General features: G+C 48.2%; 7 protein-coding genes across 37 annotated transcripts; 2 read left to right on the top strand and 5 right to left on the bottom strand.

The window, feature by feature from the left end:
* The first annotated feature begins 6,013 nt into the window (after nt 1-6,013).
* Nucleotides 6,014-7,885, top strand: LOC120691565 (translation initiation factor IF-2-like). Its single transcript, XM_039974663.1, has 2 exons — nt 6,014-6,970; nt 7,165-7,885. Exons 1-2 carry the CDS (start codon nt 6,334-6,336, stop codon nt 7,569-7,571), a joined length of 1,044 nt encoding a protein of 347 aa, XP_039830597.1. The 5' UTR covers nt 6,014-6,333; the 3' UTR covers nt 7,572-7,885.
* A 551-nt stretch (nt 7,886-8,436) lies between these two features.
* Nucleotides 8,437-17,852, bottom strand: LOC120691551 (B3 domain-containing protein Os07g0563300-like). Of its 2 annotated transcripts, none has more exons than XM_039974647.1 (12): nt 17,351-17,777; nt 16,945-17,026; nt 16,742-16,843; nt 15,417-16,237; nt 15,191-15,287; nt 14,615-14,789; nt 14,109-14,185; nt 13,266-13,661; nt 13,025-13,074; nt 12,642-12,755; nt 11,463-11,530; nt 8,437-9,351 (listed from the first exon to the last, which is right to left on the bottom strand). In XM_039974647.1, exons 1-12 carry the CDS (start codon nt 17,701-17,703, stop codon nt 8,786-8,788), a joined length of 2,901 nt encoding a protein of 966 aa, XP_039830581.1. In that variant the 5' UTR covers nt 17,704-17,777; the 3' UTR covers nt 8,437-8,785. The 2 variants fall into 2 exon arrangements, with proteins under 2 accessions (XP_039830581.1, XP_039830587.1); XM_039974653.1 differs by having other exon boundaries at nt 8,454-9,351; nt 15,426-16,237; nt 17,351-17,852.
* An 8,511-nt stretch (nt 17,853-26,363) lies between these two features.
* LOC120691541 (sphingosine kinase 1-like) lies at nt 26,364-30,516 on the bottom strand. 2 transcript variants are annotated; one of them, XM_039974631.1, is made up of 9 exons: nt 30,010-30,516; nt 28,875-29,012; nt 28,679-28,779; nt 28,445-28,517; nt 28,133-28,219; nt 27,946-28,023; nt 27,757-27,827; nt 27,128-27,430; nt 26,364-26,924 (listed from the first exon to the last, which is right to left on the bottom strand). In XM_039974631.1, exons 1-9 carry the CDS (start codon nt 30,383-30,385, stop codon nt 26,598-26,600), a joined length of 1,554 nt encoding a protein of 517 aa, XP_039830565.1. In that variant the 5' UTR covers nt 30,386-30,516; the 3' UTR covers nt 26,364-26,597. The 2 variants fall into 2 exon arrangements, with proteins under 2 accessions (XP_039830565.1, XP_039830573.1); XM_039974639.1 differs by having other exon boundaries at nt 28,875-28,997; nt 30,010-30,513.
* A 3,077-nt stretch (nt 30,517-33,593) lies between these two features.
* Nucleotides 33,594-39,082, bottom strand: LOC120691521. 5 transcript variants are annotated; one of them, XR_005682271.1, is made up of 5 exons: nt 37,591-39,082; nt 37,390-37,459; nt 35,286-35,807; nt 35,083-35,152; nt 33,594-34,086 (listed from the first exon to the last, which is right to left on the bottom strand). XR_005682271.1 is itself a non-coding variant. In XM_039974619.1 (3 exons), the coding sequence occupies exons 1-3, from the start codon at nt 38,904-38,906 to the stop codon at nt 35,147-35,149; spliced, it is 1,392 nt and encodes a 463-aa protein (XP_039830553.1). In that variant the 5' UTR covers nt 38,907-39,041; the 3' UTR covers nt 33,594-35,146. The 5 variants fall into 5 exon arrangements, 3 of the variants coding, with proteins under 3 accessions (XP_039830553.1, XP_039830535.1, XP_039830543.1); XR_005682276.1 differs by lacking the exon at nt 35,286-35,807 and having other exon boundaries at nt 37,591-39,041; XM_039974619.1 differs by lacking the exon at nt 35,286-35,807 and having other exon boundaries at nt 33,594-35,152; nt 37,591-39,041.
* A 7,510-nt stretch (nt 39,083-46,592) lies between these two features.
* LOC120695542 lies at nt 46,593-49,259 on the top strand. The gene is made up of 6 exons (XM_039978761.1): nt 46,593-46,958; nt 47,431-47,632; nt 48,394-48,516; nt 48,606-48,659; nt 48,860-48,906; nt 49,097-49,259. The coding sequence occupies exons 1-6, from the start codon at nt 46,593-46,595 to the stop codon at nt 49,136-49,138; spliced, it is 834 nt and encodes a 277-aa protein (XP_039834695.1). The 3' UTR covers nt 49,139-49,259.
* A 9,596-nt stretch (nt 49,260-58,855) lies between these two features.
* LOC120691503 lies at nt 58,856-61,156 on the bottom strand. 2 transcript variants are annotated; one of them, XM_039974581.1, is made up of 3 exons: nt 60,931-61,156; nt 60,759-60,822; nt 58,856-59,281 (listed from the first exon to the last, which is right to left on the bottom strand). In XM_039974581.1, the coding sequence occupies exons 1-3, from the start codon at nt 61,043-61,045 to the stop codon at nt 59,098-59,100; spliced, it is 363 nt and encodes a 120-aa protein (XP_039830515.1). In that variant the 5' UTR covers nt 61,046-61,156; the 3' UTR covers nt 58,856-59,097. The 2 variants fall into 2 exon arrangements, with proteins under 2 accessions (XP_039830515.1, XP_039830522.1); XM_039974588.1 differs by having other exon boundaries at nt 58,856-59,257; nt 60,931-61,151.
* A 1,423-nt stretch (nt 61,157-62,579) lies between these two features.
* On the bottom strand, nt 62,580-66,464 carry LOC120691422 (zinc finger CCCH domain-containing protein 63-like). Of its 24 annotated transcripts, none has more exons than XR_005682239.1 (6): nt 65,898-66,464; nt 65,201-65,302; nt 63,721-65,121; nt 63,382-63,483; nt 63,078-63,158; nt 62,580-62,925 (listed from the first exon to the last, which is right to left on the bottom strand). XR_005682239.1 is itself a non-coding variant. In XM_039974501.1 (5 exons), exons 2-5 carry the CDS (start codon nt 63,790-63,792, stop codon nt 62,702-62,704), a joined length of 417 nt encoding a protein of 138 aa, XP_039830435.1. In that variant the 5' UTR covers nt 63,793-63,810; nt 63,910-64,992; the 3' UTR covers nt 62,580-62,701. The 24 variants fall into 24 exon arrangements, 3 of the variants coding, with proteins under 3 accessions (XP_039830435.1, XP_039830442.1, XP_039830427.1); XR_005682256.1 differs by having other exon boundaries at nt 62,580-63,021; nt 63,078-63,211; nt 63,382-63,946; nt 64,999-65,121; XR_005682251.1 differs by having other exon boundaries at nt 63,078-63,211; nt 63,382-63,946; nt 64,999-65,121.
* Nucleotides 66,465-68,394: the final 1,930 nt, after the last annotated feature.

Here is a 68,394-nt window from a genome sequence, read left to right as displayed (position 1 = left end):
AGAGGTGACCGGCTGGTGACTGAAGAAGTGAAGAGGAAGCCGTTTAATTTGCAACGCGCAAATCAAACCCTGTCCGGTTGGTTGGTCGTTGGATGTGTCTAGGTCCCTCCGGTCGCCGTCGACCGGTGCATGGCCGGCGGCGTGCGCAAGTGTCGACCGGGGTTTGGCGCCCCGCCAGCGACGTGGCAGTTAGCCGGGAAGTTGGGAGACAGCAGAGCTAGCAGGGTGATGTCCATCTCGATAATATTAAGAATAGCAATCCATGCGAGATTCGGATAAACTTGAAGTATAGTGTTCGCAGTGATTTGCTGATGCAAGTTAATAAGCGCCCAGGTGAAATTTCATTAATTAATCAAGCCTGTGAGTGCCGTGGTCAACGCGCCATGATGCACGGCGCGGCGGTGTGCAGTGTGGGCGCGGATAGGTATCGGCCTAGCTAAGCCATGTGGAGCTAAACATATGGCGTCAGTATCATGTACCTGGCTCCAAGTCGTTGTTGTTATCTTCCTAGCTAGTCTCTTTTGCATTGCAGTGGGGGTCGTGGCTACTCTAATTCTAGATAGAATTATCCGCCGTACACTGTTTTTTTTTTTGGAAAATAACAACTGCTACACTCTAGTCTCTATAGTCTGCGGCATTCACATGCATGTAGCTAGGCGGCACAAACCTACACTGTGTGCATGTCTCATCGTGACATGCATGCGACTGTAGGAAGTGTTTCCTCGTTCAAACTGAGAGAAATTAAGTGCTCACTGCAGGTGCACTCCGGCGACTGTTGACTACTTCTGACGACCAGTCCAGTGGACAGGTCGCGTGGAAAGCTTCCTCCCAAACGCGCGCAGAACTCGATCGGGTTGGCCGGTCGTTTTATCTGGATCGGCCCGTCGTCGACCAGCAGGTGGCCGGACACCGGAGTCCCGGGCGCGGCGGTGGCCGATCTCGCTTGTGAAAAGTGTCGAGCGGCCTTTGGCTCGCCGGTGGCACCAGAGCGGCCACCGGCCAGGAAGTCAGAGACAGGAGACGTTGATAGTAGCGTGCGTCGACAAGATTAAGTATATCCATAAACATGCCCTGCAGCACTAATTAAAACTCGATAATGAAGATATGTTAACTCTGTTACAATGATGGTAAAGTACTATCAGGTACATTTAGGTACTTTTTCCTTAAATATTTTTGTATCTATTGATCTATGAAAGGTATTTTAAAAAATCTAATTAATAACATTAAAGGTATTCGGTCTCACACTTTTTTATATTTGGTCGTCCCATATTTTTGTACCACTAGGTACTTTAGCCTAGATATTTTCTACCTTACTACCGTACAATTCTATCAAATGAACAACTTTTAATTATTTCAATCATTGTAAAATTCTCATATGTAACTAATGGATTAATTGGCTGATACAACGCGCTAGAGCTAGTGACTTTCATTATCGGTAGCGACTTTCCCAAGTTCCATGATGTGCCCACACAGCCCACAACCCGCGCGCGGTCGTAGATGGATATAGATGGACTGGTATGCATGGAGGAATGGATATAGATGGACTGGTATGTGATAGATTCTAATCTTCTCTGTTTCTGGACTAGGATCACATCTAGTGTACGAATCGAGTACTGTGGTACAAGTTCTAGGTATAATATCAAGTGATTCATTCTAGACCTAGTACAAGGGAGAGACAGAGAGAGAGGTGGATGAGAGACACAGACCATCCGCGGGAGAGGATGCAGAGGAGCCGTTGCCGGTGGGTGCCATCGCGTCGATGGAGCCGAGGATGGAGGCGAGGAAGTCCGGCTCTTCGAGGCGCTGATCCGGCGGCGGCAGTGGACGGCGCAAGTCCCGGCGTCCTTCAGGCCTCCACCGGCACTGGCCGATGACGGGGTTGACGGAGGAGGACGTCGTGGTTGCAGTGGCGGAGCTTCCCGTCGGCCTCGCGCTAACCCTAGATCGGTAGGGACTGTGGGAGAGGGTTGTGGCGGCGGTGAACTTGGGATTACGTGCCCCGGGCCCTCTCCCTGTTCTTTATAGCGCGGGCGACGGGGGCCCACCAGCCATGTTTGGCTGAACGCCCCCGATCAGGGCGCAAATCAAGGGATTGGCCAGATCTTTGGATCTGGCCGTTGGAGATCAATTCCAACAGTATGCACCAAGCCACCAACACAGGCAGTCCGCTCACCCAACATGTTGGAATAACTCTGCTTATCAAGACAGCGAAGCGGAGCTGTATAGTATGCACCTGGGCGGTGAAAAGGATTCGACTAGGTCTAGCACCTTCCGACTATCGATCGACCGACGATGGACCTGTCCGCCGCCGACCAAAATGATGTGAACGGAGAAACGCTGCAGGCAAAAAGGGTCGCCGCGCCACCCAGCGCATGGACGCAATCACGCAACGTCGATCACAGCCACCACTCGCTGGCTGAAGATCGGTAGACGCCACAGGACTGCCCTGCTATAGCTTCCGCGCGCGCCCACACACACACACACACACACACACACACACACACACACACAAAAGAGCGCTCGCGGACGATGCTTCATAAACGGCAAACGGAATCGCAATTCGATGAGGAAAAGCACTTTTGGCGTTGTACCACGGCCGCTGATTGTTAATCCGGGAAAGATGATGCCCTGCTTACGGCCATCACTAATTTGGGCCCTGCACATGGGTCCCCTGGTCGGTCGGCTCACATGCATGCCGGAAATGACAAACGACTCGAGATTTGGTAGGTAGGTAGGTCTGGCGGTCAGGCCACGACGGATGCCCTTTTCAGCGGCGTCTTCCTCTTCGATCGCTCGGCCGAGCCGGTCTCCGTTTGTGCACGTCACACCTGGTGCACCATGCCAGCCGTCCCCGATGCCGCACAGCTTTCCACGGGTGGCGGCGGACGAGGACGCCAACTCGCGGCCGGGGAGCATGCAGCGCATCCACACGACCACACACGTCCCGTCCAAAAAAAAAGGTGCTCGCTCCGATTCGATCCCGGGCGCGGCACCGTACCGCTACACATTGGGTGCATGAGCATCCAAGTGCTGTGATTGTGAATCGATGGGCTAGTTTTGTTGCGGATTTTTATTTTGTGTGGTGTGATACGCTAGCTTGCGATGTGCAGAGATACATGCACGAGAAAATTACTACTCCCTCCATTTCAAAATGTAGGTTGTTTTGATTTTTTTTAGATTTATAGTATTTGCTATGCACCTAGATATAACATATGTCTATATGTCTAGATATATGATAAAATATATGAATTTTAAAAAGTCAAAATAACTTACATTTTGGAACGGAGGGAATAGTAAATTAGGTTTCATATGCATGGTAGAGCGTCCGATAGATCTAAAAGTCAACGGGCATGCGTTGTGCTAGCTTCTCCATTGATTAGGGGACACGAACGAGTTCGCAAGACGGAAGCAAACGCCGGGCAGTGGCGCCAGGTCGCCACTCTTGTGCGCTGGCCAGCTCCCGAGGCCGCCGACGTCGCCGGGGTTCGGGAACCGTCGCTGTCCCGGAGATCGCCGCGAGTTTAACTTGTACGCCCGGCTGTGCCCAACCAATCATTACACTACTACTAACCCTAGTTTATAAAAATATTAAGCGAGCACTGTTATCTGGCGACTAACCCTAACCCCATTTTTGAAATCAACTGCTATCTAGTAGTAGGATACTCCATATCTACGCTAGCTACTGCAGGATATTTCGCTGGCCCATTAATAAATACATTACCGTCGTTGTTGCCTGCCCTGTTCCTTTTCAGTCACCCGCGTAACCCGGCGAGCACGTCGTATGTGTGCACCTCTGTGACACGGGATTCAGGTAACCACACCGATCGACGAAGAAAAACTCGGCAGGTAGCTAGCACACCCAGTCTAATGACTTGCTCCAAATATTCGTGGAGCAGTTCGTGCATTGACAGGTGTAGGTACACGCCCACGCCCACGAACACAATATAACCCACGGAAGCAAAACTCTCGACGCCGGTCGCCGCACGCCAGGCTCTCGCCGCCTGCTGCTAGCCTGCAATTAGTAATTAATTGCGGCGGCGGCACAGCATCGATCACGTAATCACGTTCTACAGTAGTAGTTGACGTACTATCTAGTAGTATAGCTGCACGTAATTACCGACAGCTAGCCTAATCGCTGTCAACCAACCCGCTTCGAGCGAAAGGAAAAAAGAGGCTCGATCGTGGTGGACTGGTGGGTCTGAGGCCGTGCCTGCCTGCCCCTAGCGCAAAGGCGTGTGGCGCGCACGAGAGACGTGTTGGGAGCCACCACGTGAGCAGCGCGCCGCCGGCCGGCACGCGCGGCCGGTGATGGGCGGCGGCGGCGCGGCCACAGTCGTCGCAGCATGAGACAACACGCGCCGCGCCGCCGCCGGCCGGCGTCCCATCGATCCTAGCTTTCTGCCCCAACCCTTTGCCGTGCGCACCCCAAGCGAGAAAAGGCTATCACGTTCCCGTACCACGCGACGAAGAGTTTTCTTGTGGCTGCGGGCGGAGAGGCGGGCGAGGTAGGCAGGACGGAGAAAGCTGCAGGGCGCAGGCTACGCGCGTGCACACGGCATCCGTGCGTGCGCGAGGATGGCGAGCCAGATTAGGCCACCGCTCCACGCCACGCCACCATCATGTACCCGTGTCTCTGCCGCGCCGCGGCGGGCATGCAGAAATACGTATACGGCTAGGCACGCCTGCATGGGCAGGTAGGCGCGCGGCCCAACCGAGCCGCACCCGCACCGCGCACCTGTACGTGTCTGCCGTGCGCCACCACCGCGCGTGAGGTCATCGTGCGCCGCGTATCAGTGTGTGTAGCCGAGCTCGTTTCGTGCCATCCCGCCACGGTGCACACGTTGCGCGCCACGTTTCGGCGCGGCCTCTCACGGCTCTTTTTTCTGTGCTGTAGCATGGCGAGGAGCGGGCATACGCGGATGCCTGGTATCGCCGGTATGGCTTCCAGTTTGTTTTTCCTTTTTTGATTCCAGTCTCGTTAATTAGTCCCGAGACACTGCTCTTAGATTCATCGACCCCCAAACTCTTTTTAGAACTGATCGACCCCAAAATGTCTGGACATTCACGTACGGGTAGCGGCACATGTAGTACAGTAGCTTGCGCGGGGCCTTTTTAAATGGGCATGGGCATGGCGTTGGCATGGCACGAGCACCGGATCCCTGGAGAGGAAGAGGAGAACCGGAGAAGTCAAGATAAGGGGTGGCGTTGGTGCGGTCAGCCGAGCTGGAGCCTAAGGAAACGGCGGTACGGACGCCAGGTTGGCCGTGGCCCCCGGGGTCAGAGAAAGCGGGAGCTCGCTTTTTGTTTAAGCGGGGAGCCTGGCCCACGTGGCTGCGCGGGAAGGCCCACGATGGGAAGGTTGTTGGTCCTACCGGCTGGGCCCCGCTCTCTTCCTCTCAGTCCCTTCCCTGGCTGGCTGGCTTGGCTCCCCACCGCACCCAACGGTTATTTTTCTGACCGTTTGAGTTGAGCTCGGCCGGCCTCCCTCGCGGCCCTCGGCTCCCACATCGTTTTCCTTCCAAGCTCAAGCTGTGTCGTGCACCAGCGTTTATCATCAGCAGGGTCCCGGACACGGATTGATCGCTCGCGGTAGTGAATGAACCCCACATGCCACGGGATTCATCCGTTTATATCTTGAGCAGTGGCCCAGCACTGTGCGAATGCAATGCCCACGACACGGTCCAGTACGTGCGTGGTGTCGACGACCCGGCCTTTAAACCTTACATCCGAACCGTCTGATCAATGCGCGGCCGGTGACCGAACGCCATCGTGTGGACGGACGACCCCGAGGCGGAAAACTCCGGCGGAATTCGGTGGCGCTCTGAGCCGGCCGGGGAGGGAGGTCGACGACTCGGCGTCCACCTTCCGCCACCGGCCATGGAGATCCTGACGTCCCGTCCCCGCGGTCACACGAGCCAGCCATCACCCTTCGTTACTGCTGCGCTGCCGCTGCTGATCCAGACCTTTCTAACGAAGCAACCCCCCGTGCCCAGAGCCCCAGACAGGACGGCACTCCGCGCCCCCTCCGCATCGCATCATCCACCGCTCGAAACGCCCCATCCAACGGCCCGCGCGTCGCCGTCGGGCCGGACCCCCCTGGTTATAAATCCCTCGCCCCACCGCGCCCCACCTCTTCTCGCTGCGACGCTTGCTTTGCTTGCCACGCTCCTCCCTTCCGTTTCGCTAGCTGCCGCCCGCTGCGAGCACAGCACACCAAACGGTCGACGACACGGGACGGGAGGCCGGCGTCACCTGAGGCTCGTGCGTTGGCTTGGGGGAGCTGGAACCGCGAGGGAGGAGAGGAGGGTCGGGGCGGGGACCGCGAGGGGGTCGATGGGGTACGAGCGGACGGTGAAGGCGGCGGCGGCGGCCGCCGCGGCGCTGCTGGCGGCGGCGGGGGTGCGGTTCCTGGGCCCCGCGGCGGCGGCGTTCGTGGCGGAGGAGCTGCCGCGCGCGCGGGCCGCCGCGGCTACGTGGCTCACGCCGCCGTATCTCTACCTCGTCATCAACGCCATCATCATCTCCATCGCCGCGTCCTCGCGCTTCCAGCCGAGCACCAACGGCGGCGACCGCCCGTCGGCCTCTCCTTACGCTTCCGCCGCCGCCACCGCCGCCTCCGCCAGAGGAGCAGGAGTGGCGGAGGAGGAGATGGAGCAGGATGGGATCCAGCCGGCGGTCGCGGTGCAGGTGGCTGCGCCGGTCGTGCCGATGCCCGTGCCGGCCGCGGAGGTGGATGCTGCGGAGGAGCCTGCGCCGGATATGAACACTGCGGCGCCGGCGCCGGTGGAGGAGGATGAAGAATTCTCGATTTCAAGGTCGACGTGGACGCCGCATCGGCGTGGCGCGGCGGCGGAGGTGGAGGCGGATGCAGAGAGCGAGGTGGCGCCGTTCGCGGACCTGACCAACTCCAGGGAGAAGCCGCTGGTGTCAGCGAGGTTCAGCCGGAAGGCGCCCAAGCCGAGCCCCGAAGGTAACACAACGTTAATTACACATTCGCCCATCGTTGACACACATCAGAAATCTCCATTTCTAATCATCCCCTGGTTGCTCTGCCTTTAGTCCATCAGTTTTAATTTGAGCCATGAAAACCGAGCCACTAAAAGATGAATTCTCCCAAGAATAGGGGTTTTGTTTTGGTACCAATGCGGATTTTTGGCATTTCAGGGAGCAGGGCTCTGCGGGTGTCACGGCCGCGGAAGGAGGAGACGCTGGAGAGCACATGGAAGGCGATCACGGAGGGGCGAGGGCCGCCACTGGCGCGGCACCTCAAGAAGTCGGACACCTGGGACACCCGCCCAGGGCGTCGCCCGTCCGGCGGCGTGGGCAGCGGGGAGATCGATCCCGCGGCCGCCGCGCCGGCGGGGGCGATGCGGAAGGCCGAGACTTTCAACGACGGCGCCGCCGGGAGGAGCAAGGCGGCGCCGGTGAGGCGGGAGCCGTCGCTGGGGCAGGACGAGCTGAACCGCCGGGTGGAGGCGTTCATCCACAAGTTCAACATGGAGATGCGGCTGCAGCGGCAGGAGTCCCTCAAGCACTACAACGACATGCTCGGCGGGGGCAGCCAGTACTGAATAGTCTGAATGAAAACTAGCTGAAAATAGTTGCAGCTTGCAAAAGAACTGCTCGTTTTTGGTTTCGCGTCCGTTCTCGATTTTGGTTTTGGGGTGTTGATCTCTGTAAGATATGGTTTTGTCAAAGTAAGAAGGTGATAGTGATAGTTTCTTTTTTGCACAAGACAAAGCACAAGTTTTGTAGCACTTGTTAGCAGTGACAGGTGCGGATTACTGTTGGTCTGACCATCCCCAATTTCTTTTGCCCGAGAGCATCTCCAAGAGTCCCTTAATTCCCAATTGGGAGTAGATAAGAAAATAGTTCTTCAGCAGTCTCTCCAAGCCTTTCCTTTTCCTTTTCCTAATAGCATCTCTAGCAGTTCCCTAATAATCATTTTTCAATAATTGATACAGGGAGATGTCCTAATAAAAATTTTAGGATTATTGGAGAATTTGATTTTGCAGTCTCCCAATAACTTCTCCCAATTTTACTCGAAAAAAAAGAAAATAACTTCTCCCAATTCAGCACTTTATTGGGAGAGTCATAGTTCCCTCTTTATTTAAGTTTAAGGAGAGTTGAGGTGAATTATTGGGTTGTTCTAATAAATAATGAAAAAAGGAAAGATTTGGGATACTGCTGAAACACTATTTTCTTATCCACTCTCCTGGTTGGACCGCTGGAGATGCTCTGAGAATGAATCAAACTTGTCGTCAGTGCCAGGGCGCCCGTTTACCGTCTATAGGTTCTGGGCTGGCAGGAAGGCCTCCGTTTTCGTATGTCTGTGTTGAGGATAAATGCGTTGTTTGTCTCACATGTTTGCGTATGTTCCTTGTTGATGTATAAAAGGTCGTCGTCTTGTTTATCAAATATTAGCATCTTAAAGAAGGCGGCGAAGCTTCAGCTAAGCAATGGGCTTGATACCCAAACAACTCCCATTTTACACTGCCGAAACGACGCGCTGGTCTTGCAATACATACATGCATACAGGGTCTGCAAGGCCCCACGCAACACCTACTGACATCCTGGCCTATGTATACACGATAACATTACCACCTGGCGTCTGTCTGGGAAAAACGAAAACCGGCTCTATGGTATGGGAACATATAATACCTACACTACAACACCTCATGCCACATCTTTTCTTAATGGGTATAGACATTTCGGAATGATATGTTCGATCAGCTATCTATGTCCACTCTCACCGATATGACCCAGCCTCTCCGCGTGAGCCACCCTAAGTCGGATTGTCTCGGCTCAATGCACCAGCCGCACCAGACTTCGGTGACTGCTCATCGTCCCGTTCAGGCTGGATGTTCAGGTCAATGTGGTTCTTGACTGGAGAGGATGACACCTTGTGATCTACGGCCATGTCTTCAGGTGCCCTGGTCTTCGCATCTGCTGCTTTCTGGGAAGAGCCAGTTGCACTGGCATTGGTCGCCAGCCGGCTAGATCCACTTTGTCTGCCTGTCTCGCTGGATTGGCCTGTATCTTTTCTACGAGGCGAATCTGTGGCCGCCCTCTTCTCACGTCGAAGCATTAGTGTCCTGAAACGACGCCGAACCGTCATACAGACGTTGCAGGTGCATGTTTGCTTGTGCTTTGGGCCCTTCCCGCTTGGTGGTTGGATGCAGACAATGCATGAGCAGCCAGGACGATGGCGGGGATGTTTTGTGGTTGGCTGGGACGGGAGGGCTTCACCTTCACCAAGGATTGCAAGGTTTGCAAGAGTGTCGAGCCCATCTGAAGCATCAATAGTTTCACCTTCTACCCTAGCTTTGGGCTTTTTTGCTCCACCTGGACCTGCAATTCAGAAAAAAAAAAAGCTTTCTTTGTAATGTAACTGAAACTGAGAAGCCCGCTACCATAGAACCACGAATCACATTTGATCTACAGCACACACCATTAGATGCAGTTAAAGCCCAATTGCACATAAACGACCATCTATATACTCCCTCCATATAGGAAACAAAAGACGTTTAGGACAGCAACACGGTCTCCAAGGCATAACTTTGACAAATATTTGTTGAAAAGTGATATATGTATATTTTTTATCAAAGTGTTTTTTAAGAAAAATATATTCGTATGGCTTTCACTTTTTATAACTCAATAACTTAAAAGTTCTTTATGATTTATATTTCCCACTGTTTGACCCAAACCTTGTCCAAAGCGACATTCTTTTCCTATACGGAGGGAGTACTAGACATTATGTAAAGGTAACAAAGAATAATGAGACGGACATTATGCATAGCATACATAAGGATGCATCACCTAAATTGAACAATGCAAGAGCCAGGAAAAGGGCTAACAGAACCAATGCTATGAAAAGGGGTTAGGCAAGCTTCAAGATGGCATTTCATAAAAACGTTGGATAAATGTGAAATCCCTTTTAACGCTGCTAAGTACCTCGCTATAGCATGCACTAGGATTTATGCATGGTTCTGCACCATGAATTACACTTGAGTGGTTTACCACTGCCATGTTCGTGTGGTAGCGAGTTCAGTAACCAATACAAATGACATAATTTTGCAAAAGCAAGAACAATGGACAATGAGTCATCAGTTAACCTTGATTCGATTCTCAATAAAGAAGATACAAAAAGCCATTGGTTCACTATACTACTAATAAAGCAACCAAATCAAAAATCAGCTTGCTGATCTGCAGGAGTCTGTGCTATCACACAATAGATTAACACAAAAAACGAGATGGGGATGAGCCAAAGAGATGATCAATCGTTTGTCTACTCGCTTGCTCTCTCTCCACTGCAAACTTGCAGTACATAGCATGAATCCGTGAAGGCTTCAAGTGCTGCTGGCCAGGTGCGTAGTGGAGGCCCAGTGTTGTGCTAGTGCTGGTGCCGGCGCTGCTCAACGGCTTTGGTGTGGGAGGCCAGGTGCAGATCTGCCGCGGCAGGGGTGGCTGCTCAATCGGGTGGGGAGTGGGGACGGGAAGGAAATGAGCCAGGTTAGGGGTTGAGCTGTTGAATCATCTTTTATACTGCACCAATGGGCCAGGCCAGGCTGGTTGGGCTATCTGAGATTGTATATGGGCCAAAGAATGGGCTGATTTGATTGATAGGCCAGGTATAATAAACCAATGGGTTTGCAGGTTTGGGTACTATACACCAAGACCCATACCCGTAGACCCGATGGGTCTGTTTTGTTGCCCATCAGCCCATGTACAGACCCGCGGGTAGATAAATTAACCCATACCCATACCCTAATAGAGTAGAAACCCATCAGGTTTCGGGTACCCATTGCCATCCCTGGTAGTAGGCAGGATGACAGGAAGGAGTCCTGTGATGATCTGCATGCTGCCATTCTCTCTCCATCCATCAGCGATGCCCAAGGAGACACCGTAGAGTGCTGCCTCAACCTCCACATCCGGGGCAAGGGAGCCACGACACAGAAGACCAAGGACGCGAAGCATCACTACAACTGGACCTAACAGACATGGCATCATGCCCAGCAGTACCAGTGAAACGAGAATGCCGGCAAGGTAGAGGGGGAGAGAGAGGTGGGTCCATGAATAAAAGTGGGAGAGTGGCCTGTCAAGAGCATGCCGACGACTTCACTGGTTTTGACACCAAACAAAACCGGGCCTGCACATAAGCTTGTAGTTGGTTTCGTCCCGGTAGGCCTGGCGGTTTCAGCAGTCTCAGAAGGTACCATGAATAGGCCTAGGACTACGAATTGCTTTAGCATGCCCAGTTACTGAGGTCAGAGCCCTTCTCCATTGTCCACATCTCAGATTATACTTTCGTAAGCTAGCGCCATGTCCTCACAACTCTAGGCTCTAGGCAATCTAGATGTTCAGAAATTCATCTTCCACATTTCTATTTGGAAGAAAAAAACTACTGATGAAAAATCAACTGCTGCAGAAGCATAAATACTTTAGAGAACATTGGACCATACCAGATTTTATAGGAATCAATTCTGCAAGTTCCTCCATACTTATTTCTTGTGCAGCTTCGCAAGAAGACCTAAAGACAAAAATAGTGGTGATTAACTGAATAGCTAAGATATAGTGATGAGCAAACCATATGTAACAAGCCACAAAATAACTAATATTTAGCTATGTCTTGACTCCTGACAAAACATACACCTAACTGCTCATTTAGCATGCCACTGTATCTTCTAGAACAACACTCGAGAAACAGACTCAATAGTTTCCACCCGTTGCTAAAAACAGTTCACCAGTTGGTAATGATACAGCACCATCCTATGAAGTTTTAGTGCAATTTTGATGGTAATAGTTTAAGCCTAGATATACTCATACATGGTAGTGGAAAATGTTTTTAGAAACCAAGGTACGACAAAAAGGATCTAGAATTTTAATCGATTGATGTGAAGTGCTATTATGTGTAGAGCACTAAACTTGGTGGTATCATACAGTTAAAGTAATCAAGAAAAAACCACACACCTTACCATTAAAATACATAGGTGATAAGTTAAAACTTACAAAAAGTCTTTCAACTGAATATATCAGGTATTCAGGTCAAATCACATACCAATGAATCATATCCAATGGACTACTAGAAACATTTGAACATGTAGGTTGGTCAATTTTTAGCAACTTATTAATTACAAAAGAAATGTGTGCATACACTTGTAGCCTTTTAATAATAGTGCAATGTGATGTTCAGTAAAGGCATTCTATCTAGTACATATTCAATTGAATCCTGTAGTAAACAGAGGCTGCAGGAATCATACACTTCCTTGAACATGTTCAAGGATGATCACTTCTATGTAATTCCTCTTTGATAAGTTACTATAAAATTAAACAATGTCAACTTGGATTGATTTTGATTAATCATTCTTTGTCCAATGTTTTGCTATATATTTTGATTACACGTACTTGGATTGATTACATATACATGTAATAAGTTATTATTACAACCAATATAAACTACATAAAGATCAGGCTGGCATTTGGGCTAAGATTTGTTTCCAGGTATGCCCACTTTGAAGAAAAAGCTTTGACCGAGTGACCCATGGATGTAAAGATGTTTTGTAATTTTTCAGAATGCCACAAAAAAAATTGGAAGAAATCATATATTAAAGAAACAATGAATCACATTAACAGAAGGTCACCTTTCTGAATCCCATTTATTGTCAGAGCAGGTCCATTTAGAGGGCATGAGGGCATCTACTGGCAGTTTCCTCCATTTGGAACAATTCTCACATTGGGCCCATTGATGATTTGAACTGTTAAAACAAAACGATAAATTTATATGCGAGTGGGAGAGAAACTAAACAAAGTTTAAACTTCTGGGAACATTACAGGTTGAACTCAAAAGAATTTAAATTGAATTTTTGCAATGTCACTGACTCACTTCATAACTAATATGTAGGAAGTACTGACAGCTAATATAAATTTAAAGTTTTTTTAAAGAATATAAATTTAAAGTTTAAACTACTTTAATAAGATAAACAAAAAAGTATATGTAAAGATTTTCAAGTTTGAAAAAGATTACCCTGATTGATCTGCCACAAAATATGTCTTCCTTCCAAGTATTGGTGGCTCCTGAAATGCACAGGATTTCAATACAGATATCAGAAACAAGTCTTTTTCTTCTTCTTTATTAAACAGTACAAATAAACAACAGAACAAGTGTTGCGTGCAAATATAGTCATTGAAAATAGATGTTCTCAGAACAAATTTCAGTTTCAGAAGGCAATTTTTAAAGAAGATAAATGTTGAAAGGAATTCCAGACCTCATATTCCTCGAACTCATGGCCATCAACAATAACAACGTTAGGAGCCTTAGGAGGGGGACGAAGCAATTCTTGAGCTTCCTCCCATGTTATCTTCAACTCCATTGATTCCTCATTTTCCATCCGTAGTCGTTTATTCTTTGGAGTAAGATTAGCTGCTTTTCTCTTGACAGGACCTGGAGAAGAACTAGCAGTTCCTGGCCCTTCCTTCTGTGTTAATCCATCTTTTTCAATTTTGGAGGTAGTGCCTTGTTCCACAGGGCTAGAGCTTTTGGTCTCTGTGCTGACCTTGTTTTGTCGGGAAACTGCAGCATTTGGACTGGGATCTGAAGCAGAAACTTTACCATTTGCCTCTGAAGTTGCTGGGGCCCCATTGGCAGGCTTTGTTGTTTGCTCCTGAGAAAAGGAAAATGAGTAAGAATGGTTTACTTTTAAAAATAAAAAATATAACCACCATTTTGTAGATTAGTTTGAATGTTTGATTAGGGAAAACTACACAGCTAACTGTTTATATTGCTGACATAAGTACAATAACTATCTCATTTCAGTTGATAAAAAAAGGTCCCAGAAACGAAACGGGAGCTTGAATCTTGAGTACTGAAATACTACAAAGATGCATCATATCATTGAAATTGCAGACACTGGAGAGGTATGGAAATTAAAATAGCTTTTCATCAGCCATCAGTCGTAACAAATACTGACAGAATTGGAAGCATGTGACTTATCTTTTCAAGTTACATTATAACTGCAATCAATGTGCATATACTTTCTAGTGGTTTAATCTTTAAATGCCTTTTTTATGTTGCAGCAACAATCACCTATAATTAATACTTCAATGTGTACCTGTTCAGATGAAATATTAGTTGCCTTCCTGAACCCCATGATCAATTTCCCTTCTGGATCTATTCGGCTGAAGGTTACTACAGAAAGATAGCATTATAAATTAAAAATAAAAAAAATGATAACTACGATAATGAGACATATATGAATTGATAATGCACGACATAGTTGAAAGAGATAAAGTAAAGGCATTAGCATTGCAGCACAAGGTCAAGTCAGGGAGTCAGGCAGTATGTTTAAGAAGTACAGTGTGAATTTAAATACTGTCTCCATCGCATGAACATGAACAATTAAGACTAATGTATCTGAATGGGTGAGATTAATCACAAGTAATATCAAGATTTAAGATTCTTCATGTTTATGTACTGTTTGCTAAACAGAGACACTACATAGAAATAGGTCTGTTCTCTTGTACGAGTAATTCATGGTAGTACTAGTATATATGACTAATGTCACGAATCTTCTGTAGGCCTACTCCAACATCCATTTGTTTAAGAAAAGCTGCATACCTGTATCACCTGCTTGTAACTGCATTGACTGAATACAAGGTGTGACACCCTCCAATACATACATCCTGCTATTATTATTAGGCCAGTAACGGAATTGGAATATCCATTCTTTACCACTGGCATCCTGAACCTTTAAAGGGAGCCCTTCAGGTTGAGAGATTGGAGGGAAATATGCCTGTTCAAAATGTTTTTTCAATTAGGGAACTTTTCTGAAATAAGGGATGCCCAAAAGAAAAATAGAACAGTCTAAGATTCTAAGTACATAATATGATTGTACCCAATGAAAATAAACTCTCAGCAGGGTTCTCTTAAATAAGCTCTGCTTTCTATAGATATTTTGCAATTTATTCATGCATCTATTAACAATTTATCACATGGGCCAGGATAACTAACAAAGCTGAATTTTCAACTTATAAGTCAATAAAACATTCTGATATGGCACGCTTACTAAAGACATACAAACAAAACTAGTAACAGCAACGAAGGTAATGTTCCATTCTCAATAACATTAGGCCCTGAGATAGCGTAACCATAGAGAATCTACAGAAAAAAATGGCAATCGAATTAGCAACTCACCTCAGCACACTTCTTTGGCAAAACTAGACGACCAATCCGCCCAGCATCACTAGCACTTAGCATCTTTTCAAACAAAGGAGTAATAACAGAATTTAAACTGTGTGAAAGTTAAGGGAAAACTTAGTAAAGATTTCAAACAAATAACATTTCTACACAAGTTGGAATTTCGACTATGAAAGGAATATCTTTTTAAAGGAAAATTGCTCAATAACATAAAGTAGAATACATCGGATACTCGCTAGATAAGTGTTGTATCTCTTGATCTGTTATTCTTGGCCAATAGCGGGGAAGTAACTGTGATCTCGCCTTTGCATCCATTCTGGGTCTTCCATTGCGCATTTGCGCTTGGAGTTCATTATAACCAGACACTGTGTGAGGATAGAACTGCTTCTGCAACGAGGACGAAACCATTTGCGCTTGCTGCTGAGAAGGTGCAATTCTGATATGATCTTTCGGTCCATTCTGTGATGAAAAATTAGAAGCCAAACCAACTGAAAGGGATGGTGGATCATCCTTTAAAATAGATGGATGATGTGAATCAAGCTTGAATCCAGTATCCACATTTGTAGAAGCATCTGGCATCGCCACTTTCCGGGAAGACAAAGAATCATTTTCTCCACCATGGTGACTAGGATCATGTATATTATTTGGATGTGATCCATCTCTGTGATAGAGGGTATAAGAGTAAGCTGGATCCATATTGGTGGGCTGGCCATGCCCATTAGCATCTCTCTCCCTCACAATGTGGTTGATGCCAGCAGGAGTTGCTGGTCTGTCATGCATGTCATCAAATTTCCTACTATCCTGGGCATGGATAAAAGTGCGCCCAGGAAGTAATTTCTCGCTACCACTAGGCCTATCAAACTCAAAAGCTAGACGCTGCTGCAAGTCCGACTGTATACTGGACACACTCCACATATTAGTCTGTCGCCACTGGCTTGAAATTTGCCCAGCAGGAGGTCTCCAGCTCTTTACAGGAATGTCTTTTTTGTCAGCTACATTTTGAGAATTATGCATCGGGGACGCCCATACAGGACTTGGTGGTGCCTACGAAGCAAAGCACAGATTGTGTTCAAGTATGGATCAAAACATGAACTAAACTCATAGAGAACATCAGAACTTCAAACTCCCACTATTCAGTTAACATAATAAATGGAGGCTTCTTCAATATGAAAAATAGACATCCTCTGCGTACATAATTGCCAGCTTTAGTAAATGACATTAGCATTGTTTCAGTAAATAAATGGATCCTTGACATAAGGACAAAAGTTAATTAATGGCATTAGAAGGTAGAAGCATGATATTAGCAATATAACATCCACCTAATTAATGCTGCCAATCAAATAGCATACTAACTAGAAACCCAAGTGACAAACAAACCACTGAAATGCTTTACTTCAAGAGATTTATGCCCACTAATGGATGCAACATGTTGAAACAATAGACTAATAAAACAACCTGACAGTCAAGGATAAAAGTGACTCATGTTGCATGCACTTGGCCCCCAATAATAGTAAATCCTCAGTGACAATGAAAATTTACACGACATACCATGGCAGTACGGGTGTTCCGAGCACACTTGGCGCAGTCAACCCCGCCAGTATCACGGAGCTGATACTTGTGGATGGACACGATGCAGCCGCAATGCACCCTCTGTTCGATCAGAACACAAACGCACACGAACCGATCACTCAGCAGGTAAAAGAAACACTGACGGCCACCGAGAGGCAAGATCAGCATGCAAGAGCACGTACCGTCCCACAGGATTCGCAGTTCCTCCAGCCACCCTCCTCGGAATGGAACGTCTCGCAGTATATCCCCTGTTCAAACTGTGAACTGGCCACACAAAACAGAGAGCCAAGGGCAGCAGTAAGCCACACATGCATGCATGCATCAGGAATAAGGAGTCGCACGCAAGTCAAAGCACCAAAAAAAACCCACACCAACTTTACACAAAACCCCCGCGTTTCCCGCGAAATCGCAACGACGTGGCGATCACTCCACGTAGATCCGGTGGGCACCATAGGCGAATCCGCCCCCGACGGAGCAAGCTTCCCCCCGCACGATTCGAGCACGCGGGGCGCCTCGCCGACGGCGCGATTGGGCGGGGGGCGAGCGTGAGAGGCAGAGGAAGGTGGTTAGGGGGGAAACGGCACGTACTAGCATCTCCCGCAGAGGTCGGCGTACACGGAGAAGGGCGGGCCCGAGCGGACCTTCCACCCGCGGCGGCCGAAGGAGTTGGGGTCGGGGTCCTTGCAGTAGGAGTTCCAGCAGATCGGGCCCCGGTACATCGGCGGGTGCGGGCCCAGATTCAGGAGCTGCGCCGGCGACGGCGGCTGCGGGGTGGGAACGGGTCCCGCCGGCTGCGGCTGCTGCTGTGGCGGCGGCGCCGGCGGCTTGGGCTGGTTAGGCGGCTGCTGCACCGAGATGGGGGTCGCGGAGACAGGCGCGGGCGCGGGCGGCGGCGGCGGAGGCGGCGGCGGCGGCGCCTGCTGTGGCGCCGGCGACGACATGGGCGCGCCGAACCCTAAGCCGGCGGCCGCGCGGCGCGTCGAGGTGGGGGGTTTTGGGAGGGGGCGTGGGAATCGTGGGGGCGAAAGGAATAAGACGAGGAGGGGTGGGGGGCGGAGACGAGGCAGGGGAGGAGGGGAGGAGAGGAGACGAGGCCAGGCAGGGGAGGTGAGGGGAAGGCTTTTAAAGCGAGGAGCCCCAGAAAAGCAGCAGCTGTAGTAGTACCGGCGCTCGGACTAGTCCTGCTACGCGTACACCGCCGGCTTGCCTCGGTCTCACCCCCCAAAAGCCACTGCCAGCGCTGCAGCAACAGGGTTTTCTTCTCGTTTTGCTCCGGTTTATCCCTAACCCGTACGTAATCGTCTACGTGACCGCCGATCCGTTCTCCACCGAGTTGCAAGCTCTGTACAATTCGTTGTTGTTCCCCCACAACAACTTGAGAGTGGATTTGTTTGGGTCGCCGTAGCGACTTGCATGCTCATATACATGTTTGTTGTACGTCCGGCGGAAAATCATGCATGCATGGAAAATTTATTATCCCCCTCCTCAAGTATAAATCATAAATAAAGGAGAAAAAGAGCCGATAATACGAGGAGCAAAAAAAAGAGGGAATTTATTTGTTGACGGTGCCCTCGGAGACTCGTCAATTAGCTACTAGCACCTCTTCAATAGTTGTAACCGATCCCCCCCCCCCCCCTCCCCTTGTCAATTTGCAAAGTCAAACGGAGGAAAACGTGCTCGATCCACCCATGCACGTTCAATCCCAAGCCCGCCCTGCATCTGCATGATGCCGTAAAAATAAAATAAACTGGCGAAAAGGACAGCCGGCGTTGTATACCCTCGATGCCGCCCCGCCCCGCATCTACAGGCAACGTAGAGTACTGGCGCGGAGGGGAAATTAATTTGTTTTTAATCGCCGATGGGCGTAGTAGTACTGGCGAGCGAATAAATCAATACTCGCGCACGGCAATCATGTATGCATGTGTGGTTACGTACGCGCGCTAGCGTACAGCGCAATAATGGAGTTCTTTGGTGGGCGACGCGAGCAGCAGGCTCGGACCAATCGATGCCGAGGGAGAGGGATGGCCGTGGTGCGCGTAGCCAGCCGTGTGGTCCTCGGAAGGCCGCGGACGCGCAGCCGCGGCGTCTAATCGGGCAACAGGGAGGGAGGCCGGACGGTGACGTCCGGCAAGGAAGCGCGGCGGCGGCGCGCTCACCGGCGGGCACGCAACCAACCCACCCTCTCGTGCCCCGCGCGGGGACGGGGGCTCGTGTTCTCCTACCGTGCCGAGGGGGCAGAAACTAGAAAGAACGAAAATTGCTTTCGTGCGGCGGTCGTCAATCAAGGCCACCTGGCCACGGGGAGCTCGGCTCGGTGTTACGGTGTGGGCGGCCGCGTCCACGTAGTAGCCGTAGCCCCCCAGTAGGCGCGCCGCGCCGCGCCCGGCCTCCGTTCGTGTTCATCTACATCTATCCTTCTTTGCCCCATCCCCAATTCCCCACGTCCCAACGAAACCAAGCATGGTAGTGGTTCGCGACGAAACCCTCGCGCGGGGCTAGCTAGCAGCCTGGTAGACCAGACCACGTGTCGTGCTTTGAGATCGACCGATGCGCGGGCGAGACCCCGAAAAGGCTGATACGCACGTTGCGATCGCCAGCGAGGAGCACAAAGCGCGAGCCGGGTGTATACGTACGTCCGCAGGGGTGGTTGGGTGGGAACCACCTGTCCGAGGGCGCATGACGCTATCCACGCCATGCGGTCGACCGATCCATGGATGGATACCGCGCGTCGAGATCTGATCCGACGGCGCGGCGTGCCCGCGTACGTGTACCGTCGCGTCCTGTCGTGCCATTTTCCGGCTGTGGGGACGAGGAATGCGATTGGGGGGGCGGAATGGTCCATATGGACGTACGTGCGACGATAGCTAGTACTCCGGATGACAATACAACGCCATGCGACTATGTCCAGGTCCTTCTCCGTGGAGGTTTGATTTCCTTGTATCGGGTGTGAGTGTGATCACCGATTTTTTTTAGGATCAGATGGTTGTGGCAAAAAAAACGTAGCTGGTGTTTAAGAATGCGATAAAAATTGTGTGCCGAAATAGATATACTAATAATACTTTCTGTATACACAGTCAGTGTTATTTATACGACACCTAAAATTGTAGTGTTTTATGTGTAGTCAGTCTATGGTATTCATAAGAAATATGCGGCAAAAGGTATAGCTGCTATTTAATAACGAGGAGATGTTTATGTGTGATCAAACCACGATATTCATGTGATATCTACAATATGTGACGAGAGAGACAGGGTGGTATTTGATCGAGAACACGCAAACAGTGCTTATATGTACCTACATCTATATAATAAGCACCAGGCTAGGTTTGATGTTTATTAACACTTGTGCCAAGTATTTTGGCTACGAAATCAGTGAGATGTAGAATATATATGTGTGAATCGGGAAATATATGTATCGCTTAGTAACCGAACCAGAAAATGTGCGCACCATTGAGCAACTGAACCGAAATATACCTACCCTTTTAGCAATGAAACCGGGAAACGCATGTATTGGTTAGTAACCGAAGTAATTAAATGGACGAGTAATTCAGATCTAAAAATTGCCAAAGTGATCTTTTTTGCATTGAAATATGCCCATTCTACTAAAGTGATCTTTCGCATTGAAATATGTCCATTTTAGAATATACGCGTCAAAATGTTTTTCGTTGAATGGAGAATTCAAGAAACTATGGTGGGCCTATACTCTTTTATATTAGAAGATGAAATTACTTATTTTGATGGTTTGGTACTCTAGGTAGATGAGCACGGGTGTGCGGTCTAGGTCCTTTCACAGAGTTCATTTGTTATCCAGTGTGCTTCTACTCTACATATCACATAGTTTGCAAGGTTAAATAACACAAACCGAGCTTTGTTACATATGCCATATGAAATTGTACGATGCATAAGTCAACTATATATTGCTTCAATGTTATGCTTTGTAATTCTCCACAAATTCTAAAAGATCTCCATAGTCCATGAGCAATTTAATTGTGCCCTTTATTATAAATATGATGTAAGAGCCCAGACCGCCACTCATTTTCCTGTTTTTTTAATGAACATAGGCTCTGCTTAGTGAAGTTTTAAAAACTCGTATACTAGCAGGCCGTCGCTTGCTTTATGCTAAGTCCGCTCTGCCTCCTTTTCAAGCCTACACAAAACGACGAAGCCCATGTTACCACTTACTCCTACTAAAAAATGGATTTGAGTTAATTTGGGGAAAGTTGACGTAAACCCAAATCTATTTTTTATTACTTGCGTCTACACTGAGCTTCGAAATAGTAAAATCAACGTATTGTTCTACTACCAGCAGCTTCGAAAAAGTATATAGTAGTTGCGACAAATAAATGACCGCGGAGTCGATTAATTACTGCCCGCATGCGTGATGCATGCATATAGTGCTTTCACACGGTCTATCTAGAATAATCGCCGCATGGAAAGCTAACCGGTTAAATTAATTAACTTAGATTATGTCACTAGGTGAGTTCGTGCGTGCAACCCAACCACCCCGCTCGCGTCAGCTGATGGCCGCGTCAATTTTTTTTGTTTTATCAAAGAAAAAAAGAAATGCTAGCTTGTTTACTTGTCACCATCCGATATGCCAAAAGGAATCATGAGAGTTGAACAGGCGTAGTAGCTGATAGATGAGGGTGAGAGAAAAAAAAAACGAAAAGATAGACAAGAGGGCAGTGCGGCCGTGCCTGTGCGCGGATCGGTGCATGCATGGCCCGCAAAAGACGCATGCATGCGTGTGCGCTAGAGCCGGCGGATGCTCGGTGGCCGGAGTCTCTGTTGCCACACCTGTGCCGTGCCAGTGGCTTGGCTTTGGCACCGCACCGTACCTGACAGAGAAATTGGTTTTTCTTTTTTCTTTTTTTTGGTACCTTTTGTTGTTTTGGAGTCAGAGGCAGGCAGGGAGGAGGCTCAACCGCCCGAGCACCAGCTGTTACCAGTGCCACCGACTTTGTGTGGCTATTGGATCGCCACATAACATTGAAGAACAGACGAATGCGAAAACAATTATGGACACTTCTATGTGAAGAGGGGTCTCCGGATAAACTTCCGTCGAGACCCCTCCCCTCTGCATCATCGCTAGTAGAAAAATAAGGATTGTGTCTTCCTCCCTCTCTCGTCTTCTCTGCTTGGCTTCTCGCGCCTCGCCGCCCCTCCGCCCCCGCCCCCGCCCCCGCCACCGACCTCCCCCTCGCCGGCGTCGGGCCCCTTCTCCTTCCCCCTTCCCCATCCCGGCCACCTCTGCTCTGCCTCCCTTCGGCCCGCCGCCGACCACTCCCTCGCCGACGTCGCCACCGACGCCGGCGAGGCCCGCCCGGGTCAAACCCCTTCCCCCATCCCGGCCACCCTCTACCGCTTGCCCCCGCCGCCAACCCCGCCCACCGGTTGTCCACCACCACCCGCCCGGCGGCACCATCGCCGCCGGCCTCGCCGCCCACAACCCGCCTCCTCCGCCGGGTCGAGCGCCGCCCACGGCCATTCCTCTAAAGCCGCCGGCCATGGAGCAACCCCAACTCCGGAAATTGTAACACAACGGCCCGTGGGCCAAATTGCGAGTAACTGTAGCAGGCTACTGTAGTAAAAAACTGTAGCACGCCGGGATTTAGTCCCAACCTGAAAGTTGAAGGAGAGGAGGGCCAACTTAAATACTAGGTCCAGGGAGCCTGAATAACTCCGGTTGCAACTTTTTGCGCGAAGCGAGGATAAAAGCGCAATAGAGTTATTTAGCATGTGTGTTTTACTCAACGTGCAGAGTATATCTTAGCTGTTCTCCCGAGCCGGGTCGTTACAGTGGTATCAGAGCCGATTCTCGCGGTTTCACGCCACATACGGGCAGAAGTGCACGGGCATGAGCACGGACGCATGGGGGCGCAGTTGCCACCGGCATGTGGACGGGCGCGTGCGAGGCACGAACGTCGCACAGGGACCGTTGGTATTGGACGCACGGACGTGGCACATGGGACCGTTAGCATTAGACGTATGAGACGTCTCTAAAAGAGGAGATCCTGGTATTTAGGTTGGTCTGGTACTCGACGGGGACGTCGAGTCCTATGAGGGGGTGATTGTAACAGAACGGCCCGTGGGTCAAATTCCGAGTAACTGTGGCAGGCTACTGTAGCAAAATACTGTAGCACACGGGGATTTAGTCCCAAACTGAAAGTTGAAGGAGAGGAGGACCAACTTAAATACCAGGCCCAGGGAGGCTGAATAACTCCGATTGCAACTTTTTGCGCGAAGCGAGAACGAAAACGCAAAAGAGTTATTTAGCAGGTGTGTTTTACTCAACGTACAGAGTAGATCTTAGCTGTTCTTCCGGGCCGGGTCGTTACAGAAACCCAAAACCCTAACCCCGCCGGCCTCCGCCGACCGCCCCGCCCACCTCCCGCCCGACCATCACCGGAGAAGATGGCGAGTGCTGCTGAGCAGCTATGTTGTCAATTTGTTACTTCCTTCTGTGTGCTCAAGTTAGTAAGAAGGAGGCTCTCGAGATAAGCCTACATCAAGAGGGTTCTCGATGTAGTTTTTCCAAACAATTATATTGCTTTTAGCAGATAAAATGAGTTTCTTATCGCACCCATGCCGCGGACGGGGACAAAGCTTTACTAGAGCCAAGTATCTGTACAGCCACCTATAAAAATTCTGGGGGCATCCGACCTAATTTGTTAATTGGTTTGCAGAATGGTCGGAGAAGTTGCATGATTCATGTCCGCCGGCCCCCTCTGATCTTGGATAAGCTTCGCGCACAGTGTGACAGCGTCCGCCCGGGCCGAGGATCCAACATGATATAATTTAATTCTAGTTTATCTTCTGATGATTTATACCACGAGTATTCAATCCGTAGCACGCGTTCAACCCGCCGTGCCGATCCTCCTTTCCGTGTGCGAAGAAATATAATGAAATTTTTGTTCCAAACATAATATATATAGCCTACGACGGCAACATACAAATAAAAAGATGCCACGTTTGCGTGCACGATGGAATCGAAACTGATGGATCGAACCAGCTGGGCAAGCAGCAATCGATGGGGCCGGCCGGGCTCGGTCGCCTCGTCGGCATCCATCCAGAGAAGAAGAGGAGCCACAGCCCACCGCCTCCTATCATCATCATCGATCGCGGTCCCGGCCGGTCCCAGCTGCTGGGCAGAGGATCAGTGAGAGGCTGGACATGTATATATATACAGAGGACGACCCTGCCACGGCAGCTAGCTAGCTATACTCCTCGCTCAGCTGCTCCCATGCGTGGTGCATGCATGGCCCCTTTTTAAAACGAGGCATGCATGCATGCATGTGCCACCTGCCATGTGCTAGCAAGCCACTATCTCTCGCGTACGCGGCGTACCATACCATGCATGTGCATAGCCTACTGTGCGTCCCAACTACTATGAGCACTCCATGCATACCCGGCCTATGGGCACACGCGAAAGCAACCCCGTTATCCCGTTCCTTACGTGCGGAAGACGAGCAAGTTCGAAAATGCTTCTGGGACGCGGTATGTAAAAACTCTTGTCCGCTTTCGGCTTCTTTCGGTTCGCCGGCTTATTCTTCCTCACAAAACAAACAATATTGAATCAGTCAAAATCAGCTAGCTTTTTACCAGCCGAACAGAATCCCTAGGCATGCGATCAGCATATGCGGCAATCCAGATGAGCTTTGCCAAACAATTTATTGATATGAAAATATTCTTAGACTGATTCACGGAATGGTTCTTTGAAATGAACTAAATAATTGAGAGTACCTTCTCACAATTCACTTCCCTTTTCAAAATCACTTTGAATTTCAAATTTAACTTACTTGGAGAATTGGTCTTACATGCGTAGTGACCTCTAACAGATAATCACGCCCGCGGGCATTGGTATTTTTTGTTTCATTACAATGTTTTATTTAGTTAGCCTTGTTCCTAAAGAGGTTGTAAGCTAACGGAGGTGGCTTAGTAGCACTCATATGGATCCTAAGTTTGAATCTGGTGGGAGTGAATTCCAGATCGGGTTAAAAAAAAACATCGCTAGCAATATGGTGGGCCATCATACCCTGGTCAAGTTTTCTAAGGCCACCCGCAACGGTTCTCGCCGGTTGCCAGCGACGTTGCCGGCTCATTTATTCTCTCGGGCCCGCGCGCTCTCTCCTAGCGCTCCAAATTGATCGGCGAGGAGTTCGGCGCTAGCGACTACTGTGTAGCTCCTGTTTACTGATTAAAAAAATCAAATCGCTAGTTGGATCACCGGCCGTTGCGGGTGCTCTAAGGAGATTAAATGAGTAGGGTTTTTAATCTATTGTTAATCCACTCCAATTTCCTTCGGTAATCGGTACACGTACGTAGCAAACCTTGATGGAGAAATCGTAAATCTTATCTCCTTTTCTTCAGTACCACAGCCACCCAAGATATAGATGTTGTTACTGGACTGACCCGAGATTACTATTCTCTGCTCCACGAATCTAGTAAGCCATCGTAAACGCAAGAAAATAAGATGCTGGCATCAGGCCAATCCCAGTGGAATGTTTCATATTGATGTTTTCAAGATAGCCACAAACAAAAAGACTATGAAACAATGGTTGAAACTACCTCTCTCAATGTATAATTTCATGTTGTGGTTTCCTAGGTTCTATGTTGCATTTAATTTCAAGACTCATAGAGTGTTGGTATTTGTGTAGAGAGAAACTGATTTTTTTTTCTTTCTTCTTAAATTCTATGCCATGCCATCATATAATCCTACATAGCATGCTAATTAATGTGCATGAAACCCCTGTGAAACTAGCATTGGGAGTGGCCTTAGCATCATACGTAGCACGAGAAGCCGGCCAGTTTAGTCCCGAAGTCTGCCGACGGAATTAAGCGAATTAACCCTCCTCCGCTCCACGAATCTGCTGGATTGCAGCTTGCGGCCAGAACCGAATTCTACGGGGAACCCATGCTTCCACTCTCATCTCATCCCTTGCTTGCGGCCGGGGCGACTCTGATCTCGCCCAGGGAAAAAAGATTCTTGTCATGTCTCATCGATCTCAGCAGGGGTACGCAAACGCAAACGCAAACGCACGCAGGGGAGGAAGCGACAATAATGCCCCGCCCCGCCGGCACGTTGCCGCGACGCAACAAGGCCACCAAGGGCGGCTGGTGGCTTTTCTTTCTTTACGACCAAGATCAGATCAGGCCCTCGCATCCGCCGCTGACCCGCGCGATGCCAAATCCTCCTCCCTCCCATCTGCTGTATCTGTTCGACGACTATTCCCGCATGCGAGAAGCCACGTTCATTCGCCAGGCCAGGACGGGGCAAAACCCACCCTCACCCATGGCGCTGCGTCCTGGTCCTGCCACGGCAAAAATCCACCGCTTTGCCTTTCACCGACTGACCCCTCACGTCACGTGCCCGCTGCTGCACTGCAGAGAACCTCGAGCAAGCAGCCACGCTTCCCACAGCAGCAGTGTGCGATCGTGTGAAGGTCAAGTGTCTTCTTTTTTGAGGGGCTCAAGTCTCTTCTTTGACAAGGCTCTCGCGAGCGCATTTGCATCGAGGTCCGTTTCGGACCTTGTAATTTCCATGGCGGATTTTAAAACACCAGCTTTGCAGGAAACTGAAAAGAAATTGTACCGGCCCTTGATGTGGTAGCAAACAGAAGTACAACGGGTCTTGCACACTTTCCATTTCTCCAAGTGCCAGTGAAGCAGTAGCTACGGTGGAAACAAAGAATCTTGACGGACAGACATCCTTGGCTCTTGCTTACATTGTGGTTTGGTGTGAGTATTTACACAGTACTACTATAACAAACGAGATAAATAAATGGCGGGGGTAATGAAGTGGAGATCACTAATAAATGGTGAAGATCCAAGAGCCGTGTCATCTCGATCTCGGGGAGAAGATGGTGGCCAGCCCCTGGTCCACCGTCAGCTGGATGGGCGGGCCGTACGCCATCAGGTGCTCCGCCTCGCCGCGGGACCCGTCGCCCCGCGCGATCACCTCCCCGTCCGAGTCGATGATGCCGCCCCTGGCGCCGCGGCCGCCACCCACGCGCAGGCCCGGCTCGATCCGTATAGCCTTCACCTTGAAGTACTCCACGTACGGCGAGTTCACGTACGCGCCGTCCTTCGTCTGGAACATGAGCCCAAGCACGTCCCACCGCGTGCAGTCCCTGATTATAGCTGCATCCAGGTACCCATCGGAGAACTGCAACGTGATAAATATAAAGATGAATCAGGCCATGGAGAGAAGGAGGCACACCCCAAAGGCAGTCTCTTAACTTGCTGATCATGAACATAAGCAGGAGAACTTGCTGATCATGAACATAAGCAGTCTGCTTTGGGTGCTGCCATGGCATCTTCACTAGCGAAAGGGACGTTTCCGAGCCAAACCGAAACGGAGAGATTGACCTCTGCTTTGGGTGCTGCCATGGCATCTTCACTAGCGAAAGGGACGTTTCCGAGCCAAACCGAAACGAATGGACCGCTCAGCGATCTCCATTTGAGATCAGCTTCTTCGATTGAGGGGCCTGGGTAACCAATCGTTTCGCCATTTCTGTCATTTGCTTTGTCTTCTTGGGTACCAGTGCTAACCCCATTCTGTTCAAAACTGGTAATTTGCTCCACGGGCTCACCAACTTCTTCGTATCCGGGGGCTGGAACAAAAAGGACACGCCCGTTGTACCGTCGCAGGTTGATCACGCGGAGAAGGATCTGAAATGAATTTGTATTGCACATGGCAGAGCACAGTTTCAATTTTTACAAACCCAAAAAATCCTCCAAAAGGGAATTACTTTCTTAAGTTGGAATGGCAAACTAAGTAAAATAGGAACGTTGAACTAAGTAGTTTAAGTAAGAAATGCATCTGTCAGGATGCCATCACGCTGATGTAGCTGGTAATAAGGCATCTTATTTCTGAAGGTTCTCTGTGTCATGCACTGATGCGGCGATAACAGTAAATAAAATCAAAAGAGGAGTTACATATGGATGCAAATAAAATCAAGTACTCGATACAATAGCTTTTAGGGTAGAAGGCATACATAAAATTCAAGGCGAGAGCTTCCCATCCATCTGTACTTCTCTGATTCAATATCAACATCAGCTACCAGACCTGCAGTTTGTAGATCATTTTCAGACTTTTGAAGTAAATTTTATTGCTAAAGAAAAGAAAGTGACAGAGTTATATCTGAGGAGGTTGCCAATAGAGTTAAAATCAAGCTAATACATACCCCATGTAAGCATCAGAACGCTAAAGAACCTTGTCTTTCCCTGCACAACAGAAGTAACATCAAGTGCGCGTCTGTGACCTGTGTAAAAGAAAGGAGCTGCATCAGCAATTGTTCACACGCATAAAGAGGAAGGGTTCTGAAGATAGATGACGTGGCTTCCCAGATGAAAACTGACAAAAATACTAACCCCTGATTATTGCAAATACGGCATTTGATATGGAGAACGGTTCACCAGCGGCATGCAATAAAGATTGTGCCATTCCATTTCCAGTACCTGTTGCACATGTAGTGTGTTAAAAGTGTACTCAGAACACTAATGGTAATAAAGTGCCAAATGCTACGATCTGAACAAAAAAGTAGAAAAGTTACAAGGTAAAAGAATTTAGCAACTGTTTTTGTAATAATTGCTGATGGGAATGAAACTAAGACAGCATAGTACTACTCACTAATGTGCATCATTGCATCAATGTGATAAGGAGCTGCTATGATAATAATGTACCTGCCGGGATAATCCCAAGTGGCATTTTTATTGCTGTTTCCCAGTCCTCCCTTTGCAGGAAACCATTAACAACCTGAATACAAAACAAAATAACAATAAGCAGAAGTGCCAAAATATAGCAAGGAGCCAAATAGAATCAACAATGCTCAAAACATCTGAAAACAGATTATTTTCAGACTGTAACAACTTGCATATAATTGCATTTGCAAAAGGAAATTATCATATTTTGGTAACCTCCACCAGGACACCATCTCCACTGACAGAAACAATCCCGTCATATTTTCTAAGATCCAGTGAATGCGCAATCTCTTGAGCATGAAGGCGATGCTTGGTTTCTAAACATGGTGCACAATTTGAAGTTAGATACAGAGTAACAGGAAATCACAATTATCAATCCAGAAATATGATACATATTACATACACCACAAACCTTGCATTGTATAAGAAATGCCAGCAGCTTCAATGAGTGGTAGGACATCGTTCTGGAAAATACTCCGACCGCTTCTCTTTCCACCATAAGGGTTCACTATAATGAACAGTCTCTTTGGCCGGCCTGAAGGAGTAATAGCTAAGAGTTCATTAATAGGTCGAACTAGTCTTTGAATTGCTTTGTTAATCTACTACAGTTTCCTGTCGGAGTGTAGAGAAGCACTAACAGATACCAAATAGAAATATGGAACACTTAGATCAGCATTATGAAATGGTAAAAAAAAAGTGAGCAGAAAAGGAGTCAGCTCAGATATTTTTCGTTGATATCTAATGCAATACTCAAGGGTGACATCAAACGGCAACAGTGACACTGAGAGTAACATTTGACCAAATCTGAAAAGAAAAATGGACCAACAAGGGAGGTACACATAACATTACAAAAATATCACTGCTGCATTGCATGGCATGAAAATGCATCAGATTCATTACAAAACTGTACGGTTCCTTGACTTAAACATCGAATTGAAAGCTCGGGATGATATTAAATGAAGCGCGAGCTTTGTGCACCATCAAGGACATGCACATTTGATCCCAACCATGGAAATTGAGCGGACTAGGCACAGAAGAAGCATCCATGGACAATTCAAACTCTGGGATTCATTGGCACGTTGCATACTACTGCTACATTTGTGCGTTGACAGTCACCAACTGTACAGTTGCACGCATACCAAGAAAGATTTGGAGTCAGGACAGTGCAAGCCTATGACAGTTACAATCTAGAACAATTTACTTCAACATATCATTGATGAATCAAATCAAAACGACTGGATGTGCGCTGCTGGTTTTGTTTTGTCTTCCCCCCTCACTATCAGGAATCAGGAACACTTTTTTTTCCTCCCAACTATCCAATGGAGTCAACGAATTCCAGAAGCCCGGCACGCAACCATCACCACGACCACCGAGCCGCCCCCCAATACTCAAAGTCTCAAACCACGCGATTGAATTAAAAAAAAGCAATAGTCGCGTGCGACTAAATCGATCGCGCCACGAGTCAAACGCTACTCGCCAGGTGCAGGGGAATCGAAATTATCAAATTACTAGTACTAGCAGAGTAGCAGCAGTGGGTTCTGAATTACCGAGCGAGGCGAGGCGATCCCTGATGGCGTCCCCCCACCTCTCCGCGGCGTCGTCGCTTTCCATCTCCATCACCACCTCCCCTCTCCTCCGGCTCCCGTCCCCTCCTCCCCCTTTGCCCCCGCCGCCGCAGGCCAGCGCCGAGGGCCGCTCCCCGCCTCCGCCGCCGCCCGCGGAAAAGGTCGCGACCCTGAGCTTCCTCCCCTCGACCCGGCACCCGAGCACCTCCGAATCCAGCTCCAGCCGCCGCTCCTGCCCCTCCCCGCCGCCGGCGGGGCGCCAGGTCAGCTCGCCGCCTGAGAGCGTGGCCTCCGCCGCGGCGCCGTTGATCCGCGCGGGCCCCGCCAGGGCCTCGGCCTGGGTCTGGGGATCGGCCATGGAATGATGAGGCGGAGCGGAGGAGCTTGTAGCTTGCTGGGAAGTATCGATGGGTGTTGGAAGCGAAGCGAAGGCCGCGGAGGTTTGAGAGTTTGGGAGGGGGGAGGAAGAGGGGTGACGTGGTGGGGCCGGGGGCGGTTAATATATTGTCGTTGGCGCCTTTCGTGTGGGAGTGTGGCGTATGGTGTATTGTAGTATTTGTAGGCAGTACGTTTTGTGTTTAAGAATTTTAATTATTTTTTAAAAAATAAGTCCAGGTAATTTAGGGTATTGGTGAGAGGTGCCTCCATTTATCTTCTAGAAGCACAGGCAGGATACCACGTGGAATTCTTCTGATTGGTCTTGGGCTCGTGGTAGGTAGGTAAAGTGGTGGGTGTCTTTTGCAATTCTTTTCAAATTGACAAAGGAGGATTAGTTGCCTAATTTGGCTTGAAGCAGGACAAATGAAGTTGAGTTTCCTGCTAGTTAGGACAATGAAGTCTTTTGCAATGCTATTGCTTAGCATCGTCTCATCTTCATTCATGCTAGTCAATTATTACAAAAAAAAGCCTCATGCTAGTCAACGATAGATGATCACTAGGTAGACATTTTTTAGTAGTACTTGTCACTCGGTACTTGAGACCCTGTATGGCTATGTGCATGCTAAGCGTACCTAGCCGAACGTTTAAACTAGTAGACAACGCATAAACCTACAAGCAAGCAACAAAACGTATACAATCAGCCCGTGCGAAGTTAGTTTTCCGGTGATTTAGGCATATTCTTGTGCGATCCATTCGTCTATGCATTATCATTGGCGTTGTGGCCCGTGTGTTAAACAAATGGATATATCTCTCAGCTAGTAAGCTAGAGCCACAGTCCGTTTTTTTAAAAGAAAAAGTAAGCTAGAGCCACAGTGCAGAGATCAGCCACAGCCAGTCAACCAGCCCCCCACAGTGCAGAGATCAGTGGTTGATGCCGATTCTTGGAGAGGTTTGGACCTCTTTGCGCAAACGTTTTGAAAAGGCGTAGAGCCGTGGGGCCCACTGGCCGCTGCCATGCTGCCAAAAAAAAACTCGCCGTACGAAGATTTATATGAAATAATTTTCAAAAAAAAAAGATTTGTGAAATGACAAAGAGGTAGATCTACGGTTAACCTGTGTAGTCACTCAGGATCAACGCATTGATTGGGTACATGAGCAGCAATTATAGTTGTGTCATGTGTCTTGTATGGAGAGGTGGTTTAAATTGGTGACCTGCATAGCAGTCCCCTGCTCGTTTTGACGGTTCGAGGACTCTCCTTCTGGACGATCTATCGGGGCTTTCAGAAGTAAAGCCTATAAACTGGAGGTCTTTCGAATGGAGGAGAGAAAAAAAAAACAGCTGACAGAAGCTGAATGAGCAGCGCTCCTGCCTACTTTTCAAAAAAAAAGCCCTGAAGCTGATGATTATTTAGTATTTACTCTACTGTCACAATCGCTGGTCGCCGGAGAATCAACCCCTTCGATGACGAACAAGTCGCTAGCTTTCATCCGTAGGAACGCGGCGCGGTCTCCACCACAGATAGCTTCTCCCGACGCAAACGAAACCGGCGCTGGGCATCCTTGCCGTCGCCGTCCGGGTTCTCGCTCCACAAGCTCGCTACGAGGAGCGCACGACAACGACGAGACGGTACGTCTCGGATACGCCGGCCGATGCGCGCGCGATCCCGGGTGTGGTCACGCATGACTTGTCCGGTTCCTTGCGACGCCACGAGCCTAGGATGCCTATCTACGGTACACACAGACTGAGAAGTACGCGGAATGAGGAGAGGTAAGGATCGAGATTAATCCATAGAGACTGTGCAACCTCTGCATTGTATATACTAGTAACAGAAAATATACTTGATCAGAGCTAGTGAACGAGAAACCAATCGACCTTTCAAACGATTGACTTATGTACCTCTGATGACCATTTTGTTACTAAAATGGCTGACATAATAATCTTGTCAGAACAGGTGACTTCCAGGCCTGAGTGGGAATTCGAGAGCCTGTTTGGATATCTTGTGTGCCTTGCTACTTTGTTGTTGCCGGTCTCAGTGGGGGTTTTATGAAGAGTTTCGTGACATTAAATATCATCAATTTTGTTGATGTGGCAAGGAGAGAGCAGTATAGAGTTTCATGAGATGTGAGGAGAGTTTCATCACCATGAAACTCAACTGGCACGGTTACCTAGTTCCTAGTCTGGATATCTGTGTGCATAAAACTCCCACTGAAACTGGCCTAAGAATGTGGATCTTTCAGGTCGAGGATGAACACCTCTGGCTCCATTTTTCCTATCAACTAACAAGCAAGTCGGGCAACCAACTATCGAAGCCCATTAGAAAGATAACAGTACAGTACATACAACTAACAAGCCGATGGTACACGGTAGTGGGTTACACACATACAAATCGTGGCGTTTCGTGCAGTTCACTCTACAAATCAACACCATTTGGTGCAAGGGGAAGCCGCTCCAATAAGGCTATATTTTTTTTGAACGACTGCAAAAGAAATGCTCTTCGGATTCTTAACCGAAAGGGAAAGGTAACAAAAGAAGATTTGTTTCTACCTTTATTTTTCCATCACAACGACGCCATTTAACATTTATCTTTCCATAAAGCTGTCTCCTGTCTGCACTTGGAACCATATATCAACTCTTTTTGCAAACAGAATATGCTTAACCATTCTTCCACAAAATGACCCAGAGGGCACCAGATCACTTTCCAGGCTGAATTGGCTCAACGGTGGAGCCTTGGCACAGGTTTGTCTACGGCTATAAGGTTGCAGCCTTGCAAGGCTCATAAATTAAAACCAACTTTACAATTGACCCGTACCTAATCACTGCCTCCTACGGTCGATGCCAAAGAATGTAGGGAAAATTCGATTCATGCCACCACAACTCCGTGAAATTGGGTTTCATGTTGAAAATCATGCCATTCAATAGCATGGATTTCAACATAAAATCTAACTTCGTGAAATTGTAGTGGCATGGATCCAACTGACCCAAGAATGTAACCCAAGAACCGATCAAAACATTACAATTGAAACAGAACGTTACCTCGTTTCAAAAAAACAGAACGTTACCGGGCAGCATGGCACTGACAATTCAGTGGTCATGTAAAGAAGCTCGCTCACAAGTCATAACAACCTTTGCTGGCCGGTCGAAATGCAGATTTTCCGTAAAGAAGATCACAAGTCACAACAACCTTTGGTGTCTGAAGACTGAAATGCAGATTTTTTTCCCATTCTTCCAGAAACACAGTTTTGGTTGCTCTACAAGATAGATTTACATGGGTACACAAAATTCTGCAAACTACTAAATCTTTCAATCATACAGAGACTTGGCTGACTGAATTCAGATGGACTCTGTGAAACAGATATCACCATATACAAAGCACATACTTAGGACATGCGAACCACAAAGTTAAAATACATTCTGATCCATATAGTTATATCAGTTAACACTACATACTCTAGCCTAAAAGATGCCTACTCTCTCCTGCATGATGCTCATCCTCTTCAGACTAGACTGCAATCTTATCTTCTTTAGCAATACATAACAGGCAGGTTGAGCCCAGTGAATCGAATATGGCTCTGCGGCAACGCTAGCCCATCTTTCAAGTGACATCTATCAGGACACTTTTCGTTGGCAAGCTAAATATTTGCTCTTGCCTCAACATACCGTGAGAGATCCATCCATCAACTCTAGAAATAAAAAAAAACAAGGTAAGCTTGTCAACAATGGCCAAACTAGAGGGTAACAAACAAAGAAAGTAGAAGACGAGAATAAAAGACAGAGGCAATGCCAAACCAATACATTAGGTTTCAATTGGTGCAAGTCAATCCCTTAATTAACTAAATCGGCACACTAATCATCCCTACCCTAGCTTAACAATGGTCCAATAACATCTGATAACGGTTTAGACTACGTGATCATCTAATTAATCACTTATCAGCCACGTCATATGACGAACCAAACCAATCATTAAGCTCAGATCAGTATCATTAATTTTTCCTGTAATTTTTTCCCTTTTCTACCCATGCCTATCCCTTAGCTTGTCAGGGTAGCCATGATATATAGTGTCGGGGGAAAATGATTGGAGCCGCCCAAATCGTGCCATCAATCGTCGTAATGCTACTGCTGCCATGCATCTTTTCTTGGTGTGGCATAAGATATTATCATGAAGCTTAAATTTCTAAGAAAGCCAAATTAGAGATTTCCTAAAAGTTTTTTGGTGGATTTTATATTTTTGACTCAGCAGTATATATGACAATTGTCATTAGTGAGATGATCATTACAAAGTCTAAACTGCTGTTAGGAGGCACTAAACTGTTGTTGGACCGAGGTGGGATGATTAGTGCACCGATTTAGTTCAGGGATTGATTTGCCCTAATTGAAACATAAGGGATGAATATTACACTTTTATGACAGTCAAGGATGAAAAGCACTCTTTTTCCTAAAGTAAAAGAATATGTGCACTAAGTAAAACAAACTAGAAAGGAAGAAATTCAAAAGGAACATACATCACATGAATAAGATGGCAGCCCACATCTTCTAATACAAAGCCATGGTTTTTATCTCAAGAAGCTATGGCATAATGATGGATTTGGTAGAACTAATTACATATCACAGGAACATGACATGGAAAATATTGCAAGTACACACATATAATAGCTGAATTGATCAAAACTAGGACTTACGCCTATCCACAGATTTGGCTTCACTGACCAATCAGGACTTATAGCTCCATGGAACATGAGTGCTTTATTCCTGAAAAAAAAACATAAGGAGAAAACATTAACTTTCCGAATAGAACAAAACAAACATGCAGCATCTCTAGCTGTCTTTCTAGCACATATAAAAGTAAATACAAATGTAAAAAATATAAACATCCTCAACGTACCAGTGGCCGTGGAAACAACAGGTGAAAATATGATGCACGAGCGTGTAAGGGCTCACTGGGGGGTTATCCTTGGGTATGGCTAGAGACCAGGCACCACTACCTAGATGGTAATGCTCAGTAAGTCTCTGGCAACATATTCCCGCCTGCCAGTCGTGTGGAATTCTATAATTGCAGGTGATTGAGTTGCCCGGAACAGAAAGGAAACCCTTGTTACAGGCTGAATTGGCTCAATGGTGAAGCCTTGGCACAGGTTATAAATGGAAACCAGAACTTTTTTTTTTTTGAAAGCTGAAACCAGAACTTTACAATTGACCCTGTACTTGATCACTGCATCCTACGGTCGATGCCAAAGAATGTAACCCAAGAAACTTTACAATTGATGAAACCAGAACGTTACGAGGCAGCATGGCACAGACAATTCAGAGGTCATGTAAAGAAGTTCACAAGTCATAACTTTTGCTGGCCGATCGAAATGCGGGTTTTCCTTAAAAAAAGATCATAAGTCACAACAACCTTTGCTGTCTGAAAATTGAAATACAGAGTGTTGGTTGCTCTACAAGATAGAATTACATGGGTACGCAAATTTCTGCAAACTACTAAATGTTTCAATCATATAGAGACTTGGCAGACTGAATTCAGACGGGACTCTGTGAAACAGATATCACAATACAAAGAACACATTTAGGACATGCAAGGTTATTGCCAACCACAAAGTTAAAATAGAGTCTGATACATATAGTTAAATAGGTGAACACTACATGCTCTAGCCTAAAAGACGCCTCCTATCTCCTAGGTGAACACTACATGCTCTAGCCTAAAAGATGCCTCCTATCTCCTGCATGACGCCCATAATCTTCTGACTATACTGCAATCTTATCTTCTCTAGCAATACATAACAGGCAGGTTGAAGCCCAGTGAATCGAATATGGCTCTAAGGCAACGCCAGCCCATCTTTCAAGTGACAACTATCAGGACACTTTTCGTCGACAAGTTAAATATTTGCTCTTGCCTCAACATACCATGAGAGATCATCCATCAGCTCTAGAAATAAAAAAAGGTAAGTTTGTCAACAATGGCCAAACAAGAGGGTAGCAAACAAAGAAAGTATAAGACCAGAATAAAAGAACAGAGGCAATGCCTAACCAATGCATTAAGTTTCAGTTGGTGCAAGTCAATCCCCTAATTAACTAAACCGGTGCACTAATCATCCCTACCTCAGCTTAACAATGGTCCAATAACATCTGATAACAGTTTAGACCACGTGATCGTATGATTAATTAATTAATCAATCTTTCAAAAAAGTTCATCTAATTAATCACTTATCAGCCACTTCATATGATGAATCGAACCAATCATTATGCTCAGATCAGTATCATTAATTTTTCCAGTAAATTTTTCCCTTTTATATCTATGCCTAACCCTTGCCATGGTAGCCATGATAGTGTCGGTGGAAATGATATGGAGTTGCCCAAATCGTGCCATCAATCGTCATACTGCTACTGCCATGCATCTTTTCTAGGTGTGGCCTAAGAAGGGGCAGCCTTCCAGGTAGTGTGAGCTACCATATGATTTTATCATGAAGCTTAAATTTCATAAGAAAGCCATATTAGAGAATTTCCTAAAAAAAAATTGGTGGATTTTATATTTTCGACTCAGCAGTATGACAATTGTTATTAGAGATAATCGTTACAAAGTCTAAATTGCTGTTAGGAGGCACTAAACTGTTGTTAGACTGAGGTTGGATGATTAGTGCACTGATTAGTTAGTTAAGGGATTGATTTGCCCTAATTGAAACATAAGGGATGGATACTACACTTTTAGTTTTATGACAGTTAAAGATGAAAAATATATTTTTTTCCTTAAGTAAAAGAATATGTGTACTAAGTAAAACAAACTAGAAAGGAGGAACACACACACACACACACACATCCATCTTCTAAAGCCCGCATCTTCTAAAGCCATGGTTTGTATCTCAAGAATCTATGGCAGAATGATGAATTAGTTGGCTTTGGTAGACATAACAGCTGCCACATATCACAGGAACATGACATGGAAAATATTGCAAGTCCACATAATAGCTGAATTGATCAAAACTAGGACTTACGCCTATCCACATATTTGGCTTCACCGACCAATCAGGTCTTATAGCTCTGTTGAACATGAGTGCTTTATTCCTGAAAAAAGCACAATGAGAAAACATTAATTTTCCGAATAGAACAAAACAAACATGCAGCATCTCTAGCTGTCTTTCTAGCACATATAAAAGTAAATACAAATGTAAAAAATATAAACAACCTCAACGTACCAGTGGCTGTGGAAACAACAGGTGAAAATATGATGCACGAGTGTGTAAGGGCTCGCTGGGGGATTATCCTTGGGTATGGCTAGAGACCAGGCACCACTACCTAGATGGTAATGCTCAATAAGTCTCTGGCAACATATTCCCACCTGCCTGTCGTGTGGAATTCTATAATTGCAGGTGATTGAGTTGCCCGGAACAGAAGGGAACCCCTTGTTAGATGAGACACACAAGGATCGATCACCAAGGAAGAGGGCATGCTCTCCGATGTCTGTTATAGGGATAACTCTTCCTCTAATAAGATCAGCAAGACTGTAAACTACTAGTTCTGTATATGAGGTGTCAGGAAAACCAACGAGCATGAGCTCTGAGCTGCATTCTACCAGGTTGACTCTGGTCATAGAGGAGACCACTGGGCAATCGGCAATAATCTGCACTGGCTGCAGAGATAGCAAGTGCGAACCCTCAACAATTGGTGTAGGCGGATCAATCTGCCAGATACTAACAATGGGCTCGTCACGAGACCACTTTGATGACACGCCGAACACTTTGCCCTGGAAAGAAATTGGTGGTACCAGCGAAATCGGGATCTTGCTAGCGGAGAGGGTCCAGCGCTGGTCACCGGCCGTGGCGTGGGCTGCACGGTGTCTCGTGCCAAAGGCTATCATCAGGGTGATGGTCCCGGCGACACCCACGGTAACGGCGGCACAAAGTCCCCAGAGGTAAAGGCGGAGCTCGCGGAGCTTGCAATCCTCGCTCATGTAGCGGTAGCGCTCCATCTGCTGCAGAAGAGATGACAGCGGTGGGAACTCGGCGATGTCGCCGGTGAAGGGGTGGAGGAGGCGGATGGTGGTGCCATGGTCCCGGTGCAGCAGCAGGAGGAGGAGGCCATCTACCGAATCGAGGACGATGTGGTCGTCAAAGAGCGGCAGGTGGATGCGGACGAACCTGCCCGTGGAGAGGCTGAAGAAACGTACGTACCCGCCGAGATTGGGGTGGCCGGGGTAGAGTCCGTGGCCTTCGGGCAACATCATCCACCGTCGCGGGTGGAAGCGCGGATCTACAATGCCGCGGCCACGCGGGCGGAGGGTACTCTTGGTCCAGTGGGAGCAGACGGCGCGGAAGCGGACGTAATCCAGCAGGTCGCCGGCCAGCACACGCCACCCTATAAGCTCCACCAGATCCTCGGCCAGCGAAGCCCATGGCCGCACTTCTTCACCATCACCGCCATCGGATCCGTCCCGCGCGAGGCGGCGGCACTTGCTGCAATTGCACGTGATTGTGGCGTCCCGGTCGCCTTCTCGTCTCGGCGGCGGCGGCATCCTGGATCGATTGATCCGCCGCAGCTGCCCAATCGTGAAACGTGAAGAACAATCTCGAGAGGTTGGACTGGTTTGGGGTTGGGAGCAGCGAGATCGACGACGAGATAAGGTTCCAAAGGGGACGGGTTCCTCCAATTATAGGATAGAACCCGACGGCCCGACCCGCCCTCTAATCACCACTCACCTGGATCCGTGTGGGGGATTCTGTACGGGGACGTCTATGGCCATGTTTGGTTAGGGGTAAAAAAAATTGAGTTAAATAAGTCTTGTTCAGATCACACCCATAAATTCTATAAACACAAAAAAAAAATATCACATCGAATATTTCGATACATGCATGGAGTACTAAATGAAGTCTATTTACAAATTTTTTTGCATGGATGGGCTGTAAATCGCGAGACGAATCTAATGAGCCTACTTAATCCATAATTTACAACAGTGATGCTACAGTAACCCACACCCATAAATTCTGTAAACACAAAAAATATCACATCGAATGTTTCGATACATGCATGGAGTACTAAATGAAGTCTATTTATAAAACTTTTTGCATGGATGGGCTATAAATCGCGAGACGAATCTAATGAGCCTACTTAATCCATAATTTACAACAGTGATGCTATAGTAACATCCGCTAATTATTAATTAATCATGAATTAATTAGCATAATTAGATTCGTTTCGCGATTTACAACCAATCTGTGCAAAAAGTTTTATAAATAGACTTCATTTAGTACTTCAAATTAACAAGATTCCAACGCAAAAATTTTTGCGCATGGTACACTAGCTGTTTTCGAACGTGTCCCCATGTGCTACTTAGGTCCATGAACTCGCAAAATCAAAATATGTCATTTTGAACTTGTTAAATTGTGCCACTTAGGTCGATAACCCCTGACGTGACGCCACGTGGTACGAATATATGCAAAAAAAACCATCCAAATTTGCCCACAGCTTCAGCACCCACCGCCGCCGCTTCGCCCCGCCAGCTCGCGCATGCTCCAGCGAGGAGCGGAGGGATGCCTAGATCTGCTCGGGCTCCGGCGAGGAATAGGAGGGAGGAGGAAGGGAAGGGCGCCGGTAAGGGAGTGGGCTCGGGATCCCGCCGCCGCTTTTTTCCATAGCCACATCCCAACCAAAAAGACCCTATCCATTTATATTTTTGTTGAAATTTTAGATGCACAAATTTAGATTCAATTAAAGTTGGTAACACGTAACCCGCTTCTAACACTGGATATGTTCTCCATTTCACCGATAAAGAACGAAGTCACATCGGTAAAAAAAATCACATTTATTTTTCCTTAAATTTTATTATAGTTTTATCGGTTCAAGTTATTGCTAGTGCCAAAAGACATTTTTAGAAGATATATAAGACATTGGCTGTGGGGCTGTGGCACCCTTTGGAAAACCAGGAAAGAAAAAACGGCACTGGCGAATATGCTAAAGTAAACTGTGTGAAGAACCGAAGAAAATAAGAGCGTAAAGACGCACGGTAAAATGGGCACTCCACCGCACGCTAGGATGATGCTAGCACAGTCACCAGCACAGTCAGCAACATCGTGCAGCTCATGTAGCGGTAGCGCTCGATCTGCTGCAGAAGGGATGACAGCGGTGGGAACTCGGCGATGTCGCCGGTGAAGGGGTGGAGGAGGCGGATGGTGGTGCCATGGTCCCGGTGCAGCAGCAGCAGCAGCAGGCCATCTAACGAATCGAGGACGATGTGGTCGTCAAAGAGCGGCAGGTGGACGCGGACGAACCTGCCCGTGGAGAGGCTGAAGAAACGCACGTACCCCCCGAGATTGGGGTGGCCGGGGTAGAGTCCGTGGCCTTCGGGCAACATCATCCACCGTCGCGGGTGGAAGCGCGGATCTGCAAGGCCGCGGCCACGCGGGCGGAGGCCGGAGGGTACTCTTGGTCCAGTGGGAGCAGACGGCCGTGGCCACCTTGCCACCAGAGTCGCCAAGGACGGCAACTACCAATCAGGCGGCAGGCGACGTCACTGGGCAAGACGTAGGTGTCATTTTGTCGAACACAAAACATGAGCGTCACGTACGGCTCCCTTGCCGCCACCTGCCCCACTGCCCACACCATCGCGGAACCGAAGCGGGTTGAACCAGTTGTTGTCCGCGCCCCACACCTCCTCGTCGTGGTGCGGTGCAGCATCGCGATCGGGATGGCTAGGACGGTGCCTGGCCTCTGGGCACTTTCACGCCGCACAGGTCCGCGTCCGCCGCCGCCAGCCACCCTCTTGTCGCCGCCGGCGTAAGCCTCGAGCACGAGGCCCAGCAGTCGGTGCCGTAACCACGGGCCTCCCTGGCGGCGTCCAGGCGCTCGTCGATGATGGCCATGAGCGTGTCCCGCACAGTGCGCTCCAGCTGCCACCGGCACACGTTGGCCTTTGTCGGCGCGTACTCCATGCCTGGGATGCGGACGCTGCCGGTGGCAGAGCTCCGTGAACTGCTGCCCGACGCCCCGGCCTCCACCGTCACCTCGCCGGCCGCCATGGCGCGCGCCTTCCGCAACCAGATCACCTCCCCACGCACGCCACCAGAGATGGGAGGGGTTGGACATGAGATCGGGGCGGTGGTCGCCAGGGGAGGCACGCTTGTGCAAAGAAGGAAATAATAAAGAACAGAGCAGAAAAGGGCCGGCAGTCGTGCACGGAAGGAAAGGAGATGGGGAGGGAACTGACGCAGCGTGATTGACGGGCGGGCAGGGTGGATACACGCGGGCGGGTAGAAAGTTTGCACGGCGAAAAAAAAGTAGCCTCAAAAGACAAAAACATTTTAGAAATAGCTGTTTTCATCGACCTCTCAAATTTTTTGCATCTAATGATCTGACAAGTGGGCCACCATGTGAGGAGTACATAAGAATTTTTCGAGTGAATTTTTTTTTTCAATTGTTTACGATCCTTAATAACCTCCGCAACACATCACCCTCCCCTGTCTCCTTCACCCCGCCGCAGCCGACGCCGCCGCAGGCCTCCTCCACCGCCACCGCCGCCCCTGCCTCCGGCGCTCTGCCGCCCTCGAACCCGGCGTGCGCCATCGTCCCCGACGCCGGCGCGCCCCCCTGCCACTCCCGCCGCCGCGCCGCCCCTGGCTCCGGCGCCCCGCCGCGCGCCGAACCCGTAGCAGGCCCGGGCTCACGCCGCACGCTCCCATCCCCACCACCTCCCCCTTCGACTGCCATCTGCTACCTCCCCCGATGTCATTCCGACGCCGTGGAAGAGGGGGCCGCGGGAGGGGGGGCGGAGGGTTCGGGTACGACCACCCGGCCAAGCACGTGCCGCACGAGGACTTCCCGGTCAGTCTCTGCTTACCCTCCGCCCGCTCCTCGCGTCTCCTGGTGTACAATTCATGTGCTGCTTCCAATTCTTTCGGTGACTCACTGACTCGTTTGGCTGGCTGATTACGGCGTATGAGCAGGACATCACCCTGCCGGAGATGTGCTTTAAGATGAGCAACGAGGAGAAGGCGCTGTTAGTATCCACGTTGCAGCTCGAGTGTTGAATAAGTCTGGCACGTTCTAGTTAGGATAGAGTTTGCTTTCCTTATCCGTTTCTTTCGGTTCGTTTGAGCCCGAGTCTATTGGGCGCGTCCTGTACAGGGGCTTGACGTGCGCGCGTTCGCACGGAGTCTGTTGGTTGAGCGAGTCGCAGGCACGTTCTGAGCTGGGGGATGGCGCAGCTCGCGATGGAGCGTGGCGCGCGGTGCGCGCGTCGTGGCCGGCATGGCCTGCATGTTTTGATCCTATATATAGCAAGGAAAACAGAAAACGCGGTGGTTTTTTTGGCCGCACCAAAATCCAGTCTCGTGTGTGTGTGCTTCTGCGTGTTTTGCCCGTTCGCGGCTTCGTCTTCCTCGACTCCGGCGACTGGCCCAACCCCGGCGAGGGTTGGAACAATTGGCATCAGAGCCGGGTTGAAAGGAAGGCGCGATGGTGGGGGGTCTGTGCCGCACGGCGGGCGCTCGAACACGCCGCCACGCCGCCGCCGCCTGTCGCTCTCCCCCACGCCGCGTCGAGGCCGAACCGGGCCGCAGATCATCGTCAGGCGCACGGTCAAGGAGGCCAACGCCACCGTCCAGTACCCGATGCTCACCCGCACCAACTATGAGGAGTGGGAAATGCTCATGCAGGTGAACATGGAGGCGGCCGGGATCTGGTACGCGATCGAGCCGTACGAGGGTGAGGAGGTGGAGTACCGCGACGACCGTCTCGCCTTGGCGGCCATTCTCCGCTCCGTCCCAACGGAGATGCTGCCCACGCTCCGTGGCAAGCGCACGGCGCGAGCCGCGTGGGAGGCCGTGAGGACGATCCGGGTCGGCGTCGAGCGTGTGCGCGAGAGCAAGGCCCAGCAACTCCGGCGCGAGTTCGCTGCGCTAAGCTGGAAGGAGGGGGAGTCCGCGGAGTATTTCTCCGTGCGCATCACCGGCCTCGCCAACAACCTTCGCGTACTCGGCGACAACATCTCCGACGTCGACATCGTACGCAAGATGCTCGACACCGCGCCCGAGCACCTGGAGCAGATCGCCGTCGCGATCGAGACCCTCCTCGATCTGAACGACGTCTCGGTCGAGGAGGTCACCGGGAGGCTGCGCGCCGTCGAGCAGCGTCGCCGCAAGGCGGCCCCTGTCGTGGACAGTCAAGGCCGGCTCCTGCTGACCGGAGAAGGGGAGAAGGGGAGCTCGAGCGGCTCGAGCGGCTCCGGAGGCTCTGGCGGCTCCGGTGGCGGCGCCGGAACAGAAGGGCCAGCGCATTGCGCGGGCGCGGGCGCGGCAACGGTGGCACTCGCCAGGCTGCCGGGCCGGGCGATGTCCTAGGCGGCCAACTCAAGAAGGGCGACAAGTGCCGGTACTGCGGGAAGAAGGGCCACTGGGCCAAGGAGTGCCGATCCCGGCTGCGTGATGAGGCCCATCTGGCTCAAGGCGAAGAAGAGGAGGAGTCCATGTTGATGGTGGCCACAGCAGAGGTCAACGCCACTTCTTCCCCCTCCCCGCCGATCTCCACAGCACCGCCGGCGGCGCCTGCTCTGATCCACCTCGACGAGAGCAGGCTCTTCGTCCAGCTGGGCGACAGCACCACGGAGAGTCGACCAGATGGATCCTCGACACGGGCGCCACCAACCACATGACGGGCGTGCGATTTGCTTTCTCCGAGCTCGACACCGGCATCCGCGGCACAGTCAAATTCGGCGACGGCTCCGTCGTCGGCATCGAGGGGCGCGACACCGTCCTGTTCAAGTGCAAGGGCGGGGAACATCAGGCGCTGGAGGGAGTGTACCACATCCCGCGCCTCACCGCCAACATCATCAGCTTGGGGCAGCTGGACGAGGAGAAGTACAAGTGGAGCTGTGAAGATGGAGTCCTCAGGGTCTGGAATATGCAACGTCGCCTGCTCGCCAAGGTGGTGCGCTCTGCAAATCGCCTCTACATCCTCAAGCTCGACATCGCAAGGCCAGTCTGCCTCGTGGCGCAGGGAGACGCGGCCTGGCTCTGGCACGCAAGGTTCAGCCACCTCAACTTCCGCGCACTCGAGAAGCTCTCTCGCGACGGCATGGTGTGCGGGCTGCCCCTGATGAACCACGTCGACCAAGTGTGCGACAGCTGCTTGGCCGGGAAGCAGCGGCGTCTGCCGTTCCCATCCGAGGCCAAGTATCGCGCGGAGAACAAGCTCGAGCTGGTGCACGGGGACATCTGCGGGCCGGTCACGCCGACGACGCCAAGCGGGAACAAGCTGTTCCTCCTCCTCGTCGACGACCTGAGCCGCTACATGTGGCTCATGCTCCTGAGCAGCAAGGACCAAGCGGCGGGAGCCATCAAGCGCTTCAAGGCGTGTGCGGAGGCGGAAGCTGGGCGGAGGATGCGCACACTGCGCACTGACCGCGGCGGCGAATTCACGGCGCACACGTTCGCGGAGCACTGTGCCGAGCAAGGGATCCAGAGGCATCTCACTGCGCCATACACGCCGCAGCAAAATGGCGTGGTCGAGAGGAGGAACCAAACGGTGATGGGGATGGCCAGAAGTATGATGAAGGCCAAGTCGTTGCCGGGCTGGTTTTGGGGGGAGGCAGTGAACACTGCCGTGTTCCTCCTGAACAGAGCTCCAACACAGAGCGTCGCCGGCAAGACTCCGTTTGAGGTATGGCACGGTGTCAAGCCCCCAGTCCACTTCCTCCGCACATTTGGCTGTGTTGCACATGTGAAGAACGGCAGCCAGCGTCTCGCCAAGCTCGACGACAGAAGCACGCCCATGGTGTTCGTCGGATACGAAGCAGGAACCAAGGCGTACCGCTTATACAACCCGGCGTCGCGGCGCGTTCACGTGTCGCGTGATGCCGTGTTCGAGGAGGAGTGGAGCTGGGAGTGGGGCACCGAGAAGGGAGCTGGACCCGACAATGACGTCGAGCCATTCTAGGTGGAGTACATCACCATGGCGCCGGTGGGGCAGGGAGGCCCTGCCACGACGTCCCCAACCTCGACCCCAAGCCCTGCGACACCGCCCGCGCCCACGACGCCGCCTACACCAGTCCCTGCGCCTGCACCAGCGATCGAGTTCGCCTCTCCTCCAACCGGGGAGCTCGATTTGGACGTCGACCACAACGACGACGCTCCTCTCCGCTTCCGCACTATGGACAACATTCTCGGGGCATCCTCGCCTCCAGGACCTGCAGAGCGGGAGGTGGCAGAGGAGCTCATGGTGGCGATCGGCAACGAGCCAGCAACGGCTGAGGAAGCCAAGCACATCGCGGAGTGGCGTGACGCGATGATTGAGGAGATGGCGTCCATCGAGCACAACCAGACCTGGTCTCTGGTGGACCTGCCGGCGGGACAGCGCGCGATCGGCCTAAAATGGGTCTTCAAGATCAAGAAGGACAAGCACGGGAACATCACCAAGCACAAAGCCCGGCTCGTCGCGAAGGGCTATGTCCAGCGCCAAGGGATCGACTACGAGGAAGTGTTCGCGCCGGTGGCCAGGATGGAATCTGTGCGTGTGCTTCTGGCCGTGGCTGCTCACAAGTCATGGTCAGTACACCACATGGATGTGAAATCGGTGTTCCTCAACGGCGATCTGGCAGAGAAGGTTTATGTGCAGCAGCCGCTCGGTTTCGTCGCCGTTGGGCATGAGCGCAAGGTGCTGAAGCTGCACAAGGCCCTCTACGGCCTCAAGCAAGCGCCGCGCGCATGGAATTCGAAGCTCGACGGCAGCCTGCTCGCGCTCCGTTTTGCTCGGAGCGAGTGCGAGCACGGACTGTACACACGTGGCGACGGCGAGAAGCGGCTGGTGGTGGGGATCTACGTCAACGACCTCATCATCACGGGCGGCTCCACCGAGGTGATCAGCGAGTTCAAGGAGGAGATGAAGTCGTTGTTCCGCATGAGCGACCTCGGGGTGCTCTCCTACTACCTGGGGATCGAGGTCAGGCAGGGGCGCGCGTGGCATCGAGCTCCTGCAGGCTGCCTACGCCAAGAAGATTCTGGACAAAGCGGGCATGGGAGCCTACAACCCGTGCGCAACGCCGATGGAGCCCAGATTGAAGCTGTCAAAGCAAAGCACTTCACCGGCGGTCGACGCAACTGAGTACCGCAGCTTGATCGGGAGTCTGCGGTACCTAATGAACACAAGGCCGGACATGGCGTTCGCCGTGGGCTACCTGAGCAGGTTCATGGAGGACCCAAGGTAGGAGCACATGGCGGCGATGAAGCACTTGCTCCGGTACGTGGCTGGCACGATTGACTACGGCTTGGCGTACACCAGCAACGCCGAGCTCAACCTCGTCGGCTACAACGACAGTGACATGGCCGGCGATGTCGACGACCGGAAGAGTTCGAGCGGCATCCTCTACTTCCTAGACGGCAACCCGGTAGCGTGGCAGTCGCAGAAGCAGCGCGTGGTGGCATTGTCTTCGTGCGAAGCAGAGTATATCGCCGGGGCAGCAGCAGCTTGCCAGGGTGTCTGGCTCCGGCGGCTGCTGCAGGACGTGGTGGGCGCCGGCGTGTCTCCACCTCAACTCAAGATGGACAACCAGTCCGCGATCGCCCTCAGCAAGAATCCGGTACTTCACGATCGTTCTAAGCACATTGATACAAAATTCCACTACATTCGTGAATGCGTGGATGGCGGGGCGGTGCGCCTGGCGTTCGTGAGCACCCAAGGGTAGCTCGCGGACATCATGACGAAGGCGCACGGGAAGTCCAAGTTCCAGGAGCTTCGCGAGTTGATCGGCGTCATCAAGCTGAAGTGAACGGCGCCAGATCTTAGGGGGAGATTGTTGAATAAGTCTGGCACGTTCTAGTTAGGATAGAGTTTGCTTTCCTTATCCGTTTCTTTCGGTTCGTTTGAGCCCGAGTCTATTGGGCGCGTCCTGTACAGGGGCTTGACGTGCGCGCATTCGCACGGAGTCTGTTGGTTGAGCGAAGTCGCGCGGCACGTTCTGAGCTGGGGGATGGCGCAGCTCGCGATGGAGCGTGGCGCGCGGTGCGCGCGTCGTGGCCGGCATGGCCTGCATGTTTTGATCCTATATAGAGCAAGGAAAACAGAAAACGCGGTGGTTTTTTTGGCCGCACCAAAATCCAGTCTCGTGTGTGTGTGCGCTTCTGCGTGTTTTGCCAGTTCGCGGCTTCGTCTTCCTCGACTCCGGCGACCGGCCCAACCCCGGCGAGGGTTGGAACATCGAGGGGTTCTGGAGGACTTCCTGCTACCACCTAGAGGAGGATGCTCCCAAGAAAAGTATTATGACTGAACTTATCACGGCTTATCTTTTTGTTCATCATACTTATGCGTGATGATAGGTAGTGCTCCTTATCTTCTGATATATAGCTTCGCTGCTTGCTTGCTCGAAAGTCAAGATTTTCTCTAAACCTGTTGGGTACAGAATCAGCCCTGTAAAGTATTTGGAGGCAGCAGTTTATGTTTCTTTCAAGTAGTTGGTTGAAGAATTGGGTTAAAGCCTCAAACTAATTGTGCTGAAGCTGTCAAACTTGGTATAACCATTCTCGAAATATGTTAGTAGATTAGTCGATTCAGTATTTGTCCTTTTGCTAGTACCTATATTAGTGAGTGTCCTTCTATTTGTTTTTTTTTTGTAATCTCTATTGTTCTACTTTTGTTGATTGGAAAGCTGGATTCTCCGGCTTCATTCCGTTTGTACCCATACTATATTATGATAGTGGATCCCTTAATCCTGTTTTTTTTTTGGCATTTAGGAGCTTGACACTTTTCTTGTGTACTGTTTTGGCATACAATTGGCTTGTGGAAAAAAATTTCACGAGCGATGCTGGATTTGTTATCTTCTGTACTAGCTGCAACTAACAATTCAGCATCTTATAAGAATATTTTGATTTTTCATTACTAGCGTCTTTTACCTTGTTCTGCTAATTAATTTTCACCGTCATCTTTAGGCATTCTTTTATTTTTCATCCTGTTTTTTTTTGCGTTGGTCCTTTTCTACCTTTTTAAGTTTAGTTACGTATGATTTAATATGTTGTCAGAGAATGAAGACAAAGAGATTGAAAGATTTTCTGATAGGAAACGCAAGACACATAACAAACGTGAAGCTGTTGCATCATATCTCAAACTAACACCTTCAAATTTCCCTGCTGAACTAGTACAAGGTACTGTCTTGAACATATTTCTGTACAGTGAAATTTGTTGTCAGCTCTACGTTTCCAGCATAGTAACCATGATATTCTGTTCCTTTTAGGTTCTAGAAGGGGGCAAGTAAGCAACAAGAAACTCCGCTGGGATAAAGATTCAGGTTTGACAACTTCCACAGAATTAAGGGATAATACCCTTTTTACTTCTTCATGAAATAGTATAGTACTTGAGAAATCTCCTTTTCAAGACTTTATTTCCTGTAGCGTAGCACAAATAACTGAAGGGAAACTTGCTACTGCTAGATGTTACTCAGTTATACTTCATTCTTTTTAATGTGGATTCTACCTTTTTGTTTGACAGATGAGCATGCTTTTGAAGTGTTTGAGAAGCTTGAAGAGAAACACAAGGCAAGGCATCATAATCATCTCTTTTTTTCATATTGTTGTTTAACCTTTGTATATAATGTTCATTTGGCGAGCATGTTTGAATTTTGTTCGTATCATCCCTGGCTTGGAAATTTGACTATTTGTCACCATCATACTATCAACCTTTTGCCAACAAGAGAAGTGTTGACACTGTTTTTTGACACGTGTCAAGGAAGGTGATTTCGGTGAAAGAAAGGTGGCCGATTCAAAATAAACCAAAAGATGCACAGAGTTGGAATCGGCCGATGGAGCTCGTCCGATGGACCAGAGGAATATTCTGCGAAGATGCTGATCCGCCAGCTCTGGTGCTCGGCCGATGGGAAGTTGCCGATGAAGTCAAGGAAGGAGAAGAGGATCCGGACTCTACGAAGATCTTGATGATTCGGTTGTAATATTTTAAGTAGCTTATCTTTTAGATAGTCTTTTCTTTAGGGTCAAGTAATGTTTGCCGTAATCGGCTAGAACTTGATAGCGCTAGGCTATATATATCAGTTGTAAGGGACCGGAAAAACTTGATACACATCCAATTAAACAAAATTTACAATTCCTTTGCATTTTTCGGCGACTTCGACTTTTTTTTCTTTTTCGACGAGTTCTTTCAAGTTGATCGAGGACGCCTCACATTCGAGCGACTTGATTTGCTGGTGAGTTTTTGTTTTGCCGAGTATATTTGAGCTTTAGCTACCGGGCGCATCGTTGTTGCTTCGTTCAAATCTATTCAAAAGTTATCGAGTTTATCTAGTCTTTGACTTCCGGACGCATCGCTGTCGTCTCGTCTAGATTTATTCACCAATTATCGATATCGGCTAGATTTGTATGTTTTTCTATGCTTTTTGGCCATTATCACATCTAAAAACATACTAGATCGGCTTTAGGTTTTGGAGTAACACTTTTGTTATCTCAAGAGCCGGTTTAGATCTATTTTTAGCTTCACATCATCTGAGTTACACATTCGTAACTTAGATCTTGTTATACATACACGATCGGCTGCTCAAAGCCGGTTTTGTCGTTTAGTGTATCGGCTGATCCTGCCGATGCGCTCGTTTACTACGTGCTTGCATTTAATATCTTTTTATCGCCCATAGTATCGGCAAAGCTTGCGATACGCCCATCTGAGAGATATTCGAAATCCCAGCCGGTACGTTCTTGAATTTGACTTTGTTTTCTCCCTTGTCAATTTCAGGTCAAATTGACTGGCACGCTTGGTTGACTTTTCCGTGCTTGGCGAACACTTGCCCTCGGATTCCATTGTGTTGATTTTTACGTCAACACATCTTTTGGCACGCCTGGTGGGACTCGAAAAGCTTCAACATGGTGGAACTCACAGATAAATCTACAGTTAGTGACGAAAATCATATTCATGTTCCTGAAGACAAGCTCAAAGAAGAACAAAAGAAGGAATATGAAGAGTTGGTGGAGAAATTCAAACGTGAATGCCTCAAGTCGTACAGCGTCAACAGATCTGGTGAGGTGATCAAGAAGTTTAATCTTCCATCTTTTCAGCCATTGACAGAGGCTCAACGTGAAAGCAAGATTATAGACGCAGTTGGCCAAGCTGTGGCACAAGCCTTCATCAAAAGTGCAACAGTCATGGGCAACACGGTGCACAACACAGTGGTCAAGACTTTTGCTGAAGACACGTTACCAGGGTGCATGGGTCCTTACTATATACAACCAGATCAGATGCAATATACTCCCTTGGAGGTGTCTATGGCAGCAGCCCTGTCGGCTCAAGATAGCCAGGCAGGAACAAGCAACAGTCAAATTCCACACCAGATGACTACTGCAGCATCGGCAGGTACAGCGGATCCTATCTACTCAACCACGCCGCCGATTGCTACAACTGTGCAAGATGGATCTGCATCTGTATTTCCTAAAGGGTGGAATCCTACTACTGGGTATGGTGTGCATCCGGATTTCTTTTCTATGCCACCCAAGATGCAGTTTAATGCGTCGACTTCTCAGCCGATAGCCTCTCAGCCTGATCCATCGGCCGTTCAGCCGATGGGTGCACAGCAGGATGCATTGGCAACACAACTTAATGCACAAGGCACATGGAGTCCACAACAGATGGCACAAGCTAATGCATCGGCGCCATCGCCGATGACCCCACAGCAGCGTCTTGCTATCCTGCTTCAACCCCAGTCTTCTTCAGAAGTGTTATTACAATCTCCGCATCAGAAGGGAATCAACTAGGTATTCCATAATCAAGCCACTGGACAGATACGGTATGTCAATGTGTCGTACACGGATATTACTGGTCAACAATTGGCTAACCCATCAGCTACACAGCCGACGATGACTCAGCAAACACCCAATCGGATAGCACAGCAAACACATCAGATGCAATCGGTTGGATAGCCGATGAACCATGTAGCTCAACAACTTGCGATGATGACCAATGCAACGAGTACGGTTTCCCCTCAGCAAATGCCAATAGTTGAGCCGCAAGTTGATTGGAGCACAAAGATAGCTGGGGTGATGAGGGAGCAGTTTGGTTTGAGGCCAAAGCAATAATCTGTTATGTACAAGACTCCCTATCCTCCGGCTTACAATTAGATTCCTCTCCCCCACAAGTACATGATGCCTGATTTCACAAAGTTTTCAGGGCAGCGAGAAGTTTCTACGATGGAACATATTAATAGGTTCCTTCTACAGTTGGGAGAAGCGGGCAACCAGGATGCACTCAGAGTTCGTTTGTTCTCCTTGTCTTTGTCTGGATCGGCCTTTGCTTGGTTCACCACTTTGCTGGCAAACTCCATATTATATTAGGCCGATCTAGAGAGATAATTTCATAAGTTCTTTTTCTCTGGGATTACTGAGTTAAAGTTGACCGATTTGACTGGTTTGAGACAAAGAAATGATGAATCGGTTGTAGCTTTTATCCAAAGGTTCAGAGATGTCAAGAATCGATGTTACAGTTTGGTTCTGTCCGATCAGCAGTTGGCCGATGCAGTATTTAATGGGCTCTTTTCGCATATTAAAGATAAATATGCATCGCAGGAGTTTGAAAGCATTAGCCAGATCGCGAGTCGGATGACAGGAGAGACTCGATCCTACGAGTCTAAGAAGCCTTTTCAGAAGAAGATCAACTATATGGAATATTCTACCAATGATGAATCTGAAGAGAAGTAAGAAACGGTTGCATTGGCTGAGTGGATACAGAACAATAAAAAGCCGGTGACGTGTCCATTTGGGAAGAAATAGCCTGAGTCGTATGGGTTTGACATCACCAAAGCCGACAAGATCTTTGACTTATTATTGTCGGAAGGATTAATCAAGTTGAAGCCATATCACAAAATTCCATCGGAGGACGAGCTCAAAAATATAAAGTACTGCAAGTGGCACAACGCCACGTCACATGATACGAATGAGTGCAAGGTCTTCCGACAGCAGATTCAGATGGCTTTTGAACAAGGGAGATTGAAATTTGAGGCTCCCAAGAAGATGATGAAGATCGATGGACATCCTTTCGCCACAAACATGGTTGATGTGGCCAGAGATGAAGGTTCTCCTCAAGCCAAGATTCTGACATCATCATCGGCCAAGAAATCTGGAGCTGTTGATCCTAAAGCGCAGATAGCGGCCGATGATGTCAAAGGAAAGGGTTCGATGAAGGATGCTGAACGTTCATCGGCACCATAGACGTGTAACGTCTCAAATGCTGTTGAACAAGTTTCAGAGTGATCATGAAAGGCGGCAGCATAGAGAAGAAGAGGAGCGACGCGAGCAAGATCATTGGAGGTGTCCTTTTTTTGTCTACTGCTGGGAAGAAGGGTTGACATTGCCATCGGCATATGATTGTCCCGAATACAATTGTCAAGGCAGCCGATCATATGAAAGGTCACATCATGAGCCCTATCGGCGTGAGCGCACTCCTGTGCATGATCGGCTAGGAAAAAGGGTATCGGTGCATGATCGACTGGGGGGCAGGACAATGCTACGTGATTCTGCCGGGAAATGAGTGCCTGTACACGATCGGCTAGAACAGATGGCCGATGACAGAGTGCAAGATGATCAGCCGATGCGGAGAGATCCAGAATGTGAACCTGATCGCGCGGATCAATATCAATGGTGCCCAAGGGGTTTGACCAGGTCTCGTAAGCGACGTGTTCAGAGGTTACACCAGCTGGAGATCATTGAAGAAGAGCGAGAAAAGATTCTACACAAGAAAGGGATCAGGTCACAAGTTTGGCGTGCTAAGCCCAGGGCCGATAGTGATCATGATCCTGGATCATCGGCTGTGCCAATTAATATGGTTTTCATAATGCTGAAAGAATTTATGGCACCAGATGATGAAGATCATGAACCAGAATTAAAGGAAGCCATGGCACAGTTGAATTTGGAACCATTGCTAGCAACATTTGAGAAGCCAGAAGATGATAAGAGGCAGCATCTTAAGGCATTGTTCCTGAAAGAATTCGTTGATGGCAAACCTGTTACGAAGATGTTGGTTGATGGAGGTGCAGCCGTGAATATAATGCCCTATGTTATGCTATGCAAGCTTGGGAAGAATCAGGATGATCTGACGAAGACTGATATGATGCTCAAGGATTTCGAAGGAGTCGTATCTCCTGCTTTAGGGGCATTATGCGTCGATCTCACAATTGGCAGTAAGACCGTTCCCACTACTTTCTTCGTTATTAATGGCAAATGTTCATATAGTTTGTTGTTGGATCGGGACTGGATACATGTCAATTGTTGCATTCCATCTACTATGCATCAATGTTTGATTCAGTGGGTTGACAATACTGTTGAGATAGTATCGGCCGATTCGTCATTCAGCGTGGCATCGGCTGAAGCCCATATAGTGAGTTATGATCGGATGAATTGTCTTTCTGGTCAAGCATGGGAGAAGGATTTCTTTCGGATGGCTGATTATGAAGTCACATCGGTGAAGTCAGGAGATTCTTTAGATGAATCTTGATCAAGGAGGGGTATGACCGATTGTAGTATCGGCCGGATTTTTTAAGTTATAGCCAATACTAGAAAGTATTGCCTTTAAGTGCAAAAAATATGTGAAAGCCGATTTGTAAGTTAGATGCATCGGTTGTAACATGGCCGACACGATATGAGTCGCCCTTAGAGCAATAAATCATAAAGACAAGTTTCTGGGTTGAAATTAAGTTGCCTGCCGATTCTGAAGATTACACGAGATGTTTTTACAGTAATGCTAGAGCTTCCCGGATTACTTTTATCGCGCGCAGGCGGATTTGATCAATGTTTTCAATTACTTGGTTGTTATCTACTGATGAGCCAGAAATCAACCGCAAACTCTTGTGAAGTTGATATGCTTGGCGAGCATGCTTTTGTTTATCTTCCTCGAGTTTGGCAATGGCCAGTGGGATTTGGGAGAGATCGTGATCTGCAGTATTTATTGCTTGATTTACCCGATTGAGTGCTTGCAGAAGATGATCCCGTTCAGCTTCCAATGCTGCCTTATTTCTCAGAATGCTGGCCTGGGTATCATTCAGAGATTTGATCTCACCAATGGCCGATTCTGCTAAAGCTTTGAAGTTATCCCTTTGCTTGATGATTTCTTCCTGCTAAAGACGATCGGCGAGTTGTTTCTGGGCCTTATTGAATTCTGCACGATGACTCTCGATAAAAGCTGCAGGAATTAATGCCTCTTCGATCAATCCTGGAAGCTTACCCTCCAGTTCTTCCAAGATCGCTTGGATCGGCTGTGCATTCTTAATCAGTTGACTGATGTCTTGATTCAGAAACTGGAAGAATTCTTGGAGTTTGGCCTTGATTTCATCCGATAGTACAATGGAATCGGCCGATGATGTTTCTTCTCCTTCATGAGAAATAGCTCCGATTTGGAAGGAGAATAAACTGTTGTCCGGAGACTCATATGCCTGAAAAGAAGATAAAATTAAGATGGCCGATGGAAACAAAAGAGTAATGGAATCGGCCAACAAAAAGAATAGTTGTTTATTTGCTTCAGGCGTATTTCTTCTAGATTAGAACCAGCAGGGATGAGGGGTTGCGATGAAGAACTCGGGATTGCAGGGTTTGGCTGGCAAAGTAATTCAAATAGTGTATGGTCGGCAAGCTGAAGGGTGATTGTCATAAATATACAGAATATGTTCATGAGCGAGTTCTGAAATCGTACTTGTATCAATGGAGAGTCCGCCCTGGATTTCCTGGGGGTTGGAGGCGAATGTTGTATCTGATGAAACCAAAAAGAAATAATACCAGATTCAAAATCATGAAAAGATTCAGATACTTACTGAGTAAACAGAATCATACCTGAATGATGGGTGATGGAGGAGGAGGTGTTTTCTGAGGATTTTCTTCTTCTTCGTATTGGTGTTCAGGAGTATCTTGATTGTGAGACGGTAATATGATCAGCATTCAGATAAAGTGGAGTCATAAAGGATTCAAGTTTTCTTACCTTCTGAAGAAGAAGGAAGATTGACTGGAACATCTGTTTGAGGTGCTGTTGCTGTTGAAGATTGGCCTGGAGATTTCTTTTTCTTACGGGTTGTTACCTTAGTGTAAGATACCTTACGTTTTCTCCCAGTGGCCACATCTGTCAGAGTTGGGGCACCATAGCCAATATTTGGCTTATCGGCTAGCAAGGCGTAGTTGATCGGCTGCCCACTCCTGCTGATTATTGGAGGATTCTGATCATTGTCCTGCAAAGAGTAGAAATCAAAGGTTGCAAGTGAAAAATGTTAAGATGTTTTGGGAGGTAATTCGAATTGTACCTCATTCTCGCCTGTTTGCCAATTGTTGTCCAGGGCCATGCAATATAGATTGGCCGATTTGCAGAAGATATGCTCTTGCCATTCAGACCACCATTGGGTGAAAGGGGTAGCAGCAAAAGGTGCAAGCTGCCAATCGGCTAAGAGTGTCATGTTTATATCAGGCTCCAGATCTTTCAGCCGACTATAAGAGAGAGAGAGAGCTATTGAGAGCTTCTCTGAATTGGACTTTGCCGACAAAGAAAAGAGAGAGTGGCACTTGGCCAAATCCCAATTGCCTGGCTGCCACTGATGGATTATAGAATTCATAACTGTGGACATCTTTACCAGTTGTGAAGTTAACTGGCAATACCCTTGGGGAGATTATTTCCTTCAGGACCTTGGTGGCTTCTTCATCAGTTTTCCATGAGTCAAACTGGAACTTGAAGGGATTTTCATACATGACTTTTTCATACTGATATGCAAACCAGATAGTAGATATTTCTGGGAACCCATTGTAGAAGGACTCGAAAAAATAGTAATGCCAAGGGTCTTAGGGTCATTGGCAATCATGATAACTGCTTCACCAAATGATGTGCATCGGCGAGTGACAGTTTCTTCTTCTTCAGAGAAGTTTTCTGATGGGAATTCTATCTCTGACAATTCAATTGTCATAGTTTTGTGCATGTACATATGCAGCCACAACTGAATGAACCACTAGGGGCCTCCCAAATTGGTGATCGGTTGGCTCTTCCTGAGTCTGAATGATACTTGATGAAGCAGGTGGTAAACTGACCCCAGAAGATGTTTGCCGAGAGGGACAGGATTGCCAGTGGGCAGAGTTTCTGCCAGTTTAAGATTAGTATTTGTTGGGCCAACTGTTTTGCCACAGAAGATGAATTTCTCAAGCCACATGTTGAGAAAGGCGGTATGCTCTCTATCAGATACTGATCCGGTCTTCATATTCTTGCCGATATATCCTTTCCATCCGCCGATGCTTTTTGTTTCAATCTTGAAAGATGCTTTTTCTAGCAAACAGAAAGGACTATCGGGAGCATTGATATTCAGTCCAGTGAGCATCACATCATCCATTAGGGTAGGTGTCATTGGCCCATGGTTAAACATAAACACGTTGATAGCGTCAGACCAAAAGTAAGAGGCCGATATGAGCATCGACTCGTTTCTAATCATCTATGATAAAGACAAGTTCAGACATTGACTGATATCATACTGTTCCCAATTGGTTCTCTGATAGTTGGCTATCCTACGGAATCAATTTCTCCACCCAGGAGTAGTGCTCGGCCAAGATCTGAAGGCCTGAGTCCAATCCAGATTCATGTTGGAAGATTTAAGGGGAATCATGTTAGTTTCCAGATTAATTATACTAGTCAGATCTGGGTTTCTCATGGGGCCTAGACAGATCATGCTGAATTGGTTCTCTAGTGGAATAATCATATTGCCCCTAAGATTCTGGAAGAAAAAGGGCGGAGATAAGAGACGCTACTCAGACCTATCAGAATAGCGAGATACACCGTTGCCAACTTTTGTCTTGCACCCTGCCTCTCTGCAAACAGTGACGGGACATGCAATGGAGTGTAGTTTGTTTGCCAGGTTTTTGTCAACCTCCAAGAATAGGATTTGATCCACCATTCATGTCAGACTGCAGAATTTGGTCCACCGTTGCCTCATGTCTGGACATTGTGTTGTCCTTCAATGTCGTAAATGTTTTCCAATATGCTAAGAGGTTGCAAGGGCTTCATGTCTGAAAATGAGAATTGGCTCAGTACGCTGAAGTCGGCGTTTTTTCTGTATTATGACAGCAGCAATTATGCTATTCTGTGCTTGATTCTGGCACGAAAAAGCTCATTCCTGGTGATGGTTCTCGACCAAACTCTAAAACGGTGGCCTTTTGCTCCGGCGTATTGCTTACAATGTACTGGTCATATACTGAACGAACAAGAGGCTTTATCTCCATTGCCGTAGTGCAAGCGGGGCCACATTGAGAAGAACGGCAGCAGCTCGCGCACAAACCGACTGTGCGGGCGACTTACCGGCGGGAGGACATACGTGCCGCCGCCGGCATGCGTGTCGGCAACCACTCATCGCTGGTTGTCGTCCGAGGAGAAGAACGAGTCTCCGCTGCGCGACACATCGGTCTGGCGGGCTCGCTATCGCTATAACACCCACAGCACATGCTGACGTCCTACCACAGCGACCGAGCGCGTCGTCACCGGCGCCGGCTACAGCTGCGACGAGTGCGACTTCAACATCCACAAGGCGTGCTTCACGGAGCTCCCGGGCTCGCCTTCAGCCCTACACCCTCGCCCTCACCCGCCTCGACGCCGCCCGGGCATGCGGCCTCTGCGAGGAGACATCCGGCGCGGGGCGCTACATGTATCTGTGCGCGCCGCTGGAGCTGTACCTGAACCCCCGGTGCGTGCTGCTCATCATCTCTTTCTTCTGAGGATGGATTACGAGTTCACAACGACCATCATGAACCTGGCCGCTGCGACATCGATCTGCCGGCTCGAGCTCGCTGAGTTCGACGGCTACATATACGGCTGCGACTCCAGCAACATCCACAGCGTGGGGTCCGCACACGCTGGAGCAATCGAGCTAAGCCGCATCCTGCTTCCTGGGGGGGCGGGGGTAGCTTCTTCGTCTACCACTGTATTGCATTGTCGTCGGTTGCTGCTTCAACCTTGCACCCTCTTCATCCCAACACGCTCTCCGGGACTTCGAAAGGAAACAGAAGAAGATTTGTTTCCCCCTTTTTCCCATCACAACAACGCCATTTATCTCCATCAAGTCCGACTGGCTAGCAGGGCTCAAGTAGCACCCCTGCTTGCCGGCCGGGGTTCGATCCCCCATGGGGACAGATTTTCCGGCAGGCGGTGCAGAGGTAAAAAAATTCCCCTCGTTGTGCTCGCCTTGTGGACATGGGCCAGGATTCGAAAGATTTTTCTGCGGTCGGAGAAGCCATGGTCGCTTCCTCTTAATGAAATACGGTGGGGCCGTTTCATCCCCCGGCTGCATTTTTTTTTCTCCATCAAGCTGTTACACTTGGAACCATACCAACTCCTTTTGCAAACAGAATATGCTACATCAAGAATATGGTTAACTGTTCTTCCCTGAAATAACCCAGTGCGCAGCAGATCACTTTCCAACCTCAGATTTGGCTCAATGGGAAGCCTAGGCACAGGTTTGCCTACGACACAAAAATGGCTCAACAGCTCGGCTTCGTCAAATGACACTAAATTCAATATCAAAGAATGCAACACAACTATCAAACCTGATAAGGTACTGCCGCCGGGCAGCATGGCACATACAGTTCCAGAGGTTATGTTAAGAAGCTCACATCACAACAACCTTTGCTGGCTAAAGATTCAAGTGCATATTTTTCCCTTCCCGAAACACAGTTTTGATTGCTCTACAAGATAGAATTACTTGGGTACACAAAATTCTGCAACTACTAAATCTCTCAATCATACAGAGACTTGGCAGACTGAATCCTTGTCTTCTTGCTTTTTGCCTTCTGAATCTTCTCCTCGGACTGTTCATTCTTTGATACAGCCCGAGCGATTGCTTTTATTTTCCTCGCGTTCTGTGACCTTTTCATCTGTACTCCTTTTTTTATTTTCCTGGTCAACGAGACACATAACAGACTGAGCATACCGCATAGCGTATAGCCCACAACAGTGCAAGTTTCAGTGAAGACTGCTGACCATATCAGAGATGTAAAGGAAGAGTTAACAATAGTTTATATGGAAATTATCACGAGTTCCCTTTTAGTATCATGATTGACTCCAAAAGGCAGTTTCAGAAGGGACTAGGGGAACAGAGACAAATTGATAATGCAAATAAACTTCAGTAATCCACTCTCAAGAGTCTAAGATATAACGGATAGGAGATATTAAATGAGATCAACACATTTGGGCAGTTGCCTACAGTTGGGGGTGCTTGAACACAACCTTAATCATTCTACTGTAGAAAACTTTGTTGATTAGGTACTAGTGAAATATGTGTTGATTAGGTCGAAACAGATGCAAGTTAACCTAACTTTGATTGATTAAATCTTGTGAGCAACAACACACTTCCATACTACAAACTGAATTGTGTAGGTTCGTCAGTTAATGAGACATGGACAAGAAGTATCTGGTAGAGCGAGCTGGTAAAACACTAGTCCTGTTTGCTTGACGGATGTAGGCTATTTGACCAAATGAAAATGGGTGAAAGATACAACCATATACATAACACAAATTTGTTTCTGCCGAGAATATTCATCAGGTGAAATTGTGAAAAGAAACAGAAGTGAACATATGTGCAAAGTTGATTGTGGCGGTTAAGGCCATTAGGGCTGCTCCTCTATAACCCGTCAATTCCACCTATTTTGGAGTTGTTTATGTTATGCCAGTTGACTTTTCATATCAATGAATACCTATCTGTTTAATCAATTTACCAAAGAAATGGAATCCACACGCCATGTGACTCGAATAACTTAAAAAGATTTTCTATAGATGCCTGTGATGGTGCCAACAACCAAACCAGATAAATGGTGCATCACATTAATGGATGGTGCACATTATACTGGTACAATTCATAAGGTCAGAGGTCAGAAATTTTCAGCAAAGTTGGCGCAATAAGTTTGAAAAATCCACAAGCTCCACAGACATATTGTCACATCCAGCAATTTTCAAGTCAACATGGACAGCATGTATGGAGCACATATAAATTGTTAAATAAATTAAGGGAATCTCCCAGGCATTTGACACATTGAGAAACTAAACATGGACAATGTCATAGAATGCATATAATTGATGAGGTAGTTATTGCATTGAGGCACTTAGTTGCATCCATAACACATATATTTATAGACATCATTGCAAGAACAGCAAGATAAACTCTTATGGAACCCATCATGTAGATCAAATTAAAATGATTTCCCTACCTATCAAAGCAAACAAGCTAGCACAAAACAACGATCTCATCCCACAACAACGACACATTAATGCTAGTGTTAGGTTAAATTATACCGAGAGGATTACCGCAATAGCCGGACAAATTAGTGAATCTCACTCACGAAGATTGACACAACGTGACCGTGAAAAAACTGGAAAAAAAACAGCAATTGATGCGACTTACTTGTTGATGGAACCGAGCACCGTCGATGTCGACGATGGCTGCTTCCCCTCGGATGTATCCATGGCTGCGCAGCAATGAGAAACAAACATGAAACAAGTCATTCTTTCATCAGAAATCAGATAAACCACTGAAACCTCCTAAAAGAAAACTGAAAGGGGGGGGGGGGGATTACGTTGCGGAGCTTCCGCGGGTGTGGAGGCGACTGGGCCACCCTCGGAGGTGTCCATGGTGGCGACGCCGCCGCCTCCCTTCTTGGCCTTGTTCTTCTTGTTCCGGTTCTTCGCCATGGCTGCGCCGCCTGCGCGCCCTTCCCTTCTTCGGCGCTGCTAGGGTTTCGCGGAATTCGGTGTCCGTCTCGGATGAAACCGGGGAGTGACAACGTGCAGAGCCCATCGTATGTTGAAGGGCTTAAGGCCCGTGGGCCAAGTCTGCGCCGTGCGTGTTGTTGCATTTCATGCTTGGGTTACCCCTCAAAAAAAAAATCATGCTTGGGTTGGGTCAAACCTCAACTAATTGCGCCCAAGCATTTGCTTTCATTTTCCTTTCTTTTTTTTCCGTTCTTTTCCCTTTTCTTTTTTTTTTGAAAGACCTGGCAGGATCACTGCCAATTCATTTAATAAGGAGAAGCAATAGCAGTTTTACAAAAAATAAATAAATATTACATAAAAGGAAAACACATGGGAAACTCAAAAGACTAAGCAACATTAAAAATTACAGAGGCACAGAAGGCCCTCCTTGCGATTGTTGCCGCAAAGCGATCCCCTTTCTCAAGAGCGTGTTTCAAATACCGCCAGAAAATAAAAGAGCGTGTTTCAAAGTTATGGGTACAAGGACCTTCTTCTCTTAGAATTGCAAATTTTCATGTAGCCAAGTTAGACGAACACATGGGGGGCACAGCCACAGCGTGGTGCCCAAACGCGTGGTTGTCATGTACGTATCAACCCAGATTTGGTGACGCCTTAGACAGCACGCGAAGTTTAGGCTCAAGAAACAAATGGTTTTGCCGCCACTTGGCACGCTACGCGATTTGACTAGAAACATGAAAAAGAATTGTCATTTGGTGCTGTCAATTATTGTCAGTTCTTGGGTCTCATGTTTCCAGATCAGATCTCTACAGACCACAGCAAGGCGACCGTTTACTCCCTCAAAGTTTCTTGGGTGCGTACGTGCATCCACTTGGCCGGATATGAAAGAGACAGTCGTCCAGGAACATCTGATAGATTCAGCAATCCAGCCACCCCCTCCTGGAGTAGTGAAGTCAAACGTCCTGGCTGCCCGGCCTCCACGTCCGAGCTCGAGCCCGCGTCACACCGATTGAATAAAACGAACCTGAATTTTCAGCGCTCCAGACGGCGCGGCCCTGATCGATCGTCAAAGCATCACCTGCAGCAACGAATTAAAGACGGCATCCACATCGGCGACGAAATCCTACGGATCTGACGACTTGACGAATCAGGCCATGTATCCCCGATCAAGCCCCTCTGCCATCACCCTCTGCGCCGGCGGAAACCGCAACCACGCGCGGACGACGCACGATGCTAGCACGCGACACGGCGGCGTGGCTCGATCGACCCCCGAGAGGCGAGAGCTCCCAGCTCCAATCCAGTGCGTACGTCCACTTGGTGCGATCCCCTGCTGCAGCCATTCAGGGAGCCATCGCTCGCCCATGAATTCTGAATTCAGCGGCCGTCTGTCCTTTTCCTGTACTAGAGTAAGTTGGCCCGTCCTAACGCTACAGATGAAAAAACCAACACATGTAATATTTATGTGTAACAATAATATACACTAAATAAAACAAAATGATACATTTGAGCAACAAAATCAATGCAATTTTATGTTTCTGAACTTCTGAAACTCAACTAAAATGTTTATAATTGGACAAATATTCAAGAAGAAGCAACCAATACATTGAACCATTGACATGGGCTTGATCATTGGCATTTCTACATTTTGTTCTGTGCCTTCTTTAGCAGGCTAGCTTGAGTAGCTAGAAATTTACAAATAATCGTGCCACCTATCAGTAGATGAACATGCCTTCGTGGACTTTTAATCTCAATCTCTTTCTGAACTGCTTGGTTCCATTTGATCTGAATCATACATGGTGACGTACATGCTGACCTGCATCACCAGACTCTAACTGCTTGTTTGAAATTTGAATACATAACCCCTGTGAATCGAAAACCAAGGCAATATCTTTTGTTTTCTTTGATGAAACAATGATTCTTGCAACATCGATTCAATGCTAGCCATAAAGAGACAAGCACTGCATGAAAAAAGAAGCTGAAAAGGATGGTGAATATCATTGAGCAGCCACCCTACCTTTGTAGTAAGCATTCTATGCAGCCTTGCTTTAAGTTCCCCTTCCATTTTATGCAGTTACTCGTCCTCTGTGTACAAACCCTAAAGAGGGTTATTCAAACAGTGAGATTTTAGAGCCTCACTATCTTACCCCTCTGAATTAAAGTCAGACAAAAAAAAAACTCCATAACATGTATGTTTGGCCAATAGAGAATAACAATGGGCTGTGAATATACTTGGTTAATATAAGAAACATGAGAACATAATAGTATAATATAAGAAACATGAGAACATAATAGTATAATAAAAAAAGATGAAAGCTTACCTGTGTTGCAGCAAAGATTAACTCAGTGGCAACAATGAGTGCATAGACTTTCCCACTTGATCCAGTAAGATTCATTTCTGCTGCTGTTTGCATATTCCAAACCTGAAGGAATAAACCATGTATTCACATGCATGTAGAACACCAATGGTGATATATTTCAGAAAAAAAAAGAGCTAGCCGAGCAACAGTGGTGCCTAGTGTCCAATTACTGATTATGAGAGTCACATAGGCAATTAAATGCTAAGCATGAGAGTCAAGATAAAGAGCCACATATGATGGGCTAGGTGGCCCCAACTTCAGAAACAGTGAGTAGTGCACAAAGTTGGAAGTATTACTTACCTTCACCGAATCAGGTATATCAATGAAAAACCACAGACCTTCACTGATCATACAGCCAACTTCAAAACTCATAGTGATGATATTGGCACACTAACAGACCACCAATAGCAAAGAAGTACTGAACTCATTTTTTTTTCATAAGGAACATACAAAACTCTCGAAGATTCAAGATAATGATGCCTCAACAACCTGCACAGTTTGGCAAGGCCACCTGCGAATTGTGATTCTGCAGAGACCTTCTCATATTATAATTTTTCCAATGTATAGAAAATGCTCGAATTTTATACACAACTGTCATCAGATGAGACTCTAGATGGCCAGGCAAATGATCACAGAAAAAAAAATTCTTAAAAGAAAATCAAGAGATCTTTCTTCTACAAGTGTGCATTGTGTTTTTTTGGCAGCAACCTTATCTTTTTACCTGGTTAACCTGCGAAACTATTGCACTCAAAATCCTATTTCATAAGTTAAAAGCCAAGAGAATGTCCTGTTTAATTTCATAAAGTCAAGAATCAGAGGGTATCAAATGAAATGAGTTAAACTAACAAGAGAATATCCTGATCAACAAATTTCAAGGAAAGAAACTCAGAATGACAATATTTCAAAATATCAAAAAGCACTATGCGGCCAGAGCAAACAAATCCTACAATTGTTGGCGTAATTCCAAGGCAAGCCACGGCAGTAATGCAAAAAGAAACATGCATAAAAAAATACTTCAATGGTCAATTGTACAAAAAAAACATCCTGGCCAAAAACATGATACAATATATCAAGAGAAATGTGGTTCACAATATATTCTTCACTACCTTCATTATTATTGCAGATCCATTCAACGAATCAGAGTAAGAACCCATAAGCATAGGTTTGGAAACTCTATGCACCTGCCGTACCCTAAAATCCACTTCAGGTCATTATTTCAATCACAAGCAGAGATACAACTAAAATATAGCTCACAGATGGTCACTCTCATAAGTGAATGCACCTGCCCTACCCTCAATATGGTGCAGGCAAGCTAAATAGTTTCAGAGCAACTAATGGCTAAGACACAATTTATTTTCTAGCAACAAACCCTCAATTTGAGTGTCACAACCTTGCAGTTTAGGAAACCTATCAAGACATACAAGGTTACAAGGAGAAAAAACAATATAAAATTTTATTTTTATTCAGAATAAAAAATAGCCAAAATTCAGTGTCGTGGCAATTCATAGGCATTGCTGGCAACCTAGGAACTCTCCATGTTGTAGCTGTAAAAAATCCAAAAAAAAAGGAGCTAGCTACCTTGTATAGCCGGAAGCAAATTTCCTTCTCAACTCTTCATGTTGTGATGGAGAAGCTCATTTCTGCTATATTCTCTCTCAAGAAACGCACACAGCAAGAAGCAACCCGACTCTTTGCTTGGCTCTGTTTTTATCCAATAGCACACTGCTTACTGCTAGCATCTTCTATCTCGATCAAGCAGAAACCAGGAAAAAAACATCACCTGAAGCTTTTTCTTCTCCAAAACCTGATCCACGCAAAAGTGTACCCTCAACCTTAGGCTTCTTTCAAATCAGCAGCACATCAGATAGCTCTTGTTCATAGCCTGAAAAAATAAAATGATAAGGAGTAGCAGAGGGGCAAGAAGAATTAGTTCAGAGCATGCATCTGTTAAGTTAGAGCATGCATCTGTCATATAATATAAAAATGCACAATGTTCAGTAAGAAATGGAGGAAGAAGATGTAACTATTATGTATTGAACTGGACCAAACATTAGATAGGAAGGTTGATTTAAAGCCTAAATATCAACCACATCTCATAGGTAATGATGTATTGATAACAACAAAACTCTGAAGTTACGAGCAAATTCAGTTCCATCTGCAATTTTGTTTTGAGAAGTGTGATTCAGTCAGTATTGTGAAAGATTATATGATCCCCTTTATACATCTAAAGAACCTGCTTGACAGGGATTAATGACATAAAAGACAGAAAGTAGGTTATTGAACCATGTTTTTGACAGTAAAAATGAATATGTTATAGTGAATGGATGACCATACTGAAGGTTTGATAAAAGCTCGATCCATGACTCATCCAGAAGTAAAAATGGAAATGGATTAGACCCAGAACTAATCTAGAATATTTTTAGTGAATTTGATCTGTCTTGTTGGAATCCAACAGGCCCCAAGTGTAAAAATCATACCAAGCTTGCGTGATTTCTTTGCAGCCGATGCAGAGGTACCTTCCCCTTGGCGCTTATGTTCCTGAAACATGCATTCACCAACATCATTAGGCTACAGACAGAACGAAGAATGTCTCAGCGAACCTTGGCGGCAGCATCGATCTAAGGCCAGCGAGTGTCGAAGGGAGAGGGAGCGAGCTGGAACCGCTCTGCTAACGAGGGAAGGGTGGGAGGCGGGAGAGGGAATCAGCTGAGGGTGCTGCTCCTGCGCGGCCGCCGCTCGGGCCGTCTTGCGTGAGGACAGAAACGCCCTCTCCGGCTTGCGGGGGATGGGGATGGGGACGGGGACGCTACGATCTCCAGAGCCACCGCCGCGAGGGTCCCTGGTCGGCGAGAACGCCGCCCCCGGCGCTGCGGCGGGGAACCGGGACGTGAGCAAGCATACCCCTTCCGTGGCTCCACGGACTCGGACATCGGGAGGGAGTGGTGGCGGCGGCGGCGGCCGGCGCGAGGCGCGCTAGGGTTGGGGAGCGAGAGGCACACTAGATTTTTTTGTTCTCGGCAAAAACTGCTGCCTGTGGGAATCGAAGCCTGGCGGAGTGGAGCGCGCTGGTGCGGGAGCGAGTGCGGGGGCGGTGGGGTGAGGCTTCAACGCATTGAAGCTGCATGATCTGAGCCGTCGGATGGCGTTGAAGCCCGGTAAGAAGCGACGTGAGCCATAGATCTTCATAGAGTGAAAATCGTGGGTATGTTTTTTCGGGTGCACGAAGCTGCGGCTCCTTAGCGGGGGAGGATTGGCGATGTGGCATTAGCCTTATTCAATCGTTCCTTTATAGGATGGATCTGTCCAGGGTTTCATTTACCGACCGGATCGGCCAAACCGCCGGGGTCCGGTACCGGTATACTGGTCCGGTTTGGCCGGAAACCGGTCGGTACCGGTCAAATTCAAATTTGAATTCAAAAAACTCAGTTCAACCGGTTCATACCGGTATACCGGCTGGTTTGACCGGTTTGAATTCAAATCCAAATTTAAAATCGCATGTGTAACCGGTTTGGAACGGTATACCGGCCGGTTTGACCGGTTTACCAAGTGGGCCTTAATGGGCTGTCTCATTTTTTTTAGTTTAACTTTAAATGCCCGAAAATTATGTTAAACGAACGAATTTTTGAGAAAATTTGACACCATTAGATTCGTCGCACCTTAAAATATTTTTAGGATTTTTTTTGGGAATTTTTCATTTTTTTAAATTCAAATTTGAATTTTGAATTTGGACCGGTTTGGTACCAGTCCAAACCGGAACCGGACCAGACCGGTTTGACCGTTAACTGGTCAAACCGGACCGATTCCCACCGGTTTTGTAAACGCTGGATCTGGCCCAGCGAGTCGGAGTGCGCCGCTACTCGGCCACGGCCACGCTCCAGAAACCGCAGAGGAGACTCCTGGGACACAGCTGGCGCCGTGGCGCGACGGGATTGGCCGGGTGCACCAAACCTGCCGGCAGGCGGCAGCGGGTGCAGTGCAGGCGCGTGGGGGGGGGGGGGGTGGAGGGATGGCACGCAACGTGGTGCGCTTTCTGGGGCGGTGCCGGCGCCACGCCACGGGCCGGCAACTAGCCGAGCGGCCACGACAAGCGAAAACGGCGAAGCGAAGCATGCGCCCGGCCGGCCCGTGCCGTCGGCCGGAGGCGGCCATGCAGAAAAAGCCGCGGCGCTGCAGGGCGCGTGATGGGGATGCATCGTCCCGTCGTTTCGTTTTCGCTCTGGATAAGTGTTCACCTTCGCTTTCATTCAGGCTCCGTTTTGCAAATAAATTTTATTTAGTATTCTATATATACAAAATTCTTTCGTAGAAAATTTTAGAAGAGACATATCCAGGATGATGACTTCACCTGGATAGAAAACCTAAACGAGTAGGGAGAGAAAGGTACGGTAATAATACTCCAGGCCACGTCCAGGTTTAATGTAGACAGCAAGTAAACGGTTTATATTAGGACGTTAATTATGAACAATATCGTCATAAAAAAAACTACTACTACCCAGACTGTCAGCTAGGAGATGTTCCTTTTGTTTGAGATTACAAACCTTTTTTTTTGAACGAACAACACTCGACGAGTGTGTTTCTATTGACATAATAGAAAAAAATTATAAGGATACAGCTTTAGGAGGCCACAACCAGGAAAAAGAAAAGAAATACCACAACAACACCGACGGGTTGGAAAGGGAAACAACATGCGCCGAACACGACACCACTTAAACAACTCAGTCTCGTCAGATTGGGATGACGACGCAAACCACACAACACTCCAAGAGACAACAAAGCTCAATCGGATTGGGACATCAATACGGGCGAGACTACTCCACTGGGGTTGCGGTTGACAACCTTCTCCCCTCTTGTAGTCACCGTCAGATACGACCTCGCGCTGATTGGGAACGAGAAAAAACAGACCACAGTGCACCGTAGAAGGCCACCGTCACATGGGACCCACCACTGTAGTGCTGCTGCAACACTACACACCCC

Source organism: Panicum virgatum, chromosome 2K (assembly GCF_016808335.1).
Source record: "Panicum virgatum strain AP13 chromosome 2K, P.virgatum_v5, whole genome shotgun sequence".
Taxonomy (NCBI): Eukaryota; Viridiplantae; Streptophyta; class Magnoliopsida; order Poales; family Poaceae; genus Panicum; species Panicum virgatum.
Note: the sequence above shows the minus strand (reverse complement) of the source record. Positions and strands in the feature narration are given on the sequence as shown.

Coding starts and splice junctions, on each gene's coding strand:
- LOC120691551 (XM_039974647.1), bottom strand. CDS start 17,703: ATGTCGTCGCCGGCGCCACAGCAGGCGCCGCCGCCGCCGCCTCCGCCG. Junction 17,027..17,350: donor GACCTCTGCGGGAGATGCTA/GTACGTGCCGTT, acceptor TTGTGTGGCCAG/TTCACAGTTTGAACAGGGGA. Junction 12,756..13,024: donor TTTGTGGCAGATCAATCAGG/GTAATCTTTTTC, acceptor TTGTTTTAACAG/TTCAAATCATCAATGGGCCC.
- LOC120691521 (XM_039974601.1), bottom strand. CDS start 38,906: ATGCCGCCGCCGCCGAGACGAGAAGGCGACCGGGACGCCACAATCACG. Junction 37,460..37,590: donor TGTTGTTTCCACAGCCACTG/GTACGTTGAGGT, acceptor TGCTTTTTTCAG/GAATAAAGCACTCATGTTCA. Junction 35,808..37,389: donor AGCCAAATATGTGGATAGGC/GTAAGTCCTAGT, acceptor TTCAATTTTCAG/ACAGCAAAGGTTGTTGTGAC.
- LOC120691503 (XM_039974581.1), bottom strand. CDS start 61,045: ATGGCGAAGAACCGGAACAAGAAGAACAAGGCCAAGAAGGGAGGCGGC. Junction 60,823..60,930: donor ACCCGCGGAAGCTCCGCAAC/GTAATCCCCCCC, acceptor ATTGCTGCGCAG/CCATGGATACATCCGAGGGG. Junction 59,282..60,758: donor GTGCTCGGTTCCATCAACAA/GTAAGTCGCATC, acceptor CGGTATGCTCAG/TCTGTTATGTGTCTCGTTGA.
- LOC120691541 (XM_039974631.1), bottom strand. CDS start 30,385: ATGGCCGATCCCCAGACCCAGGCCGAGGCCCTGGCGGGGCCCGCGCGG. Junction 28,220..28,444: donor ACTTGGGATTATCCCGGCAG/GTACATTATTAT, acceptor CATGTGCAACAG/GTACTGGAAATGGAATGGCA. Junction 27,828..27,945: donor CGTTCTGATGCTTACATGGG/GTATGTATTAGC, acceptor TACAAACTGCAG/GTCTGGTAGCTGATGTTGAT.
- LOC120691565 (XM_039974663.1), top strand. CDS start 6,334: ATGGGGTACGAGCGGACGGTGAAGGCGGCGGCGGCGGCCGCCGCGGCG. Junction 6,971..7,164: donor GCCCAAGCCGAGCCCCGAAG/GTAACACAACGT, acceptor TTGGCATTTCAG/GGAGCAGGGCTCTGCGGGTG.
- LOC120695542 (XM_039978761.1), top strand. CDS start 46,593: ATGGCGGCGATGAAGCACTTGCTCCGGTACGTGGCTGGCACGATTGAC. Junction 46,959..47,430: donor TCGCCCTCAGCAAGAATCCG/GTACTTCACGAT, acceptor TCCTATATAGAG/CAAGGAAAACAGAAAACGCG. Junction 48,517..48,605: donor CCCTGCTGAACTAGTACAAG/GTACTGTCTTGA, acceptor TGTTCCTTTTAG/GTTCTAGAAGGGGGCAAGTA.
- LOC120691422 (XM_039974493.1), bottom strand. CDS start 63,792: ATGAGTTTTGAAGTTGGCTGTATGATCAGTGAAGGTCTGTGGTTTTTC. Junction 63,484..63,720: donor ATATACCTGATTCGGTGAAG/GTAAGTAATACT, acceptor TTATTCCTTCAG/GTTTGGAATATGCAAACAGC. Junction 63,146..63,381: donor TAATCTTTGCTGCAACACAG/GTAAGCTTTCAT, acceptor GTTTGTACACAG/AGGACGAGTAACTGCATAAA.